At 45.2% G+C, this 70,442-nt stretch overlaps 3 protein-coding genes and 1 pseudogene across 6 annotated transcripts in view; 2 read left to right on the top strand and 2 right to left on the bottom strand.

Annotated features, from left to right (window-relative positions):
* The window catches only part of PAAF1 (proteasomal ATPase associated factor 1), a 44,346-nt gene extending 13,627 nt beyond the window's left edge, over positions 1-30,719 (top strand). Inside the window, exons 5-12 of one of the 4 annotated variants that reach the window (XM_058545619.1) lie at positions 3,230-3,328; positions 3,983-4,133; positions 11,312-11,506; positions 16,633-16,724; positions 18,647-18,762; positions 20,593-20,675; positions 27,627-27,709; positions 29,107-30,719. In XM_058545619.1, the coding sequence (XP_058401602.1) occupies positions 3,230-3,328; positions 3,983-4,133; positions 11,312-11,506; positions 16,633-16,724; positions 18,647-18,762; positions 20,593-20,675; positions 27,627-27,709; positions 29,107-29,184 (897 nt within the window). In that variant the 3' untranslated portion in view covers positions 29,185-30,719. The other 3 variants (XR_009220801.1, XM_058545620.1, XM_058545621.1) reach the window with 3 other exon arrangements.
* A 6,680-nt stretch (positions 30,720-37,399) lies between these two features.
* DNAJB13 (DnaJ heat shock protein family (Hsp40) member B13) lies at positions 37,400-50,941 on the top strand. The gene is made up of 8 exons (XM_058545626.1): positions 37,400-37,467; positions 41,496-41,599; positions 42,666-42,827; positions 45,588-45,745; positions 47,282-47,395; positions 48,755-48,868; positions 49,858-49,934; positions 50,609-50,941. Exons 1-8 carry the CDS (start codon positions 37,400-37,402, stop codon positions 50,760-50,762), a joined length of 951 nt encoding a protein of 316 aa, XP_058401609.1. The 3' UTR covers positions 50,763-50,941.
* A 3,016-nt stretch (positions 50,942-53,957) lies between these two features.
* Positions 53,958-61,034, bottom strand: LOC131408652 (dicarboxylate carrier SLC25A8). The gene is made up of 8 exons (XM_058545627.1): positions 60,540-61,034; positions 59,551-59,707; positions 56,899-57,120; positions 56,511-56,721; positions 55,511-55,705; positions 55,328-55,429; positions 54,794-54,974; positions 53,958-54,440 (listed from the first exon to the last, which is right to left on the bottom strand). The coding sequence occupies exons 3-8, from the start codon at positions 57,022-57,024 to the stop codon at positions 54,326-54,328; spliced, it is 930 nt and encodes a 309-aa protein (XP_058401610.1). The 5' UTR covers positions 57,025-57,120; positions 59,551-59,707; positions 60,540-61,034; the 3' UTR covers positions 53,958-54,325.
* Positions 61,035-65,860: 4,826 nt separating this feature from the next.
* LOC131409008 (protein FAM91A1-like) lies at positions 65,861-69,201 on the bottom strand (annotated as a pseudogene).
* Positions 69,202-70,442: the final 1,241 nt, after the last annotated feature.

Below are 70,442 nucleotides of genomic sequence, written 5' to 3'. Positions count from 1 at the left end.
TTTGTTAAATAAAATTATACATACAATATTTTCTTTGAATTTTTATATTTTATTTTTTACATTTCAAACTTTAGTTTGTTATTTATTTCGAAGTAGGGATATAACAGTTCTTTTTGAAATGATTAGCATTTCACAGCACTATGAAGTAATCCATCCTTTATCTCATTGACTTGAATTGTCATCTTTATCTGATATTTAGGATTGTTCTGTTGATCTCTCTGTTCTTTTGCTGTGACTAAGGAGTACATCTTTAGCTTTAGACTCTGACCTAGGTGTATATCCTGACTCTGCTATGTCACATTGGGGAAATCACTTAATCACCTCTCAATCCTCAGATTCCTCATCTGAAAAATAGGAATAATACCCATCATATAGATTTTTAAGGGGATTATATGAGAGTAGTGTCTGTTACGTATCTGGCACGTAATAACTATTCAATAAATGTTAGTTCCCTTTCCTCTTTTTCTTTAGTAAAAGTTTGGAGGAAGGAGACAGCTGCTGTGACCTATAATCTACTCTTCAGTGTTCTATCACTTTGGAAGAAATGGATAGTTCTGACTTAATTACTTTTTAGGTCTAGGAACTAGGACCCCAAAGATATGTAACACAGATAAATAACACAATATCCCTGTCCCCTCCAGGGACAGTATATTAACTGAGAGGATACTATACAATATATCAGAGTTTCTCAACCTTGGCACTATTGACATTGTGAGCTGGATAATTCTTTGTTGTTGGGGGCTGTTCTATGCACTGCAGGATATTTAGCAGCATCCTTGACCTCTACCTACAAGTTGCCAATGGGACACCACCCCTAGTTGTGACAACTAAAAATGTTTCCAGACATCCCCAGATGTCCCCTCAGGAGCAAATTTGCCCCAGGTTGACAATAGCTACAATATATGAACCTAGTGCTCAAGACTACTGGGGGAGGAAGTAATGAACTCCATGGGGGAGTTAGGAAAACCACTTACCTTTTGAGAAGTGGGTCATTTTTTAAAAAATCATTGCTTGTGCACCTTTTCTATTTCTTATTCTCCCTCTCTCTTATTTGAGCTCATTATTAGGTGGTTCATCAATTTATTAATCACCTGCTATATTCCTGGTACTATTCTGGGCACTGGGGCTGTAACGATGAATAAAGCTGTGGTGTAGAGCTTATATTCTAGGGATGTGGGACCAGACAGGATTTGCTAGTGACTTGGATGTGAGATGTGAGAGAAAATAAGGAGTTGGGATGATTCCAAAAATCGTGGCCTGAGAATTGGATAGATTGTGGTGCCATTTACTGATTGGGGGACAAGCAGGAGTGTTGGTATGGAGTAGTGGGACGTAAGTGTTCTGTTTTGTACATGTTAAGTTTGAAGTGTCCACTATAAAGCCAAAAGTAGATGCCTAGCCAACAGTTGGATAGATGCCACCTGAGTCAGGAAAAAGGTTGAACTATGTAGATTTAGGGATAAAATTGATTTCAGAGTAAGTAGGAAAGTGTTTAAATATGTCTTGTTTCTGGAGCCTTGTGAATGGGGACAGTAGTTGGTCTTGTTGATACAGGCCAGATGGCTTTACTTTCCTACTGAGTATTGGTGAGGTACTTCATCCTTGTTCCCAAACTGCTATCATTTGGTATTTGTTGAGTAGTTGCTATGTACATAGCCTGTGGTTTGTGTAAGAAAGTGCTGGACATACTTCTAACACTTACAGAGCTCATCATGTAGTTGAGAAGCCAGATATGGAGTTGAAAGAAGTTAATTGACAGTACCAGTAGTCAGATTTAAGGCCCAGGATTAGGGTGGTGGTAGTAGTCTTGAAGAAAGAAAGATCTGAGAGAGATGTCTCCTACACTAGAATGTGAAGGCAAGCCTATGTCAAATTTACCTCTGTGTCCCCAGTACCCAGCAATGGGAAGCTAGGAACAGAATGAGATTATTATGAGGCTCAAATGATATATTGTATTTGAAAATATTTTATGAATGATAAAACATGATATAAATGTTAATTGTCATAATCCTTAAAATTAAAGGATCTACAATTAACAGTCTTTTATTCTTAGGAACCAAGATAAAGAAGAAAAAGTCTTAGAAAGTGTTGGAGTTGACCCATTTATCCCTTTAGTTCTTGCCAACCCTATTCATTATGGCTTAATTGGCATAGAACAAAGTAAAATGGAAGGTTGATAATTAAAGCCAAAATCCCTGCTTTTTCGTTAATAATTTAGGTCATATGGGAATCATTGTTGCTGGAATATGTCTGGGATTATATATTTCAGTCTTAGATTTCTGGAATATTTGCAACTGGGTGTTTTTTAATAAAAAAGGTATTATGTATGCATGCGTATAAAAGAGACTTGGCATTCTGATTATGGCTTATGCATGAAGTGATTGCTAATATTGAAACTGCATAGGGCCAGCCCCATGGCTTAGTGGTTAAGTGCGCGCGCTCCGCTACTGGCGGCCCGGGTTTAGATCCCGGGCGCGCACCGACACACCGCTTCTCCGGCCATGCTGAGGCGGCGTCCCACATACAGCAACTAGAAGGATGTGCAACTATGACATACAACTATTTACTGGGGCTTTGGGGGAAAAGAAAAGGAGGAGGATTGGCAATAGATGTTAGCTCAGAGCCGGTCTTCCTCAGCAAAAAGAGGAGGATTAGCATGGATTTTAGTTCAGGGCTGATCTTCCTCACAAAAAAAAAAAAATTAAGAAACTGCATAAGAGAACCTGAGAATTCTCTGTTACTTATTCTGAAATACACACACACACACGCACACTCTTTCTTAGGATTTTTCAGAGGGAATGTGAAGTAGTAAATTGGAAGCAGCTTTGCTTTTCCCTCAATCCTTCTGGTGCACCTTGGAAGACTGTTTTTTGTGTAAGTGGGTTCGTAAGAATTAGGAGAGGTGTCTTAATTTTAAAATAATGTAGCAAAAGATGGAAACTGTGGAAATGATATAGGGATAGGGAAAACTTTTTAGCTGAGGCTGGAGACTATAGATGAGTACAAGAATATCTTTTTGTTTCGAGAAATAAAAGGTGTTGGCTCTAGCTTTATTGAGAGATTGGTGATGATAATTCAACCTTCACGTGAAACACGTGTCCTTTGTGTTGGGAAGGATAGACTTGAAGAAGTCTTATAGGAGTGTGAAATGGGGGGCGGTTATAACATATTTCAAGGGAAGAAGAGCATTTCATTATTTGTAACACTGGTTTTTTTGTCTTTTGAACAGGTAACATGCCTGGACATTTCTAGTGGAGGAGGCCTTGGTGTATCTTCTAGTACTGATGGGAGCATGAAGATCTGGCAAGCTTCCAATGGAGAGCTCAGAGTAAAGACTTTGGATACTCTTTTAGGTCTTATACTTGAAGGGAGGTCTGAGAAACTTTAGACTGGGTCGTGAAAAGAAGAGAGGCCCATTCTAAAAATGTAGGACCACTGCACTTCAGTTGATCTTTGATCTCTCATTTGTTGATCTGAGAACCATCCTCAAGCTTGGTGATTTGCCAGAACAAATTGGGGCTGGAACAGTGGAGGAGCCAGGCCAGTGAATGTCTAAGTGGGTGGTCTCTGTGTGAATTGCCTTCGGTGAGCAGTTTCTAAGACAGAGTAGCTAGGTTGTTACACTGATTATATGGCTGAGCCCCGCAGTCTGTACAGAGGATTTTAAGAAGAGGTGATTTAAAGCCCTCAAGCCTCCTCAGCTCCTTATATGTAGAACTAGACTTAGGGATGACTCTGAGAGCCATGGAGGTCAAATCCGCACCATTTGTAGCCAAAGCCTGGGAAAGGGAACCAACAGCTCTTACAACACTACCTGGTAGACAAATGAGCTAACAAGAGCCTTTGGACCTCTTTAGTTTTAAAACCCAGCATGTGGGTATAGCATGTAGATATTTCATTTAAGGGACCAAGGATATGGGAGTAAGAGAACATCAAGGGATGCACAAGAGAACTAGCATGGAATTTTCTTTTGTTTTTCCAGAGAGTATTGGAAGGACATGTGTTTGATGTGAATTGTTGCAGGTTTTTCCCATCAGGCCTTGTGGTTCTGAGTGGGGGTATGGATGCCCAACTGAAGATCTGGTCAGCTGAAGATGCTAGCTGCGTGGTGACCTTCAAAGGTCACAAAGGAGGTAAGGGGTGATTTCTCCAAAAGACTTCTCTAATGATCCCCAGAGACAAATCACCAAAAAGATAGAAACAGAAGCCAGTTATCCACAAAAACACAAATAATTCATCCAACTGGCCATTTAAATGAGCTGCTATTTCTCCAAGGATTAGAAATTCCTTTGTTACTCAGTCTTGTTATTGCTGTCTAAAACCAACTGTGTTACACAGAAGTTGTCTTCCGCAATTGATAGAGGAAAAAATCCTCCCCAGGAAATCATCTGTGTGTTGGGGAAAAAAAGAGAGAGAAGTGTGCCCACATTTTCTCATTATTCGTCCTTTGGCCGAGGTGATAATAAAAGCTCGGTGGCAAATGGCTGCATCACCAGACATCAAAGATAGAGCTTAGTACTGACTGTTGATTCCCGTGGTTTGAAATCACAGTTCAGATTTTAAAAATGGATTTGCCATGTAACCAGTTGATATCAGATTGTAGAGACACAGTGAGAACATCTTTCCTTTGTAACTGATTGGTTTGTTGGTTGGAAAAAATATGTAGTTTAGAGATGTTTTATCCTTAATTGGAATGTTAAAAAGATGACAAATATGTTATTCTTATTTTACAAGTTTGGATATTTTTGAAAATGTAATAACATTCCCAAATAATTCCTTACCTTGATCCCTCTTTTGGAACCCTAATACATATCTTCTATACCACTTATTTGGGAATTATTGCTCTATAGTTATAATATTTAATCCACTGTTTTGCCTTGTGTACCTGACTATATTATAAATAACTTGCATATAGAGATTGAGTTTTAAGTTTTAGTATTTCTTTATACTGATTTGTTGTATTATATAGAGATCATCCAGCAAACACACGTGTTAACCTTAGCCAATGAATAGTTTACTTCTAAAACTGTAAGTATGTGGGTGCACTGAGAGGGAATAGAAATTTGCAGCCTTCCTCACAGTGAGCCTGAAGAACTGACAGGTCTAAGGTGTCAAAGCGTCCTGCACAGATGGGGAGTCCAGGAGCCGAAGGAGTCTGGAGAAACACTGAGGGATTCACCTCAGATCTGGCCATCCCTCTGAGTGTGTGAGGCCCGGGGAAACTTTCCAGTGGAACAAGGCATGACTGTGCACGTTGGACTTAACAAGATGCATATTCAACATCAGTGCACAATCAGTTTAGGAACACCTTTGGATTACTGCAGATATTGAGTGTGTCCTCCACAGGAATCCTAAATCTCCCAACATTCTTCAGTTTTCCTAAGAACATGTGTGTCACTTAGCTTAGAGTGAATTACAGAATGTTTGTTAATCTGATTTAAGCTTTTGTTCATCTAGTTGTTCCGTTCTTTTGGCCTTGTGAGAAAGTCCTGGGGTAGGGGTAGAGGCTTCTCCAGAGTGTGACAATCCTAACTTTTTTTCTTTTCTTTCTTTTCTCTTTTTTTTTTTTTTTTTGTGAGGAAGATTAGCCCTGAGCTAACATCTGTTGCCAATCCTCCTCTTTTTTGCTGAGGAAGATTGGCCCTGGGCTAATATCCCTACCCATCTTCCTCTACTTTATATGGGACGCCGCCACAGCATGGCCTGACAAGTGGTACGTTGGTGCAGGCCCGGGATCCGAACCTATGAACCCTCGGGCCTCCATAGCGCAGCGCACGCACTTAACCTCTTGCACCACCGGGCCGGCCCCCTAACTTTTTTTCTTGAAAGGGGGATTTTTATTATATTGAACAGAAATGATAAACTGTAGGAGAAATGTCATGAAGTGACATCTAGGCTGATGTCTGTCAGATCTTGAATGCTCCTCTCCAGTTAGTTCTGTAAAGTAGCCCCAGGTCTGGGGTTGCTCATTCTTCTACAGTACAAAGCACAAATCAAGATTAATCTCCAATAGCTTAGCAGCATTTGTGTCACTGTCTCCAGCCAAATGACTTCCAAGTTGCTTTGTGTGGCTCCTTTTTTACGAAATCTTTAGAAATGAGATTTTGAAGCATTTTCTTAGCGAAAGCCATGAACCACATAAAAACAGAATAAAGAATTATTACCTGTATTTGTGATCTTTAGTGGTTTCACAAGTGGTGACTAAATAAGAGAAGCAGAAGATAGTGAGTGTTGAAAGCGAACATGGTCTTTTATTCCCTAGGGTAAGTCTTGGCAAGCAAGATATAAAAGAAAACACCAGGAAGACTGGACTGGACATAGTCTAATGCTTATTGCTAAGAGCCGTTAGGACATTAATAAAGTACACTAAGACACTAATAAAGCTCTGTACAAAGATCTATTGTAAAGGATAACCTTTTGTTGGCTTAATTAAGTCCCTGGCTTGATCACTGCTTCTAGTATATGAAAACATGATAATAAGGGAGGCAGTATAGTAGAGTGGTTAAGCATGGGATTTGGAGGCACACAAATCTTGGTTTAGATCTTAATTCTTCCACTTACAACCTGTGTGACCTTGGAAAGTTGTTTAACTTTATTGAGCGTTAATTTCCTCATGTGTAAAATGGGGATAGTAATATTAAATGAGATGGTGCATATGAAGGATTTGGCATAATCTCTGGTATATGATAAGTGCACAGTAAATATTATTGTTCATATAAAATATAAAACTAAATTTTAATTCATGCCAGGAAAGGTGAACCTTGTGATGTTTTAACATGCTTGTCAGATGTGAAAAGCAGAAATTGTTATTTCTAATAGAGTAGACATTTTGGAGTGGAAACAAATATGACCTTATTTTATATGTAGTTGGTCTTCCCTAATACTTTTGGGTACATATTTCATATATAATGAAAGGATTAGTGTGTTTTTTACTTAGCAAGCAGAGGTAAGATTTGTGTATGTTTCTGAATCTTTCCAGTGAAAAGATAAAGTAGTTTTGTGTTTATAATATGAGTTTACTAAGTAGCTTTAAAGTATACCTTAATCAGTTTGAAGCTTTTTAATTGCCCAATCTAATTAAGGTTGGTGAATTTGGAGGTATATATTCATAATCCTAATTCTTTGTAATAAGCACCAAATCTTTCATAATCTGAAAACATTTAGACTAAATGAAACACCATTTCAGTTGATTGGTTGAGTTTTTGGCTCACCAGAGAAGGAAAGATGCTTACATTTGTAGAATAAGTTTAAGAAACCAGGTTGCATTTTCAGCACTTGGGCTGTTATTTTCAAGCTCTTGTATACTTTCTTTGAAATAGGCTGTGCTGCCTCCAAGTAAAGGTAGGTGCTCATTTTTTTCTGAGATCTGAGTCACAGCCATTACTTTTCCCATGTACACGTATATGTACATTGCTTCCTAGCAACATTAAATCAGCTTAATATAATAGTAAAACTAGATAATTTTAACAGAGTAAAATTGTTAAAAACATGCCTGGAAATGTGAAATTTGTTCTATTTCTTACTAATACTTAGTTCAGTCATAGTTTCATATAATGTTATTCTTTTTTCTCAGACTTTTGGCTAGATGTTTATATGTGACTCAGCTGAATCTTTTTTTGAAGGCAAATGCTTTTTCGTCTTGGTTTATATGATGAGGACTTGTATCTGTTTGATTGGATATCTAAAGTCTTTGTGGCTTCTTAGTCTTAGCTATGGCTGCTTCTCTTACCAAGACATTCCTGCTACTTTCCTAGCTTCTTTTTTTTTGGTGAGAAAGATTGGCCCTGAGCTAACATCTGTTGCCAGTCTTCCTCTATTTTGTATGTGGGACTCCACCACACCTTGATGAGTGGTGTGTAGTTCTGCGCCCAGGATCCAAACCTGTGAACCCCGGGCTGCTGAAGCAGAGTGCACAAACTTAACCACTACGCCACCGGGTCGGCCCTTCCTAGCTTCTTTCTAAAGTAATTCCTGATAAGTTCCTGCTCCTGTAGGGCTCCTCTTTCTTATATTCTTGTCATCTAAGAGTGAAGAGACCCACACTAGATGCCACTATATTTTGAGTGACGTTTTATTAGAGAGAGGGTGATAATTTTCTACTCTACTTTTATAGAAAAAGAAAACTTTCTAGATGGCAGCTCTTTGCTGAGTGTTACTTGAAATTTGTACACAGTTAATACTATTCACAGCTCCCTAGCCACAGCTGCAGCATCCTGCCTTGAGTACATACTTTTCAGAACTATTTTTTTAAAAAGCTTGCATCACTTCCATTGAACTCAATAGCATTTTAATTTTTTTTTCAATAACATTTTTAAATAGCAGTTGGAACTTTCTGATAAAGACATAAACAGATCTTTGATTGCTTAATAAGAGCTGAAGGCCCTTCCTAATATTGCTATTGGTGATTCCTTAGGATTCTTAAAAGATCTAAGATCCTTTTCTATCTAGATTTATGCTGAATGTATTATGGAGATAGAGTGCAAAAGGGATTTTCCAAATTCAAGATACTTTACAATTGCAAAATATGTCGTAAATAAGAAACATAAAATAGCAGCAAAACATGTTGCCTCCTGGGGCCTGCCCGGTGGCATAGTGGTTAAGTTCGTGCACTCCGCTTAAGTTCGTGCGCTCTGCTTCGGCAGCCCTGGTTTTGCAGGTTCAGATTCCAAGTGCAGACCTATGCACCGCTTATCAAGCCATGCTGTGGCAGGCATCCCACATATAAAGTAGAGAAAGATGGGCACAGATGTTAGCCCAGGGCCAGTCTTCCTCAGCAAAAAGAGGAGGATTGGCAACAGAAGTTAGCTCAGGGCTAATCTTCCTCACCAAAAAAAAAAAAGTTGCCTCCTTAGGTCTATTTTGAGGGGAAGGCTATTTTAAAAACCACTACAGTGGCCTTTATCCAGTGGATATATAATTGCGAGGATTACATTTTATTTTCCCAAAAACTATAGTCACCTATATAAATTGGATTTAGTTTTTATTTTAAATTTTATATATTTGGAAGCTTACACTGTGATTAGGTCCCTCCTGAGTTGTCTCTAATCATATTTTCTCAAACAGGCCTTAAATTGGCTACTTTTTCAATTTGTGGCATTTTCATAAACTCATCTTTTTCTGAAAAAGGCTTTCAAAGTGAAATTTCAGTAGGAGTTGAGGCATGTGGTTACTTGCATGGGTCATCCATCACCTGTATGTTATGTTGAGTTATGCTGTAGAGTTTTTGTCAAGGTTTGTATATCTGAAGTCATCTCACCTTGAGAAGAATGGGAGCAAGCCAAAGATCACTAATTTGCTAAGTGACCTTCAGTCAGGTACTCTTATTCCTCAATCTGCAAGTATTTACTGGGCACCTATAATAGAATCAGTAAATGAGTCGTAATAAAACAAATGCTAGCCCTGCCTGTAGCACCATAGGATCGGACTGCCTTTCTACTCTGTACAGTCCTGTGTTAGCACACATTTGCCACTGTATTGTAACTCTTTATGTCCATGACTATATCTCTGCCTTTTTATGCTGTGTGCTTCTAAGGTCAGAGACCATAGCATATATTCATATAACAGGTAATAAAGGGTTTCAAAAATTATAAAATCTTTGGACATTTTGGACATTATAACACTCTGGGTCTTTTTGATCTTTTTTAGCAGGCAGTTCCCATGGTACAGGGGGCCCTCAGATGTGTATGCTCAGCTTCCTGCTGGGCTCCTTTAACACTACTCTGGCACAAGTGGAGCACTGGCTCACACTACCTCTTTGCAAACAGGTGAGGTAGAAGCTCAGCTTCCCTCTTGGCACCACTGACCCCTTCCTGGTGAAAGTGGGGCACCGACTTGCACCACTGCGACTTGCACCACCTTCTTGCCTCCAAGTGGGCTTGTAAGCTCAGTTCCCTGCTGACTGACAGCAGGGGAGGGAGTTGGAAGAAGTAGAGTGCTACTGCCCACCGCCTTGTTCTGGTCAACATCACTGGGGGGAGGGGAGGAATTGGAGCGCTGTCTCCTGCTTCCATGGGGAGTGGGGTAAAAGATCACTGCCTTGGGCCGGCCCCGTGGCTTAGCGGTAAAGTGCGCGCGCTCCGCTGCTGGCGGCCCTGGTTCGGATCCCAGGCGCGCACTGACACACTGCTTGTCCAACCATGCTGAGGCCGCGTCCCACATACAGCAACTAGAAGGATATGCAATTATGACATACAACTATCTACTGGGGCTTTGGGGGGTGGGGGTGAAGATCACTGCCTGTTCAGCCCCACTGAAATCTTAGGGGACAGGAGGTAGCAGTTTTTCTGTAGCTGTTTAAGGTGAATATCACCAAAAAAGTTTTCTGTTGTGTTAGGCTGCCCATTTCCTAGTCTTTTGCCTAGGGGCAACAGACTTCTTGGAGTTGTTTTTTTGTTTTTGTCTGTGCCTGTCTTTCTATCAGTTCCGTGTTGGAGGCTTCTGCAGTGTCCTGTCCAGGATATATGGAAGGCAGCAAGGAAATCCAGGGAACTCATTGCCCTGTTGTTCTTCAAGTCCTAAGGTCGCAAGGTGGTCTGCCGCCTTCTTTCCATCTTTCAGTCTCCTATGCTTGTTTGTTGTGTTATGTCTAGGTTGTTTTAGTTGTGAGGAGAAGGACTTGGGAGGAATGAGCCTACTCCATTTTGGCCAGACCAGAAATCGCATCCTTTTTTAAGAGGGGGAGACTAACTCTTTCAATTAGTTCTCAATGGATCTTTTAAGGTAGTGATTTTTAAACCAAACTCTCTAAGATGTCTACTTAATTTTTGCTTAAAAAACAGGTTTTGGGGCCAGCCCCGTGGTGTAGTGGTTAAGTCTGGCACACTCCACTTCAGTGCCCTGTGTTCGTGGGTTTGGATCTTGGGCGTGGACCTACAGCATACGACCCACATACGAAATAGCGGAAGATTGACACAGATGTTAGCTCAGGATTAATCTTCCTCAGGCAAGAAAAGAGGAAGATTGGCAACAGATGTTAGCTCAGAGTAAATCTTCCTCACCAAAAAAACACAAACCGGTTTTAAAGCCAGAATAGAAACTTGAAAACCACTGCTGTAGAACACTCCACTAAAAATTAAATCCAAAGCTGCTTTTTCCATGGCTGTTTCTCACAGCTAGTTTTTGAACCATTGGGAAACAGGGACCTTATTCTATTTATTTCTGTTTTTCTACCACTTGAACGTGCCCAGCATGTAGTACGTATCCAGTACATGTTTTAGAAGGAATGGAGTCATTTATACAGATGGATCTTCTCTACCCTTGTAGTTCCTTTACTATTTACTCCATCTTAGGGTCTTTTTTTGTCTCTTGCCAGGTGTCCTGGATACAGCCATTGTTGATCGGGGGAGGAATGTGGTATCTTGTTCTCGAGATGGGACAGCACGACTTTGGGATTGTGGGCGTTCAGCCTGCCTGGGAGTCATTGCAGACTGTGGTTCTTCCATCAATGGAGTGGCTGTGGGTGCTGCTGACAACTCCATAAACCTTGGCTCCCCTGAGCAGATACCCAGTAAGTTGATAATGATATGTGAGCTTATTTTGTTTCCTTAGGTCCCTTCAGTGTTTGCTTCTGTTTCTCCTTTTCTTCCTTGTCCTTTCCTGCTCTGTAGCTGGTATTTCTCTTTTCACCATAAGATTAATATTTATTGCATACCTATTATGTTTCTGTTGCTTTGGAATCTAGAAAGGAAGTATGTGTCATAGTTATTGCATTTGAGTAAGTGCAATCTAATTTAGCAGATGAGACTAATGCCTGTAAAACAGAGAACAATAAAATTTTGACTGAAGTAACTTATTGATTCTTAATGCAAATATAGTAGTTTTTTGGAAGAAGAGTGTTTTAGGTTAGTATAGGTGAGAAGGGTGTCACAAAAGAAGTTGACTTGAACCTTGAAGGATGGATTCGAATTGAACAGACAAGATTGGGAAGGATGGGAGAATGGGAGCTAGGGCAGGGGGTAAGGGTAGAATACAGAAGTTTCACTGCCTGGAAAATACTCTGTGCTCCACCAATAGTTCACATTAAAACAGCTTAGAGGGGCTGGCCCCGTGGCTGAGCGGTTAAGTGCGCGTGCTCTGCTACTGGTGGCCCGGGTTCAGATCCCGGGCGCGCACCGACACACCGCTTGTCTGGCCATGCTGAGGTGGGGTACCACATACAGCAACTAGAAGGATGTGCAACTATGACATACAACTATCTACTGGGGCTTTGGGGAGAAAAAGGGAAAAGAAGGAGGATGATTGGAAATACATGTTAGCTCAGGGCCAGTCTTCCTCAGCAAAAAAAAAGAGGAGGATTGGCATGGATGTTAGCTCAGGGCTGATCTTCCTCACACGCACACACGAAAACAAACCAAAAAAAACAGCTTAGAGGTGAAAGTGACTATTGGGTAAAAAGATATGCTTTGCTTGGCTGGGCAAGAGGTTGGATTAGAGTAGTAGTAGTGGGAAATAGGTGAGTAGAGGGGCTGGCCCCGTGGCTTAGCGGTTAAGTGCGTGCGCTCTGCTGCTGGCGGCCCGGGTTCAGATCCCGGGCGTGCACTGATGCACTGCTTCTCCGGCCATGCTGAGGCCACGTCCCACATACAGCAACTAGAAGGATGTGCAGCTGTGACATACAACTATCTACGGGGCAAAAGATAGTTGGGGGGAAAAAATAAATAAAATTATTAAAAAATAAAAATAAAAAAGAAATAGGTGAGTAGAATGCTGGCTCTGGTGAGTCAAAATGATAAAGGTCCTAATAAGGCAACTTGCATTCTTTTTTTATTTTCCCACAATTATAACTAATACTTGCTTCTCTGTTTCCATAGGACTATTTTCTACCATCATCTTTGCCTCTCACATTTTTTTAACAAAAATAGACTTCAATTTTTAGAGCAAAAATTGTAGGTTGTAGATTCACAGCAAAATTGAGCAGAAAGTACAGAGTCCTCATATACCCTCTACCCTCACACCCGCACAGCCTCCCCCATTATCATCATCCCCCACCAGAGTGGTACATTTGTTACAATTGATAAACCTACATTGACATATCATTATCGCTCAAAATCCATAGTTCACATTAGGCTTCTCTCTTGGTACATTCTGTGGGTTTGGACAAATGCATAAGGACACGTGTCTGTTATTATAGTATCATACAGACGTTTTACTGCCCGGAAAATGCTCTGTGCTCTACCAGTTTGTCCCTTCCTCTCCTATAACCCTTGGCAACCACTGATAGTTTTACTGTCTCCATGGTTTTGCCTTTTCTAGAATGTCACAGTTGGAATCATAACTATGTAGCCTTTTCAGTTCAGCTTCTTTCACTTAGTAATATGCATTTAAGGTTCCTCCATGTTTTTTCACGGTTTGATAGCTCATTTCATTTTAGCACTGAATAATTTTCTATTGTCTGGATGAATTGTAGTTTATTTATCCATTCACCTACTAAAGGATATCTTGGTTGCTTCCAAGTTTTGGCACTTATGAATAAAGCTGCTGTAAACATCCGTGTGCAGATTTGTGTGTGGACATAGGTTTTCAGCTCATGTGGGTTAATTTTGCCCCTCACTTTTGACACACTACAGGTGCTCTTCCCTCCTCTCTTAAATTTCCCACAGAGATGCACTGTGGTCCAAAGAACTAAAACTCTTGCTGACCACCAGATGTTCCCTGTTCCCACTTAGATGTAGCCCCTCTTTAGCCCCTGGCCCCTCTTTGGTAATTAATGGATTAATAGAAAGAGCATTTCCCAAAGTGTGATACATGTGCAGTTAGTGATAAACAAGATCATTTCAGGCAGTACACATTTTTAATAGTTATATGTTAATACACACACATCTCACTTCAAACCTAAGATTTCACAGATATTTTTTAAAACAAGGTTAAATTTTTAAAATTTAGTTGATTTAAAGTAACTTAAATGAAAATATGCTTGTTTTCTCTCTCTTTTTTTTTTGTTTTTGTGTTTTTTTTTTTTTGGTGGGGAAGATTGGCCCTCAGCTAACATCCGTTGCCAGTCTTCCTCTTTTTGCTGAGGAAGATTAGCCCTGAGCTAACATCCATGCCCATCTTCCTCTATTTTGCTTGTGGGATTCCACCACAGCATGGCTTGATGAGCGGTGTGTCGGTCTGCGCCTGGGATCTGAACCGGTGAACCCTGGGCCGCCGAAGCGGAGCACGCTAACTTAACTGCTACGCTACCAGGCTGGCCCCCTGCTTGTTTCCTCAATTTCCTCACTTCCTACTTCTCTTCAACCCATTCTAGGAGGTTTGTGCCCACCTACTTGCCTGCAGTGGCTCTTGTCAGGGTCACCGGTGACTCCATGTTGTCTAATCCAGTGTTATTTCTCTGTGCTTATCTTTCCGAATTCTCAACAGGATTCAACATAGTAACCTCCTCTCCTCAGGATACTTTTCTTTGTTGGCTTCTCTGATACCACACTACACTGCTCTTCTTCCTATCTCACTGACTGCTGCTTCTTATTCTCCTTTTATAAGTCTCCATTATTCTACCTTTAAATATTGGAAGGCTCTCAGCTCTCACTACAGTTTCTCCCTAGGTGATTTCATCAGTTCCATGGCTTTAAATGTATTTATGCTAGAGATTTCCAGAAGTGTATCTAAAGTATAGACCTCTGTCCTGAGTTTCAGACTCTATTTAGATGTCTAATAGACAGCTTGAACTTACCTTCTCTGACGTGGTGTGTTTGATATCCCCCTACCCCAAATCTCTTTTTTCCTGTCTCAGTAAATGGCACCACTATCTACCCATTTGCTCAAGCCCAGAGCTTATTCATGATCTACCTCCACCTGTCCTCATGTCCCACGTCAGCAAAGTCTGTCATCTCTGCCTTTAGAGTGTTTTTGATTTTTCCACCTCTCTCTCTCCCCCCTACTCTCTCTTCCTCTTGCCAGCATGCTGGTGCAGTCTATCATCATCCGTTGCCTGTACTATTCTCCTATAATCTGTTCTCCTCAGAGCAAACCATTATGGTCATTTAAAAAACATAAATCAATTCATGTCACTCCCCTTTGTCCCTGCTCTTCTCGGTGGCCTTCTTCTATACATGTATTGAATCCTAACCCTGTGGGCCGGCCCCGTGCCTTAGCGGTTAAGTGCGCGCGCTCTGCTACTGGCGGCCCGGGTTCGGATCCCAGGTGCGCACCGACGCACCGCTTCTCCGGCCATGCTGAGGCCGCGTCCGACACACAGCAATTAGAAGGATGTGCAACTATGACATACAACTATCTACTGGGGCTTTGGGGGGGAAAAAAAAGGAGGAGGATTGGTAATAGATGTTAGCTCAGAGCCAGTCTTCCTCAGCAAATAAGAGGAGGATTAGCATGGATGTTAGCTCAGGGCTGATCTTCCTCACCAAAAACAAAAAAAATCCTAACCTCTTACCATGGCTTATCACATACTCTTACACTTTCTGACCCCTGCATTTCTCTCCAGCCTTATGTCATACCTCCCTCTGCCAGGCCCGTTGTGTTCCAGCCACAGGCCTTCTGTTTGTTCTTTCAGCACAGCAGACTCTGCCATCCTCCTGGCCTTTGCCTTGTTCTTCCCTTAGTCTGGAATGTACTTCCCGAAACTCTTCACATGACTGGCTTCTGCTTATCATTCAGGTCTCAGTTGAAAAGTGGCCTCCCCAAAGCCTTTTTATTTATTTATTTATTTATTTATTTATTTATTTATTGTGAGGAAGATCAGCCCTGAGGTAACATCCGTGCTAATCCTGGGGCTAAAGCCCCAGTAGATAGTTGTATGTCATAGTTGCACATCCTTCTAGTTGCTGCATGTGGGATGCAGCCTCAGCATGGCCAGAGAAGCGGTGCGTCGGTGCGCGCCCGGGATCCGAACCTGGGCCGCCAGTAGCTGAGCGCCCGGACTTAACCGCTAAGCCACGGGGCTGGCCCCCCTGAGCCTTTTTAAAGTTGAAGTTTAAAGTTACCTTCCCCCACCCATCCTCCCACTATCTACTCACTTTTGATCATATGTTCCTGTTTTATTCCCTCTGTGGAACTCATCACTGTCTGAAAATATCCTACTTGTTTATTTACCTATTCCACTCTTTCTTATTTCCACTAGAATTTTTGAGAGTAAGGACTTTGTCTGTTTGTACATCACTATTTCCTCAACACCTAGCGAAGTGTCTGATAACATGGTAGATCCTCAATAAGTATTTGTTTAGTGAATGAATCAAATTCATTTCCTCCAGAACATAAGAGCCTTGAGGTCAGAGATTATCTATTTTGTTCAACATTGTACCTCTGCTCCTAGTATGGTATCTTGTCACATTACAAAAGACTTAATAATATTTTTAAGTTGGGGGGCCGGCCCCGTGGCTTAGTGGTTAAGTGCGTATGGTCCACTATATATATATATTTTTTTAAGTTGGGTTTATTGAGATATATTTTGCATATAGTAAAAGTCACCTTTTTAAATTGCATTTTTCTGTGAGTTTTGGCAAATATGTACAGTCATAGAAAAATACCACAGTCAAAATATAGAACATAAATGCTTTTTTAAGTTAATAAATGAATTGCTAACAGAGTAATTCAGTAAAACAGCTATCAGTGTCTGTGCTTTGTGACTACTGCCAGCTGATCAGCCCAGCCTCTTATTGACATAGCTCATCTGTCATGCAGGTGAACGGGAGGTTGGAACAGAGTCGAAAATGCTGCTGTTGGCCCGGGAAGATAAGAAACTTCAGTGCTTGGGACTACAGAGCAGGCAGCCGGCAAGTCGTTCCTCTAAGACATTTGAACTCTAGGGCAACCTGGAGTCACGCTGATTTTTGGAAAGCTGTTTTGGAAGCATTTCTACTTGCTCCCTGTGTTCACCTTTTGAGGAAGCTGCATGAATGAGAGACAGTACAGTGTAGTGATTAAGAGCATGGGATTTGGGATGAGGGCAACATTTAAATCCCAGCTCTTCCACTTAGTAGCTGTGACAGTGGACGGGTTACTTAACCTCTCTGAGCCTCAGTTTCCTCATCACTAAACTGGGCATAGTAGGACTTATAGGGTTATGTGATGAGGATTAAATGTTCTACTGCTTTGTGACCTTTGTTAAGTCACTTTCCTTCTGGGCCTTAGTGTGCTATGTGTAAAATGATGAGGTTTTATAGATTGCTTCTACCTCTAAGGTAATGTGAAGAAATTCTGAGTAAAGGACTCATGCATTCAGCGCTCTGGATCAGTTAATGACTGGAATGTCTTTTATAGAAGAATTAGTTGAATTTTCTTCCTTCATCATCTGAGGTTCTGCTGGACAGACTGTGCTCTTAATTAAACTCTGAGTTCCCTGGGATTAGATTTTTAAAATTTCTTTCCAGCTCCTGTCATCATCACCCAGACAACTTTAATGATTTGGTTTGGCCATAGGCTTTGTATTTTCATTTCATCTCGTTACTTCATTGTGCTGGTGATGTTTCCATTTTCAAAGTTTGTTCCAGGAACATCATTATTTTTGATCATATTGCCTTCGCACTCTGAATTTCCATGCTGGCTTTTATTTCCAAAGGAAAATCAAGAATTTTGTTTGTTTTGTTTTTTTCTTTCCTTTTTAGAACATTTGACGGAGAAATGATCAGTTTGAGCTAACAGTAAATAAAAATCTGATAATTTCTTTTTTCAGATACATAGGAAGAATTGTGATTCCTTTTTTTTTTTTTTTTTTTTTGTGAGGAAGCTTAGCCCTGAGCTAACACGTGTTGCCAATCCTCCTCTTTTTGCTGGGGAAGATTGGCCCTGGGCTAACATCCTTGCCCATCTTCCTCTACTTTATATGGGATGCCGCCACAGCATGGCTTGACAAGCAGTGCATAGGTCCGTACCCAGGATCTGAACCTGCGAACCCCGGGCCGCCGAAGCACAGCGTGTGAACTAAACCGCTATGCCACCGGGCCAGCCCTGAATTGTGATTCTTTAAATCACCACTTTATTGGGACCGGCCCGGTGGCGCAAGTGGTTAAGTGTGCGTGCTCCACTGCGGCTGCCCAGGGTTCACTGAGGATCCCGGGCGCACACCAGTGCACCGCTTATCAAGCCATGCTGTGGCAATGTACCGTATAAAGTGGAGGAAGATGGGCGTGGATGTTAGCCCAGGGCCAGTCTTGCTCAGCAAAAAGAGGAGGATTGGCAGATGTTAGCTCAGGGCAGATCTTCCTCACAATAAATAAATAAATAAGTAAATAAATAAAATGAAAATAAATAAATAAATCACCACTTTATTTAAGCTTGTTTCTTTTCCTACAAAGTATCTCCCTTCAAAAGGTTGTTAAAAAGTGATAGGAAGCAAAACTTAAACGTGTGAATTGCAAATGTTTCTCAGACGGAGGGTTGTAATGAAAAGAGGGGGAAAAAAGGATTTTTGGTGTTGAGGATCCTAGGAGTCAATATGTTGAGGGGTAATAGTTTGAAAATTGCTGCCTCAGAGAGTATGGTATTATGTAAACTGCTTAAGTCCTCAGCCAACCTCAGGTTCCTGAAATCCTGGGAGTGCTTCTTCCTCAGTTGTTGATGAATGCTTAGTTTAGATCAAGAGTGCTTAAAGGGGGAAGAAAAAAAATATCTCTAAAAAGGGTAAAATTTTCCTTTTCTTGGTGCCTAGAAACAAGTTAATCTTTAAACAGCATTTTTGTCTCCCACTTGTTCCCAGGTCTTCCTCTTTATTGGCTCAGATGCCTTCAACTGCTGTACTTTTCTCTCTGGCTTCGTGCTATTGGCTGGGACACAAGATGGAAATATTTATCAACTGGATGTGAGGAGTCCAAGGTGAGTCACCATTCATTTGCATGATGCAGGTCTTCTGCAGAGTGGAAATTTTTATTGGCATTAACGTTGATTTAGCCTAGCATATAGATGACTGTTGAATCAAGGGTATATTTTTCCGTTTATAAAGGTTTTCCAGTATGAATTGTTTGTTCTTATTATTCCTGGAATCATATTAAAAGGTAATTTGATTTGTACTGTCATGATTGTCCTATTTATTGTAGTGATTGCTTTGAAAATTAAGGTTAAATAATGAACTAACATTTCACTTAAAATGACTATGTGGAACTTTTTTTTTTTTTTTGGGTGAGGGAGATTTGCCCTGAGCTGACATCTGTTGGCAGTCTTCCTCCTTTTTTTTTTTTTTTTCCTTGAGGAAGATTCGCCCTGAGCTAACATCTGTGCCAGTCTTCTTCTATTTTGTATGTGGGATGCCTCCACAGCATGGCTGATGAGTGGAGTATGTCCGTGCTTGGGATCCGAACCCAAGAACCTGGGCCGCCGAAGCAGAGCACACAGAACTTTTACCACTCAGCCACAGATCTGGCCCCGATTGTGTGGAACTTTTAATTTTAAGGAGCTCAGTAATTTTCTCTATGGTGTTAAGTCTGGGTTGGCCTAAGATTGATCATTCTTAGTTCAAGTAAGCCCGCTTTGTTTCTTTATTTAGCTTTGATCATAGCTATCTAAAACAGCCTTATCCTGGTCTTAAAGATATCCAGAGAGAATCACACAACCTCTCTCTCCCAGGATTTAACGATTTCTACAATTCTGTCCCTTCCTCCTTCAATTTCCTTCCTTTGTTCAACTGATATTTATTGAATGACTTCTGGAGGCACCAGGCTTTGTGCAGGGCACTGAAAAACAGAAATAAAAGATACAGACTCTGCCTTTGAGGCACTTGGAGTCTAACAGTAAGGACAGACAAGTAAAAGACTGTTGTGATGCAGTGTGATCAAATGGTCTGATAGGGCTATACACAGGAATTTGAAGAAGCACCAAGAAGGAGTGGGAAGAAGGTGAGACTGCTTCTCCAAAGAAATGAGGCTTTAATTGGGTCTTGTCCAGTAGGAAGTTACCGAGTAAAGAAGAGAGGGACCTGCCCTAGGTAGAACAGTGTAGAGAGAAGCATGGAACACTTCTCACTGCTGCCCCTTCTGATAAGTATATACCCTGCAGGGGGCGCAGCCCTGAGAAGTGATGCCAGACAGGAAAAGAAGAGTTTGCTTAGACAGGACTTACATACTGTGCTAAGGAGTTTCGACTTTATTCCAAGAGCAGTAAAGAAATTCCAGCTAAAGAGTGACTAGCTTATACTTTTTCTTCTATAATTTAAGTTACATTATTTTTGTACTTGTTTTTGCCTCCATGGAGATAGGGAATCTCTGATCACTATTGTAAAATCACACTTACATATTTTTAAATTGATTCTCACTCTCTTTTCTCTTTTGTTTTACAGAGTCCTGACAATTTTAATATTTCACAACTGTCTTAATTCTGTCTATAAGTAAAAAGATTACCATATTATTAACATTGTTATCTTAAAACCCTTATCAGACGTACCCTTAAAACTGAAGATAGTGGTGGTGACTTAGTTTATTCAGCTCAATGACATGTTTAGAGACATGTTAAGAGTCACTCCAAGGTGGTTTTGAATCGATAACCTTGATCTAGCATTTAAGGATCTTGCCAGGAAAGAAACCATATGAACGTTTAATCTCTGTTCACGTTTGTCCTGTTTGCTTTCATGCGGTAAGTACTACATGTTGAATATAGTTAAACATTACTTTTGAAGAAAGAAAATGAAATTACCCCTCTTACTCTGAATCCTAGGGTTCCAGTACAAGTCATGCACAGATCAGGAGCACCAGTTCTGTCCCTGCTGAGTTTCAGAGACGGATTCATTGCTAGCCAAGGTAGGTCCAGGGGCCAATTAAGAGAGATGGTTCCATGTAGTTCAGTTAAACATGGGTTTAAGTGCCTGTTCTATGGCTGGGCTAGGGGCATCATCCTCCTTGATTCTTTGGCATATTGTGCTTCTCACATAGTGTTTATCACCCTACATTGTAATTGTCTATGTCCCCCTCCAATCCAGGCTCCTTGAGAGTTGTGACTGTGCCTTATTCATCGTGTTAGCTCCAACATTTAGCTCAGTGCCAACTGTATAGTTGATGCTCAATAACCATTGGTAGAGTAAATGTATTGGCCCTTATTGCAAAATGTTGAGGGTTCAGTAATGAATCAGTTACAGTCTCTGCCCTAAACAAGCACAGTTAGTGAGGCAGAAAGACATGTGGACATGTGATTGAATACAATTCGATAAGTAGTACAGCAGAAGACTATATGGGAACATAGAGAGAAGCTAACACGAGTGGTAGGAATGCTACAGGGACGTCTTCATGGACTAGGTGACATGTCAGCCGATGAATATTTTACCAGCTGGATGTGTAAAGATGAACGCTGAAGGCCAAAGCCATAGTGTGTGCAAAGTCATAGATGAGGGTAGAGGGGCAAAAAGAAGAGATCTATCATTTACTAGGTGCCTACAACGCAGTAGGTACTGTGTTTGATGCTTTACCAGTGAGTACCTTGGGGTAGCCAGGATAAAATATTTGGAATGGACTTTGGGAGTGGGGTTGGGGGAAATGCATGGAACAAGGTGTCCATTAAGGGACACTGTGAATCCTCACAGGAATGATGTAGGTGAGAAGGGACTGGACTGTATGACCTGGAGAGACCACCTTACCTGGGTATTTCAGTGATTCAGTTAGGATGTTTCTGGCTGTTAATTACAGAACATTCAACTGAAAATGGCTTCAATAATTAAGAAAGTATACTACTTAGTAAGAACTCCAGGTTTGGTGTTTTTTTTTTTTTTTTTTTTTTTTTTTGGTGAGGAAGATCAGCCCTGAGCTAATCCTCCTCTTTTTGCTGAGGAAGACCGGCTCTGAGCTAACATCTATTACCAATCCTCCTCCTTCCCCCACCGCCAAAGCCCCAGTAGATAGTTGTATGTCATAGTTGCACATCCTTCTAGTTGCTGTATGTGGGACGCGGCCTCAGCATGGCCAGAGAAGCGGTGCGTCAGTACGCACCCGGGATCCAAACCCGGGCCACCAGTAGCGGAGCGCATGCACTCAACTGCTACGCCACGGGGCTGGCCCAGAAGTCCAGGTTTATGGTGGTTCCAAATTAGATTAATTTAGTGATTCGAAAACAAAGTCAACAGAGGAGACTAAGGAAACTTGACAAGTAAATCAATGTAGTATCCTGGATTGGAGCCAGGACATTAAAGTAAAGACTGGTGAAATCCAAAAACGTATGGGGCCGGCCCCGTGGCTTAGCGGTTGCGTGCGCGTGCTGCACTGCTGGCAGCCCGGGTTCGGATCCCAGGTGCGCACTGACGCATCGCTTCTCTGGCCATGCTGAGGCCGTGTCCCACATACAGCAACCAGAAGGATGTGCAGCTATGACATACAACTATCTACTGGGGCTTTGGAGGAAAAAATAAATAAATAAAATAAAATTATTTTAAAAAAACGTATATAGGCCGGCCCCGTGGCTTGGTGGTTAAGTGCGCGCGCTCTGATGCTGGTGGCCCGGGTTCGGATCCTGGGTGCGCACCGGGGCACCACTTCTCCGTCCATCCTGAGGCCGAGTCCCACATACCGCAACTGGAAGGATGTGCAGCTATGACGTACAACTATCTACTGGGGCTTTGGGGGGGAAAAAAAAACGTATAAACTGAAACTGGTTGAGGGGCATATGAGAACTCTCTGTACTATATTTGTAACTTTTCTGTAAACCTAAAATTATTCTAAAATATAATTTTTTATTTGAAAAATAAAAGCTTTTATTTTTATTTAAACAAAAAAGCTTTAGCAAGGAAAAAGAAATAAAGTCAAGAACCCAACTTTTTTCCATCTTTTGGCACCCTGCTCCCTAGCATGTAGCCTTTTGTCTTCAGGCTTATTCCCTCATGGTCCCAGCACAAGATACCTGCAGCAACTCTCATCCTCACATAACAGTGGATACTGTTATCCTTTTTATGAATGAGGAAAATTTCCTCAGGAGTAGCCCAGCCGACTTACTCTTACACCTCATTGGCCAGAATTGTAATCCATGCTCATGCCTAAAGAAATCACTGGCAAAGGGAATGGAATCACCATAGTTGGCTTGGGTTAATCAGGATTCACCCCTCTGTGTCATCTGTTACTGGAAACAGTTTGGGGTACTGTCAGTCAGGAGAAGGACAGGAAAATAGATGAGTAGGCAGCCAACAGTGTCTGGATTTCCACGGCCATCTCTCTGATACAGGTCAGTACCCTTCATCCCTCTCAGGATGATAAGGGTGTCTTAGGGGCCGGCCCAGTGGCGCAGGCGGTTAAGTGCACGCGCTCCGCTGCGGCAGCCCGGGGTTCGGCGGCCCGGGGTTCGCCGGTTCAGATCCCGGGCGTGCACCAACACACTGCTTGGCAAGCCATGCTGTGGCAGCGTCCCATATAAAGTGAAGGAAGATGGGCACAGATGTAAGCCCAGGGCCAGTCTTCCTCAGCAAATAAAGAGGAGGATTGGTGGATGTTAGCACAGGGCTAATCTCCTCACTAAAAATAAAAAAATAAAAATAAAGGGTGTTTTATTCCCCTAGCCTTTCTCCTTCAGGATTTCCAGACCATAACAAAGAGTAATCAGGAATCTGTAGACCTAATTTTCTAGTTCTCTGCACTCACTCTCTCTCAATCTCTCTTTCTGCCACATGTCTTGGCATCAGTTTGGTGATGCTTTATAGAACCTTAACAAAACAACAGCTGGCATAAGCTTGTGACAGTTTCCCTTGATGCTTCTGCCACCACTCATTGTGATTCTTTTTCTTTGATTCCTTTTCCTGCCGTGCCACCCTCTTCCCTTGAGATCTCTACAGTCTGGCCTCCATCCCCATCCCTCTGTCCAAACTGCCTTCTGTAAGGCCACCAGTGATGAGCTTCTTGCTAGAGCCATTGGCCTTTTATGTGTACAGGCCCGTCTTGTCCACTAGTCCCTAAGTTTCCTTGAGGGCAAGTACTATGTCTTCTTCATTTCTGTATCCCCACCTCTTGCACAGGACTGAAGAATCTCAGCAAATGTTTTTTGCATGAGTGAGTACATATTTTTCATCTTTCATGACTCTTAATGGTAATGACTTCAGTTACTGTTATTTCCTTCATAAAACTGTTAGCTCCTTTGGCTTCGGTGATACTAGTTAATCTCCTGATTATTCTCTTTTTCCAGTTACAACTCCTTTCCCTGGTTTCAATAGCTTCTGTTTATAAGTGCCTAGCATGATTCATGATATACTGTAGGTTCTCAAATTATTTGTTGCACTTGAATCCTTTTGCTATTCCTGTTATTCTTGCCATCCCTAAACCAGAGATATTTCCTGAGCTCTCACCGCCTTTGTCCTTCTACCTTTTCCTCTCCATGCTTCCTCAAGGACTGACTGTTCTCATGGTTTTAGCTGTTAATGATTGGAATCCATAGCTCTAGCCCTGACCTCCTACTTAGCCCTTATTTTATTGAGCAGCAACTTGATACAGAAAAAGCATAGATTTTGGACCCAAACTGACAACCTAATGAATGAGTTTAAACCCTTACTCTATCACTTACTATTAGATTCAACCATATAAAATTCCTCATATATGACTATGTTGATTTATAAAGATGGCAGTTGAGTATGGTTTAATCTAATAGTTCTATGACCTTTGGTAAATCACTTTACTTTTCTAAGCCTCAATTTCCTTAGAGATAAAATATGTAAAGTACTTGACATAAAATAGACATTTTATAATTAATAGTTTCTTCTTACTCTTCTTTTTTTTTTTTTTAATAATTTTATTTATTTATTTTCTTTTCCCCCAAAGCCCCAGTAGATAGTTGTATGTCATAGCTGCACGTCCTTCTAGTTGCTGTATGTGGGACACGGCCTCAGCTTGGCTGGAGAAGCGGTGCGTCGGTGCACGCCCAGGATCCGAACCCGGGCCGCCAGCAGCGGAGCATGCGCACTTAACCACTAACCCATGGGGCCGGCCCATCTTCTTACTCTTCTTACTACCCCTTGCCCTATAAGTCCTCCTAAAAAGTATTCCTTATCATCATGATCCAGTGACAAGGCACACAGCCACAAAAAGTAGAATTATGCTACAGGGCAAGATATGTTGAAGTATCAAAAGAATAATAAATGTTACAAGAGATTAATGGAGAAAGGGATTACTATATGGGATGGTTAGAAATGGCTTCCAGGAGGGAATGGGCATAGAGCTGGGGCTTATCAAGTAGATAAGATTTGCATATAGAAACATGAGTGCAGAGGAAGAGCTATGGTAATCATACGTTTTTTGAGAGGAGAGAAAAGAAACTCAGTAATAGATGTCACTTTTTCTTGCTGAAGTAATAACAGTGAGAAACTGACGGAAGATTGCAGTTGGTTTCCCGCTCTGGCTTAAAATGAGATTTCGAGACAGGAGGAATGTAAACTTATTCAAACCTAAAGCCATGTTGCAGCACATGAGAAGCTTATGTTGCCTCAGTGGCAGTTCTCAGGTAAAAGAGCTTAGTATCCCAGAGCACCAGATGTAGGCCACCAAGGGCCTCTGCATTTCTTACCTCCTCTGTCCTACCTTTAAGCCAGTTTATTGAGTATTAACATCTCTGTTGCAAGGAGATGTGTGGGTAAAGTGAAGGGTAACATGGAGAAGAACTAACTCATGGCCCTTCTACTCTTTGTAACTCGTTTCTGCTGGAAAGAAGGAAAGGCATAAATTCTGTTATTAATATCTAAAGGCAAAGGGAGTAAAATTATAACTCTGTTTTCAGAGGGGAAAACTAAGATCAATAGAAGAAACTTCTCAGGAGCCACATTTCAGTTCAATACAGTCACATACTGCATAACAATGTTTTGGTCAACCACAGACGGTGAATGCGATGGTGGTCCCGTAAGATTAGTACTATAGAGCCTAGGTGTGTAGTAGGCTATGCCATCTAGGTTTGTCGAAGTACACTCTGATGTTCACACAACAACGAAATCACCTAATGATGCATTTCTCAGAACATACCCTGTTGTTAAGCAATGTGTGACTGTATAAGGAAAAGCTTATAGTTTTTTCTATAAAGGTTTCGTAATAAAGAAGCTGGCACTGAGGTAGTGAGGACGACTGACTCGGGGGATAGGCAAGCATAGGCTGGTTGGCTACACTGCAGGGTGCTGTAGAGGGAATTCTGTATGAGTTTAGAAGATGGAAGTACTTCCATGATCTTTGAGGTCCTTTGGAACTCTTTGATTCCCTAGAGAGGAGATTGAAATTGCCAGATTAAACAATTTTTAAAACTTTTTATTATAGAAGTTGTCAAACAAATACAAAGGTAGAGAGACAAACCTGGTGTACCCGTTATCCAGCTTAAGCTATTGCTAATTTATGGCTAATCTTGTTTCATCTTGTTTTACCCATTCCTTTACAATCCCCAGCCCTTATAATATTTTGAAACGTATCACAAACCTCATATTATCTCATCTGTCAATATTTCTATAGGTATCTCTAAAAGATAAAGGTTCTTTTTTGGAAAAGATTTATTATTATTATTATTATTATTTTCTTTTGGTGAGGAAGATTAGCCCTGAGCTAACATCTGTGCCCATCTTCCTCTATTTTGTATGTGGAATGCCACCACAGCATGGCTTGATGAGCAGTGCATAGGTCCATGCCTGGGATCTGAACCTGCGAACCCCAGGCCACCGAAGTGGAGCATGAGAACTTAACCACTACGCCACCGTGCTGGCCCAGAAAAGATTATTTTTAATAATGATAATGCAGGAAAGGATAAAGTCCTCCTGTATGCTGCTGGTTGGAGTACAGATAAATTAAAATAAAATTGGTTGACAGATAATTTTGGAAAGCAGTTTTTCAGATTTCCAAAAATGTTGAAAAGGTTAATTAATATTTTTTTATTCTTTTTCAGGGTTCTATACAAAGTAATAATACAGAAAAAACTTTATGCATAAAAATATTTTTTTATGCAGTTATGCTCTCAACCATATAAAATAAAAATTTGCACAAAAAAGATTGAAAAAATACATAAAAATGTTAACAGTAATTATCTTTGAGTGGTAGATTATGGGTGATTTTTTACTTCTCTATTTCTTTATTTTTAAAGTTTTCTTTAGTGAGCATGTACTACTTTTATATTAAGTAAAACACCAACCAAAAAAATCACCTTATTCGGCAGTTTATAGATCATCTCAAGTTTCATTTGTCCATACTCTTCTTAGAAAGTTAAGCTTGGGGCCAGCCCTGTGGCTTAGGGGTTGGGTGCACGCGCTCTGCTGCTGGTGGCCCGGGTTCGGATCCCGGGCGCGTACCAACGCACTGCTTCTCCGGCCATGCTGAGGCCGCATCCCACATACAGCAACTAGAAGGATGTGCAGCTATGACATACAACTATCTACTGGGGCTTTGGGGGAAGAAAATAAATAAATAAAATTTAAAAATAAAAAATAAAAATAAAATAAAATCATTGTCTAGGATAAGTTTGTAAACAGATATATAAACCTGCAGTTGCTTGGTCTGTGCCCTTGGCAGATATTGCTAATGAAAGACAACCTTTCTTCCCACTGAGCTGGCACTTGGCTTTCAAATTCTCTCCAGCCCAAGATTCTAGGCAGCCACTATAGGTCCTCGTATTTGACCTACATGATGAGACCTGTTTGCCATTCTGGATCTTAGGACAGTCTTCTTTAGGCTGGTGATGTACAGAAATAAACTAAAACATTGAGTTTTTTTAATTCCTTTGCATGCAGCTTTCTCTTCAGTTATCTAAATTTTCTTTCTGCCTTTTAGGTGATGGAAGCTGTTTCATTGTCCAGCAAGACTTAGACTATGTCATTGAGCTCACCGGGGCTGACTGTGACCCTGTGTACAAGGTACAGGCCTGAGAGGAGACCAGGCCTGGGCAGTTCTCACCTGGGATCTAGGACTTTTGAAGGGACTGAATCCAGCTACTTTGTGGTCATTAGGGGTGATCAGATACTTAGGGGTAGGATAGAAAGGAATCAGAATTTTGAGTCAGAAGTGACTTCATCACTTACTGGCTCTAGAAACTTAAAAAATCACTTCGTCTCCCTAGTCTGTCAATTTATTTGTAAAATGAAGATAATAGTGAGATAATGCATATGAAAGTTCTTTGTAAATTTAAAATATTTTATAATTATTAGCCATTATTATTATTTAAAGTTCAAGACTGATTATCTCATTTGACTAGAGTGGAAAGAGAAAAATGAAAGGGGAAATAGTATTTATTGACCAGACATTGTTTTACATATATTATCTCATTTGATCATTGAAATTATTCCTTAAAGTGTAGGTATTGTTATTACTATTTTTTCTTATAATTTTTAAAAAGTTATACAATTAATACATACCTATAAAAATTCAAACAATACAGAATTATACAGATTTAAAAGCCCCCTTTAAGACCTTTTTAGTTCCACTCTTCTTTCTAGAAGTAACTAGCATTAACAGTTTGGCATATATTTTTCAAGACTGTTTTTGGAGAATTTGCACTTTCATCTTTCTGTTTATGTATATATGTAAATAATATAGTTTTATCTTTAGTCTGTACATAATTGGGATCATTCTATATTTATTACCCTGTGACTATTTTTTTTTTTTTACTTAACATCTTGGAGCTCTTTCCAGACAAATGCATGTAGATCCACTTCATTTTTTAAAATACTTGCTTAGTGTTCTATCTTGCGAATTAACGTATTATTTTCATTTTACAAATGAGGAGACTGAAACCCAGAGGGGTTGAGCAAGTTGCTCTAGGTCATGCAGCTACATATTAGCAAACCTGAACTAAGCTAACTCCAGAATTCATGCTATTTTCACTAAATTAGTGGTTCTTAACCTTCTTTGATTCTCAGACTTCTCTGAGAAATCAGTGAAATCCTCCTCAGAAAAAAAGGCACATATTGAGAACTTCTTTGCCTACAATTTTATGATTTTCAGAGGTACCCAGGCCTATCTGTGAACCATCTCCTCCCCAGGTACAGACCCTCTGCACTAAAACATGCACAGCACTAATGGGTTTGCTCTCCATTTAGCCAATTAGTTTCTCTGTTCTATAGTTATAAGTGCCCTTGACCCTGGCTGGCCATTTTTAAAATATGTATCATGGATGTAATTCTTCTCTTGTCTTTGGACAAGAAGTTAAAGCTTTTCAGATGCCCTTATACAAATGGGGGTCAATGACAATCCTCTGTCTTTTAAAATGGAAGAATCCCAGGCTTCCTTTGAGCTGTGAACTCTTGTGTTCTAGGTAGCCACATGGGAGAAGCAGATCTACACATGCTGTCGAGATGGTCTTGTGCGACGCTATCAGCTCTGTGACCTCTGACCCCTTAGAAAGAGGAGTCTCAGTTATTGAAAAAGATTGACCGTGACCAACAATGAGCAGAAACATCATCAGTCCTTCCCAAGGATCATGGCCCTTTGTTGTCTTGGGCACCCTTTGGAAGTCACAGAAAGTCAGCTACATTGGCTCAGGTGGAACCGTCATTCCATGACAAGACCTACTTTGAACTGAGTAAGAAGCTCACATGTGCCCACTACATTTGCCCCAACTTCTTGTGTAAACTCACCCCAGTCACACAGGGCAAGGATATGGATGCTTACAGTTTGATCTCACACCAGTTGTGTTAAATGTTTACAAGGACCAGAGGACCAAACCTGTTCTCTGAAGGAAATAAAGAGAATATGTTTGGAGGAGTCTGAATTTGAAAAACTTTGTTAAATACTCTTACTCCAACAAAAAGTCAATTAAGCTGATGGAACTCCTTTCTTAGGCACTTTCTGTTTGCTTGGCCATAGGGAAGGACTGCTTGAGAGTAGCAGTAAATATCCCATAAGCAGCAACCTGGGAAAGATACTTATACAGGTAGGGTAACCAACCAGTTTTCCCCGGGCTGAAGGGTTTTCTGTTACATGGGACTTTTAGTCCCAGGCAAACCGACATGGTTGGTCAGCCTATATACATGGAATATAGTTGAATCATATCATTGTAAAGGCAGTGGCTGTCAAAGTGTGGTCCCTGGAACAACTGCATCAGTATCACCCAGAAACTTGTTAGGAATAGAGATTCTTGGGTCCCACCTCAGACCTAAATCAGAAATTCTATGGGTGGAGCCCACAATCAGTATTTTAAGAAGTCTTCCAGGTGATTCTGATGCACACTAAAGTTTGAGACCTAGAGGAAGAGATGGTGAAGAGCACTTTAGTCATAGATGGAACCCAGGCCTAATAGGATGGTGAGGCTGGTCTATAGGAGATGAGGCTGGAGAGGTTGTCAGGGTCCAAATAGTGTAGGGGCTTGAATGCCAGGTCAGGAGCTTGAACTTCACTTGGTTGGCAGTGGGAACCACTGAATCGTTTTAAGTAAGGGTGTGACATGGTCACTTCTTTTCCCCCTAAGCATAAAAATGGAATCATTATGTATGTATTCCATGCTTTATTTACATTTAGTATCTGAGTTCTTTCCATCTCAGACATTTTTCATTCTTTTTAGCAGTTTCCAGAGTATGAATACCATATCATTTACATTTTAGAGATTATTAGAGAAAAGATTTCTTGGAGGATGCGGCACTTGAGCTGAGCCATGTGGGCTAAGATCCAGATTTATTTAAGAGAAGAAGGTAATTCCTGGCTGGGGTAATAGGATGATTCACAGAGTTCTTAAAGGTATATTCTCATGTCATCCTTGTAACTACACTGTGACATGCAGATAGTGAGACAAAGAGATGAAGTGATTTGCCAAGGGTCATAGAGAGCAGAAACTTGAACACGGTTTATCTTAACTTTAAATCCCATTTTTTTCTACCTGTTGCTTATGCCTAAACCAAATTGTGAAAATAAAGCACTGTAATTCATTGAGTATCTACTTGGTATCTACTCCATTCTAGGTACTGTATTTATCTATTTAATCCTCACAACACTCTTAAAAAGGAAATGATATTACTCCTGTTTTACAGATAAGGACAGTGAGGCCCAAGAAATTACGTACCAGAGCCCTGATTTGGACCTTGCTCACTCTGCCTCCTTCCACTACTCCATATGGTCACAAGACCTCTGGGACTAGAGCAGTTTCATTTAAGGAGTGATTTGTGATAGGGTCGGGTAAACCCAAAGGGACATATGCCAAAGCTCAGAAACGCTGAATCCTAGGAGGTCCAGGGGGGAAACTCTAAGAAGTCAGATTAAGAAAAGAGGATGGGGACCGGCCCGGTGGCGCAAGCGGTTAAGTGCGCGCGCTCCGCTGTGGCGGCCCGGGGTTCGCTGGTTCGGATCCCGGGCGCGCACCGACGCACTGCTTGGTAAGCCATGCTGTGGCGGCGTCCCACATAAAGTGGAGGAAGATGGGCACCGATGTTAGCCCAGGGCCGTCTTCCTCAGCAAAAAAAAAGAGGAGGATTGGCGGATGTTAGCTCAGGGCTGATCTCCTCACAAAAAAAAAAAAAAAAAAAAGAGGATGAGGGAGATTATGGCTGAGTTCACACGGCAAAGTGTGTCTCCGAGTTCCCATGCCAGGACTCACTCTTCTCCACTGCCATCACATTCACGAGCCCCTTTGCGCAGATCTCCAGGGTTGATGTACTGGTTGTGATGGATGCAGTGACCCTTGACAGCCGCCCTAAGATCCAGACCCAAACAGAAGGAGCAGAGGCTATCTCAGGTGCCCCAAGGCCTTTTCTGCTATGAATTGAATAATCCCCAGTTTGCAGCAGACAAAGGTTTTTTTTTTTCTTTCGGGTTGAATAGTGCATTCTGGGTAAGGAAGTGTGGAGAAGCCCCATCTGCAGTGCTACAGGTCCAGTGAAGCTCTGCTACACCTTGTTTCCTGGCTTTCAGATGCCCCCTTGTGACTTCTTGTGAGACGTACATCAGCTATTGAGCATGTATCTGTGCCAGGCACCATCCTCACAATAGCCTTGCAAAGGTTCTTTTCCTTGAACAAATCTCTTTGTGGATGTATTTTTTTTCTAATTTACTTTTTATTTTGAAATAATTTCAAACTTGTAGAAAAGTTGCAAGAATGGTACAAAGGATTCCAGTATACCCCACCTAGATCTCCAGTCGTTGACTTTTTATTATGTTTGCTTTATCGTTCTCTCTCTCTCCCCCTTTTTCCCTCCCTCCCTCTCTCTCTGTGTATATAAATATCTCACATATATATATATATATTACACGGGTTGTATATGCTATATATATTTTTTCTGAATCATTTGAGAGTAATATACAAACGTTATGTCCTGTTTTCCTTTAAACACTTCACTATGCATTTGCTAAAAGCAAGGACACTGCTGCATAACCACAGTACATTTATCAAAACAAGGAAACCAGTACTGATCCTGGACTATCATCCAGTCTGCAGACCCATTCAAGTTTTGCCGGTTGCTCCAACAATATCCTTTATACTCACCCTTTCCTTTGTGGTCCAGGATTGCATGTTGCATTTATTTGCCTTCTGTCTGGAGTAGTTTTTCCTTGTTTCATAACCCTGATATTTTTGGAATATAGGCCAATTTATAGAAGGACTCTTGGTTTGGGGTTGTCTGATGTTTCCTCATGATTAGATTCAGGTTATGCATTTTGGCAAGAATGCCCCAAAAGTGATTCTCTGTCCTAAGAGCATCATACTGGGAGCCACACAACATTTTTTTTGTCCCATTACTGGTAATATTAACCTTTTTTTAGGGATATAATTCACAAACCATGAAATTCACCCTTTCAAAGTATACAGTTTAGTGGGTTTTAATATATGCACAAGGTAGTGCAGCCATCACCACTAATTCCAGAACATTTCATCACCCCAAAAAGAAACACCATCCTTTTCAGCAATCATTCCCCATCCCCCCAGCCCTGGCAACCTAATCAACTCTCTGTCTCTATAGATTTGCCTGTTGTGGACATTTCGTATAAATGGAATCGTACAACAATATGTGGCCTTCGGTGTCTGGCTGCTTTCACGTAGCATAATGTTTTCTTTCACTTAGCATAATGTTTTCAGGGTTCTTCCATGTTGTAGCATGTATCAGTACTTCATTTCTTTTCGTTGCCAAGTAACATTCCATTTGTGATGGTTAATTTTGTGTGTTAACTTGGCTGGGCCCCAGTGCCCAGATATTTGGTCAAACATTCTGATGTTTCTGTGAAGGTGTTTTTTGGATGAGATTAACATTTAAATCAGTGGACTTGGAGTAGAGCAGATTACCCTCCATGACGTGAGTGGGCCTCATTCAGTCAGTTGAAGGTGCTAATAGAAGACGACTGACCTCCTCCAAGCAAGAAGGAATTCTGTCAGAGGACGGCCTTTGGACTTGAACTGCAACTCTTCCCTGGGTCTCCAGCCTACAGGCCTACTCTGCAGATTTTGGACACTTCAAGCCTCCATAATTGCATGAGCCAATTCCTTAAAATAAATCTCTCTCTTTATATATACACACACATCCTGTTGACTCTGTTTCTCTGGAGAAACCTGAGCAATAGCACCATTGTATGGATCTGCCACAGTTTTTTAATCCATTCATCGGTTGGTGGACATCTGGATTGTTTCCACTTTTTAGCTATTATGAATAATGCTGCTACGAACATTCATGTACAAGTTTTTGTGTGAACATAGGTCTGCAGTTCTATATGTCTTAACAGTGGGACTGCTTGGTCAGATGGTTACTCTATGCTTAATGTTTTGAGAGACTGCCAACTGTTTTCCAAAGTGGCTGCACCACTTTACATTCTCAGCAGCAGTGTATAAGGGTTCTGATTTCTTCATGTCCTTGCCAACACTTGTTTTTGTCTATCTTTTTTGTTATAGTCAGGTGATGTTAAATTGATAAAATGATGTCTACCAGATTTCTCCACAGCAAAGTTAAGTTTTTTGTGGGGAGCTACTTTGAAACTGTATAAAATATACTATTCCTCATAGAACTTCCACCAACTAGTTTTAGCATTCTTGGATGATTTATCTCTGAATCAGTTATTCCTATGATAATTGCCAAATGGTGATTTTCTAATTCCATCCTTTTTACATTTATAATTGGCATTCTACTATGTGGTGGAACTTTCTCTTCTCCATGTATGTATTCATTCATTCCTTCATTTATCATAGATATATTAGTATGAACTACTCATGAATTCATATTTTATTCTATGGATCATAATCCATTATTACTACTATTTGTTTTGATGTTTAAATTGTCCCAGTTGGGCCAGTAGGAGCTCCTTCAAGCTAGATCCTATGCCCTTTTGACATGTTTCCATCATTCTTTGAGCACTTCCGTATTTTCTGGTACAACAAGATATTCAAGCTCATCTTATACTTTCCCACCCCGGCCCTGGAAACAGTCATTTGTCCAAATAGCCCTGGTTCCTTTTAGTGGAGAATGGTATTCAGAAACCAAGATCTGGGTACTACTAGTAAGCTTTTTACTGCTGGGGTATTATTGCTTCTAGGCCCTATCAGTGGACGGTACACACGTACATCTGTATTTCTACATCCATCATTCTATGTATATTAAAAATCTTGAGTTCACACCAATGTCTGCAATTCCAATCCAACTCGACAGGGTTTATTATAGCCTTCTACATACATACCTCCTTTCTCCAACAGTGAGAAACTTGGCTCTCCTAATTCTCAGTATACTTTCACTTATTTGCTCAATACCTCTGTGATTAACCAATCTGCCAACCACACAGGCCGTCTCCTCCCCTTTCACCTCAGCCCCTGCCCACATGGTGCCCTCAGAGTCTCCCTCTGCCCCTCCATTCACCTCAGTCAGTCCCAGGCTGAGCATGGCCTTCCCCCAACCCTATGGGTTTAATTTTTAGTAACTTTTTTTTCTGGTAATAAGAGTAAAACAAATGGCCAGTACACATGAAAAGATGTTCAATTTCAGTAGTTAAATAAAATCCACAAGAAAGTTCAGAAATGCAAAAAATAAAAAGAGTAATTCCACATTTTCATTTTACAACCAGGCAACTGTGGCTAAGAAATAGTTGTTTAAGGTCATAAAACTAGTAGCTAATGGACAGGATTTGCAACTTGATCTCTGACTCTACTGCCTCAGTGCTGGGGGAGCATCTTGTATGTGATATGTGCTTTTATATAATTGCATTTAATATTTTCACACCAACCCTGTGGTGGAGTTCATGTTGATAATCCCATTTACTCAAGGAAACTTAGACTTGGGGCCATTAAGTAAACTTGCCTCAGGTCACACAGATGGCATGTGAGCACAGCAGGATCAAGACAGGGTCACTTTCTGACCACTCAACTCACCCAAAACCTGCACTTTACTTCCTAGCTCTTTCATTGATTTCTCTGTCTTTTGGCCCAACTCCTAAAGTGTGTTTTACCTCCTCCAAATATACCTAAAGTAGACCTTTTGCCTCAAATACTATGAAAGAGCTACTTTAAGGCAGGACCTCTCTGTAACTGTGGTTTCAGAGGACCCAGGAAAGTTCTTACATATCTCAGTCACTGGTATCTGAAACACCATCAGGGGACATCAAGAACTAGTGAGGATGTGGAGCAAAAAGGAACTCAGACACACTGCTGTTCTGCCCGTGTAAATTAGAATAACCGCATCAGGAAACTGACATTACCTCGCAAAGTTGACACACATACCCAAATATCCAGCATCAACAGAGAGTGCTATACAGCCTCCGTGAAAATAAGACACACACACACAGACATGTCATTTGCATAAATGACACCATTTATATAAAGTTAAAAAACATTGAAAAGCAGGGGGCCGGCCCCGTGGCTTAGCAGTTAAGTACGCACGCTCTGCTACTGGCGGCCTGGGGTTCAGATCCCAGGGAGCACCGCCGCTCCGCTTCTCCGGCCATGCTGAGGTGGCGTCCCACATACAGCAACTAGAAGGATGTGCAACTATGACATACAACTGTCTACTGGGGCTTTGGGGAGAAAAAGGGAAAATAAATAGATAAATAAATAAATAAAAACATTGAAAAGTAAATGTGTTGTTAGGGATACATGCAGTGGTGTGCTGGAGCTGGCTTGTACCAGCATGGGAGAAATTGGCAAATGCTACAAATCAGGGCTATTTTTTCCTTCTGGTGACCTACTTGTTAAATATTTACTAGTACACCACCGGATACATGCACAGTAGTAAAACAATAAAGAAAAGCAAGAGAAAAATAAACAGGTGGGGAGGGGCACACAGAGGCAACATTCCTTCAATAAGCAATGTTCTAATGCTGCTCTTTTGTACATATAAGCTACTTTATAAGAAAAAAAAAAAAACAAGTAGGAGTTAGCTTGGTTGAAGCCAGGGTTGGTGGTGGGTATGCTGGGGAGAGTCTGAGCAGAGGTGGCAGCACAGGTGAATGTGAGACAGATAATGGTTAGTCTGGGCGTTGTAAGTGCTGTAGTGCCTTAACTCTGGGCAGTGTGGTGTATGGTCTTGGCAGGGTAGAGAGGAGGCAGGCGGGACAGTGAGGATGTTGTAGTGGCCTTGCTGAAAGATGAAAGCCAAAGCAAGGCCATGGCAGAGGAGGGGCTTGAGAGGCATCTAGGAGGTAAAATGGACTGAGTTTGGTGACTGACTGGATGTGGGATGAGTGGATAACAGGGCGCTGCTGCCCCCAAGGAGATGGAGAAGAACTCCCCACTCTTTAAGGGTGGGCTGCAAAATGACTTCCTTCCAAAGAGGACAATCCAGAAAGGGGGAAACGAAAGTAACCCGACAGTGGAGAAACACTACTGCAGCAGGCGATCAAGGTCAACATCAGCAGTGATGAGTCATGTTGATAGTATGTACCTTTGATCTGACAGAACGAGCACGGCACTTCACCTCTGTGGTCTTCCTTCCCAAACTCCACAACCCCAGTCTAAACATAAGAAAAACATCGAACACATCCCAGCTGAGAGACATTCTACTAGATGCCTGATCGGTACTCCTTAAATCATTGATGTCATCAAAAACAAGGAAAATTTGAGAAACAGTTGTAGCCAAGAGGAGCCTAAGGAGACATGACAGCTAAATATAATGTGGTGTCCTGGATGGGATCCTGGAACAGAAAAAAGACATTAGGTTAAAAACTAGGAAATCTGGATAAAGTATTGGACTTCCACTATAAATGATGTCTCAATACTGGTAATTGTGACAAATGTACGATACTCATGTAAGATGTTAATAATAGGGGAAACTGGGTCTGGCGTGTGTGGGAACTTTGTGTATCTTTACAACTTTTCTGAAAATCTAAAGCTGTTCTAAAATAAAAATTTATTTAAAAAAAACAGCCAAATGCATTTGTTCTGAAAACTTTTAATTAAAAGTAATTGCTACTCTCCCTGAACACTCTCTGGTTTCTGAGTCAGTGACATTTATCAGGCTCACAGAATCAGCCCTGGTTCTCCCAATCTTTTTGTTTGCTCTTTTATGAGGCTGAGCTGAGAAGGCAGTTTGCTTAGGCAGGAAGGACTACAACTCCCAGAGTGCCCCTGTACGGTTGTCAGGAGCAACCAAGGAATGCAGACTAACAGCCCTGCTGGAGTCAGGACTAGCCACTGCCTGCCTGCCTGCCTGCCAGCCATGGGCCGGGATTATTACTCTGTGCTCCAGATCTCTAGAAATTCAGAGGATGCCCAGATCAAGAAGGCGTAAGTTGGGGGGTCGGAGAGCGAGGCTTTATGGGTGTGCTGGGGCAGGCCCCACCCCCCTCTCTTCCAAGCTGAGCTTTCCTGCACAGCGTAGCACGGTTCCTTCTCTTGCTTCTTGCACACCTATATCCTGGCTTCGGGTGGGGTCTGAGTTCCCAATCCATCATCCTTTACCCTTTATGCCTGGGTGTCCTGGTTTTCCAAGCAATAAAATAGGGACAAAGGAGACATTTGAACCTCGTCTTGGATATCGTGGAGAACCAAAGGATTGTGAACAAGAGAGTGACTTGGCCGGATGGATGTGTTACAAATTTGATTCTGGTCGTCACGTGGAGTTTTAGTGTTAAATAAACTGCATCTCTGAATACTTCCATCAAATCTTGGGGACTTGGTGGTCCATTTCTAAGAAAGTCTAGGACAGGAGTCAGCACATTTTTCTGAAAAAAAGCCTTTTTGATAAATATTTATTGAGCACCTACCATATAGACTAGGTGCAATGGGTAGCAGCTGGAGATATAATTGTGAATCAGACAGACATGCAACTTAATTTTGTTGGTGAATACAGATGTTAGATAAGTTACAAAAAGTGTGACGAGTGTTACAAAAGGGGAAGTACAGGGTGCCATTGAAGCTTATATAGGAAGGAGAGAGACCCCTTTAGAGGTCTTCTCAAGCCTCAAGCAGGGCAGTGGGCTGGAGAGAGGAGAGAGAATGGACTTGGCTATCACTTAAGGTTGGGTGGTGATAATTTATTGAATTGTGCAGATGATGTTCTGAGAACCTCCCGTCGTTACTTCATTTAATCCTCTCAACAACCCTGAGTGGTAGGTGCCATGATTATCCCAAAGCCATGAGCCTAGTAAACAGCAGAGCCGGTAATCAGACACCATGTCTACTATAATTGCCCCCCATGGGCCAGGTCCTGTAGGAGATCTGAGTGGGGTGAGTAGAGAGAGTCTGCAGTGTGGTCGGAGAAACAAGACACAAACTCATGAAACAAGTAGAGAACAATTCAGGACAGTGTGTGATGTCACCCACTGTTCAAGCATCTATTGGCCAGTGGGACCTGTCTAGGGAAAGGTCATGAGGAGGGAGGGCAGTTGGAATGCAGAAAGATAAGCCCAACTTAAACATTGAAAGGACTCATGTCTGGATCCAAGTTCTACCTGCTAGCTGTGTGACCTGGGCAAATTACTTAACCTCTCTGCGCCTCAGTTTTCCCATCTCTGAAAAAAAAAATAGTGAGTTGTTGTGGTATTGAAATGGGATTATATGAGATAATAAACATGAAATTGCCCAGCAATCATTGGCATCTGAAACGATGTCATATAAAGACTGATTAAAAGAACTGCATATGTTTCAAACAACAGTCCTTAATCCTTCTTCCCTGCAACAACTCTTAAGGGGTGAGTCACATGTATAAATAACACACCCTCCCAGGGGGTACCTAGATTTTTTTTGACCCCCTCCCCCAAAAAGCTAAACTTATAATGAAGAGGAGCACCACAATGATTCATAATCGCCCAGCGATTAACCTTCTCTGTGTCACTCATTCATTCGAGGCCGCCACATCCCAGCTGTGACCCCACCCCCTCTCTCCCACTCAGGAAGGCAGGTGAATGAGAGTGATGTTTCTGTGGGGATAATCTTGAAACCACTCCAGTTTATATGAAAAACTGAACTCTTCTCAAACCTCGTTACTTTTACTCACTGATAGAATTTACTTGCATTCTATCAGTATCATTACTGACCGCGACCTTTGTAATTGAGAAGGGCTGGTTTAGAGGTCTCAGGGAAGTCGTAACAATTGTCTTCAAATCTCGGAGGGTGGACAGAGCAGATTCTCTCTGTAAGGGCTCCAAGGGCCCAGCCAGGACCCTCATGGATGGAGGCAGACTCGCAGGACAGCAGACCCAGCTCAGTAAGAGGAAGTATTGCCTAAAAGGGCTGCCCCACAGTGAGATGGGCTGCCTTGTGGGACAGTGAGTTCATGTCATTCATTCACTCACTGCTGCTCTGTGCTAGGCACCGGGGGCACAGAGAACTAGACACAGCAACTCAAGGGACTCACAGGCTAGTGGGAGAGACAGACCAGTCAACAAACCACTGGAGCACCTGGTGCTAAGTGCCGGGATCGAAGGCACTGGGGATGTGGGAAGAGGACTCTAACCTGGAACGGAGGCTGCAGTCAGGGAAGGCATCCTGGAGGAGCTGACCCTTGAGCTGATTGTTGAAGGATGAATAAAAATTTGCCAGGAGGAGATGGGAGGGGCTGGAGCAGGGTGAGCCTTACAGAGCAGAACGTCAAAGTCTGAGCAATGCAGTGTGGGGAGTTTGGAGCATGGAGAGAAGGACAGGAGAGGTCATGGGAGCAGGGAGGGAGAGCTGTGAGGGAGAAGGCCAGAGAGAGAAGCAGGGGCTTGAATCTTTCTTAGAGACATTTGGATTTTATGCTGAAGACAAAGGGGGAACCAGTGAAGGATTTAGGCAGGAGGGGGACTTGGTTAGGGAGCATCTTAGAAGCATCAAGTTAACAAAAGGGAGAGAGATCAAACCAGCGGCAGCACACAGAATAGACTGGAGAGGGGGAAACTGCAACAGGAGGACCTGGTTCTGTTGTAGGGAGGAAGGGGCAGGAGCAGAGCATTAGTTCCGCTTTGGTGACTGATGGGACGGGGGTGGAGGGGACAAAGGGCAACGTGGAGGCCAAGATAATGCTCAGCTGTGCTGCTGCAGTGTCTGGACAAATGGGGGCAAATGAGGGAATGAAAACGTGTTCATGTTTGGGCTCACTGAGTTTGTAGGGCGTGTGGGCCATTGAGGAGGAGATACCAAGTAGGCAGCTGGATACAGAAGTCCGGAGTTCAGCGAAGTGGCCTGGTTTGAGATAGAGATTTGGGAGTAATCAGCAAGTAGGTCATACTCAAAGCTGTGGGCTAGATGAGTTTGTCCGTAGTGAGTGTGCAGAGGGAAAAGAGAAGCAGCAGAACTCTGCAGTCACCAGCATGGACCGTGTGAGCCACACTCTGACCTGGCGAAGGGAATGTAGGGTCGAATTTGTACTGAGTGACTTAGGAGGCCGCTGATGCCCTCCTTTTGCTCCTCCAGACCCACTCCCCGCCTCCCTGACCCTGCCTTCTGCTCTGGAGGCTGGCCCTCTGAACTGCATCAGTAGACTTCTGGCTCTCAGTCTTCCTGATGCAGCCGCTAAAGGGACCACAAGGCAGGAGATGGAGGGAGGAGAGTGGGGCTGGGGTGTTTATTCCCAGCTCTCTTCCTATGGAGTCTCCTCAGGTTGTCTATGTCCACCCTTAACTGAAGATCACAGCTCCTGCCAAGGGCCCTGTCGACACACTCTTTCCTGCGGGATTTCAGTAACCTCTCCTCCCTTCAATCCTATAGGCTCAGGGGTGGCCAGGGTGCCTGAGGGCTCCTGGCCTCAGGGGTACTGCACTGTTCCTTGTGGTTTCCCTCCCCACTTCCCGCACCTTGGTGAGTTGTTCTTAATTAAAATCTCCACAAATCACCCAGTTCATGCCATCTCTGTCCTCCTGGGACACTGATGATACAGATTCTCAGATGCTGCAGGCATCTCATCACTGAGCGGTGCGACTGGGCGGATACAGAATGGGGAAAAGAATGAGCACGGAGGTGGGAGACAACGAAAGGACCCGACAGGCACTGAGTGCCTCTCTGCACCAGGCCTTCGACACCTTATTTTACCTAACATTTCCAAGAAGGCTGTATGTCGGTTCAGACACTAAGATGGAATTAAATATGCAAGAAATGTAATGGGGGAAACACTTGTGAAGGGGGAGCAGGGGCACGCAGGGAAAGTCTTCAGACCACAGTGAGGGTCTGAGAGCTGTGAAAGGAGAGGGAAGGAAGGGTTGGCTTGATTTATTGCGGGGAACATCCAAGCTCTGAGAGGCCACCAGGCAGTAGAGAGCAGAACCAGCTCTGGACCATGGTCTGCGCCTCAGTGACACAGCAGCTGCTGTGACTTGTATTAACCCTCCCTCCTGTAGGTACCGGAAACTTGCCCTTAAGAACCACCCGTTGAAGTCCGTTGAGCCATCCTCAGCAGAGACGTTCAGGCAAATAGCAGAGGCCTATGATGTGCTGAGTGACCGTGAGTGACTGGGGCTGAGCATGCAGGAGGGACTCCAGGACATCTTCTCTCCCACTTCTCCGTTAAGATTATTCCTTAAGTCTTTGAGTGTCAGGCTTTTTGAGGGGGCCCAACAGAGAGTAAGCATTCCTCTTCCTTGCCCAGAATAGAAACAAACTGAGGAAGAAAGCAGACTGAAGAATCGCCTTTCTCAGTAGACACAAGCTAAGGTTGGGGACATGGCGTGGAAAGCCCCGGAATTAGGCTGATGTGCTCACTCAGTCTCAGCAGGGCCGGACCTGGGGAGCTCTGGCCCCACATCCCCCACCCCCGACCTGTCCCTGCAGGGATGGAGAGAGTGAGATTCTTGCTGCCAAGGGAAGAAGGCTACGCTGAAGCAGGCATGCCCAGTTATTCTTCCCGGATTTCCAAGTAGCTAAATCTCCATCTCCCCATGGACAGCATGTGTATAAAGGGGCAGAGAGAGGCCAGTAGTTAGGAAACCTCTCTCCTACGGAAACCAGAAGAGTGGAGAAAGTGTGATTCCCCCCTCTGCCTGGGCCTGTGCCCACGTGGGTTTCCCTAAGAGCTTGTCCTGGAGACCAATCATGGAGACTGTGCAGAAGAATGGCCAGATCACTGAGGTTTCTCCAGCCCTGAATTTGCAGGAATTTAGAGTCCTTAGACTCTAGGATTTCAAAGCTCTAGAATTTGGGAAGCTCTAGAATTCTTAGATTCTAGAATTCCAAGGTTCTAGGATTCTATTTACCCCAGATGAGACAGTAGCTATGATGACTGAGTTAAGCGAAATCCCAGGACAATAGCCTGACCCTGAGTCTCTTGATTCCTCCTCCAATCCCTCCCCCTTCCCCAGCGAGTCTCAGACTTACCCCTCTCTCCTCTGGGCTAAGGGACCACACCTGGTCCACCCACAATGAAATTAAACACCTAACTTCTAGGGTCTCCCTCCAAAGACTGCCAAGCTGTTTTTGTCTCTTCCTCTCGGCCCCATATCCTCCTGCTTCCCAGCCCTCCAGCTATCAGCCCCCAAGGCTGGACCCCTCTTCAAGGTGACACATATCCACAGCTGTGAAGAGAAGCATCTATGACAAGTTTGGAGAGGAGGGCCTGAAGGGCGGGATTCCTCTGGAGTTTGGATCCCAGACCCCATGGACAACTGGTTACGTCTTCCACGGCAACCCCGAAAAGGTTTTCCACGAGTTCTTTGGAGGAGACAACCCCTTTGGTGGTAAGAGGTCCTGTCTACCCCTTGCCTTACTGGGAAAAGACATAGCTGTAGAAGATACTTTGCTTTGAGTAGTTTTCTTTTGTTTACTTTAAGAAATATATATATAGCACATGGTTAAAAAAAAAAAGAAAAGAAAATGTATTAAAGAAACAAATTCCAGCTCTCTATTTCTTCTCCAGAAGCAGCCACTCACTGTTAACACTTTATGTATCCTTACAATAATTTTCTATGCATTTATGAGCATATGTTTATTTTTACATAAGCCTTTTATTTTGTTAAAGAAATGGAATCACATTGTACATACTGATTTTTTCACTTAATATGTCTTGGAGATTATTTTATTATGTATTATACACAGATCTACTTTATTCATTTTAATGGCTGCAGAAGATTTCATTGTACGGGTGTGTGTTCGATGAGTACATGGATGGATGGGTGGATGATCCCAGGTCCTGGACAAACTGACAAACAGTTGATTTCTGAGGCTCAGAATCATCTTTCAAGGACAATTAACCTTCAGATTTATCTTCCTGGCTTCAGTTATGCAACTCAGAGGGTCTAGATTTTCACAGCCTGTCCCCCCCAGGCCTTTCTCCCTGGCTATACTACAGCCTGTCTGCATTTCAAAGCTCTCTCTTCCTCTTCTCCATGTTAATAAGACGAGTGGGCTACAGCCCACTGCCCTTCCACCTCAGAGACCCTTCCCACGGTGCATTGCCCTCATCTGTCTGCCAGAGGAAGCTGAGGTATAAACTCCACAGGAGACTGGAAAAAGCAAGGAGTCAGAGGGCCTGTTTCAAATCCATGCACTGCTGCTTCTGAGCTGTGTGATCCTGGGCAAATCTCTTCAGCTCTCTGAAACCTCAGCTTTCTCACCATTAAATAGTCCATGCCTCACAGGTCATTATCAAATGAGATAATGTTTATGGAAATGGGCTTTGCAGTCAGAAAAATGCCATACAATGGACTTGTCCCTCCCAGGGACAGGTACATGGAAAAGAGGCAGTTCAGAGGAGCCAAACCAGAGCTTAAGAAGCGTCGCTCATTAGGAAGGGTCAAGCTCAGGGTTTGGGGGTCCCTCAGGCAGTGCCCGGGAGCTATTCTGCTACAGTGCTTCACCCTAGGGGTTCTTGTATCCAATCTCCCTGCAGAGTCGAGGGGCTGGGCTTCCTGGCTATTGGGGTCTCTGAGACCCAGCACACCATAGGTGCTGGGTGAACAAATGAATTCAGCAATGCAAGAGGGGACTAGGTAATTCACAGGCCTCTCAATTACTCATCACATCTTAGGGAGACATAGTGCCACCCTGCCTTACCCTCCCTGATACTGGCTCAGCGAAAGGTTGACATAAGGGAAGCAATATTGTAGAAAAGAAACCATATTGTAACTTTGAATGACCTCTGATTCTTATTATCTTGAAACTAAATCAGGGTATAGGGCATTGCTCCCATCTCTGCATATCCAGTAAAACAAAAGATTATCAGGAACTAAGACTAGATATCTGCCCCACCTGGAGACCAGATGCCTCCCCCACCTGGAGAACAGCCCCTTATATAACTGGCCTGTAGTCTTTGTTCTCTAAGATGGTTCTTTCGGAGATTACTTGGCCATCTTCCCCCTTGCTAGCAAGCTGCAATAAAACCCTTTCTCTCCTACCACCCTGCCTCTCGACTACTGAGATGTCTTGCGGTGGGCAGACGACCCGCCTTGGGTAGTAACATCCCCAGCCTAAGGTCATTGCACCATTCTAGCCTGTGAAGTTCATTTCATGGCACTAAGCACGAGAGGCAGAGTACAAACAATTTTAATCATGATAGTGACCCCTGACTCTGCAGTTTACAAAGAGCTTCATATCTAGCAATAAGCATAGTGGTTAAGGGCACAGGTTCTATCGTCTAATTGTCTGGGTTCAGATCCCAACTCTACCACGTACCAGCTGTGGGGCTGTGGACATTTTGTTTGGCCTCTTGGCCCAATGAAATAATAATGCAAAGAGCTGAAAACAGCACCTGACACATTGTGAGCTCTCAGCAAGTTTTAGCTCTTCTCCATGATCTTGTTATCTAACCCTAACGGTGGAGGGCAGGCCAGGTATTATTACTCCATGGAGAAGCTGAAGCCCAAATGATTGCACAGCACGTCAAGGTACAGGGCGTCTCTTTGCACTAGGATGGAAGGGCAGGCTGCAAGAGGGGTTATGGGTGTGGAGCTGGGCAGGGGCAAAAGAGGAGTTTGGGGATATGCTGGTGACCTCAAATTTGTTAGGAACCAACCCTGCTCCACTGCCATCTCAGCTTCTGACTTCGGAGAAACTTGAGACTGGGGTCTCTAGTGGTCTTGGGCTGGGCTGGACAGTGAGGGGGAAGGGTAGAGAGGACTGGCATGCTATGACCCTCTCCCACAAAAGCTAACAGCATGAGTCATTTCTGGCATTACCAGGTGCTGCCACCAGAGGGCACTCCTCTCCTGAGGCAGCCAGTGTTGAGGGATGCTTCCCCAAGTTACCTGATAAGGGAATGAGGAGAGTGGGGGGATGTCCAAAGTGGGAGATCCGCAGTGAGGAGTGGCAAGGGATGATAATCATTGATCTGCAATTGAGGACACCTTCTTGGCCTGACCAAACAGTCTGAGTCTGCAAGGTAGTAATGGGTTTCTGGGTGTCACGCTTGGGGACTGAAGAGGGGAGAGGAGAGGATAACTATGAATCTGAGTCTTTGAACACAATTTCTCTTACTCCTCTCCTCTCCCCACCTGCTGTAGAGTTTTTTGACGAAGAAGGAAGTGAGGTGGATTTGAACTTTGGGGGGCTCCGGGGCCGAGGGGTCAGGAAACAGGACCCCCCAGTTGAACGAGACCTCTACCTATCCTTGGAGGACTTATTCTTTGGCTGCACCAAGAAAATTAAGATCTCCCGAAGGGTGAGTACTTGCCTTGCTCCTACTGGCAGCCACCATCTATCCCATCTAACCTACCTGTCACCTCCTCCCTGACCCTAACTGGAGACCTCAGGTACGGCCTCTGATGGAACCATGGAATCTTAGATTTGGAGACCTAGGATTGTAGAATTCTAGAATCTGAAGTTTGGAAGGGACAACTGAGGGTATCAGCCCGTTTCTTTCCTAATGCAGGAATCCCCTCTGCAGTGTTCCTGACTGGGATGGGATCTTTCCCTTCTCAATTCAGCCCCATCCCTGTGGGAAGTTTGGGCTCTGAATGGAAGGAGTCTCCTGCAAATTCTACCCTCTGGGCATTACCACACTATACCCCCAGGGTTTGATCAGGGTGTATGCCTCATGAGAACAAGGGAACAGTGTGGGTGTGGAGGGTGGGCTGGGAGACAGTCCCCAAGGGGACTGACTGGTTGAGGAAGACCCTCAGTCCCATGACCCAGACCTGTGCTAGGCACAAGAACAAGGCCCCCCTCACACCTTTGTCTAGCAGAGGAGATGCCAACTGTGGCCATGCTTTCCACAGATGGCACCCATCTGGGCATGTGATTGGATGGATGGGAATGGATGGATGACATAATAGAGGAATGCTTCAGGTGAGGCTCAGATATGTTGATCTCTGTGGTCTTTCTCCCATCAGGATTAAGAGACCCGCCAGAGGCTCAGGGCCAGAGCCTCCAGGTGGAAGAGGAACTGAGTAAATGGTCACTGTGCATCTGTTAGTGGCCAGGGCCACGTGATTTCTAGGGCTGGAGTTGTGGGCTTGATCAACTCATGGTGACTGCTTGGCATCTCAGGCCTCAGCCCCATGACATGCCCTGCCATCCTCAAATCATTAATTCTTGGTTCTGTTGACGCAAAATAACCAATAACCATTCTGTAGATAAGAGAGATAAGGTGAGTTTTACTTGAGCCAAGCTGAGGATTATAACCTGGGAAGGCAGTTTCCACAAAGGAAGGAAGCATGATTTTCAGTACAGTTTTATACTTTTATACCTTTTTAGAACAAAGAACATACATTAAACACGGCCAGGATACCTATTCATCAAAGTTTCAAAGAGGTATTCAGTTGCAAATTAGCAGGTCAACATGATGGAAACATATCTTCAGGAGTACTGATAAGAGTGTTACTGATACTGGTGGGTATAGGAGGGGAAGTATGCATCCTTATCTTAAAAGAGTGCATTCTTTTACTTTGAGCTGATGTTGAAAGCATTCTTTAATGGTTATAGCAGATATACAATATATGTTTGATAGGCCATAAATCAGGTTTCTTTAGTTCAAACCAAAACAGTTTTGAACCAGAATAGCTACCCCATACACCTTAATATGTGAAAATCTCTTGTCAGTTCCAGTGGAAGGGGGTGGGAGTAGGAATAGCTCTGGGCAGGTTCTCCCTGTTGCTAGAGGATTAAGTTGAACACAGATCCCACAGAGCATCTTTCACGTGTTTAAAGGCCACCTGGGAAATCCTGAGCAAACCTCCCCCACGCCATCTCACTGCAGGTGCTGAACGAGGATGGGTACTCCTCTACCATCAAGGACAAGATCCTCACCATTGACGTGAAGCCTGGTTGGAGGCAGGGCACACGTATCACCTTCGAGAAGGAAGGGGACCAGGTGAGAGGGAGGGAAGCTGATGGGGGTGAGAGCTAGGGTCAGTCGCCTGGGCTCGCGTGGTGGGAAGACTGAGAGGGAAGGAGGCAATGCTTTTCCTGCTCCTGTGCGCCCTGGTCTGGCAGGGAGACCAGTGTGCAGGGTGGGTGAGATGGTCCCTAATGTCCCTCCCGAGGGACAGAGCCTCACAACGCCTCTGTGAGTGGGCAGCCCAGGCCTTCTCGCCACTTTGCAGAGTGGGAAAGTTAGGCCCAGAGAGGGAAAGGACTTGCCCGGGGCACGAGCACAAGAGCTGAAAGGAGAACCCAGTCCTAACTCTAGTGCCCGTCTTCATTTTCTTCAGTTTCTCTGAGTAAAGCCCAACTATAGGAGCTACTCAGAAGCCATTTATTAATAATACTTCAAAATTAGATACTTATTTAGGGCCGGCTCCATGGCTTAGTGGTTAAGAGCACGCGCTCCGCTGCTGGCGGCCCAGGTTCGGATCCCGGGGGTGCACTGACGCACCGCTTCTCCGGCCATGCTGAGGCCGCGTCCCACATACAGCAACTAGAAGGATGCGTAGCTATGACATACAACTATCTACTGGGGCTGTGGGGGAAAAAATAAATAAATAAAATTAAAAAAAAATTAGATACTTATTTAAATAAAAATATAAAATTATTGTCCAAGGCATGCTGAGTCTTTAAGTCCTGAGAAGAGGCAGAGCGATGGTGTCTTCAGAGCTGAGAGAGATGAATTCCTCTGCCCATACTTTTTGCCCACTTTCTCACCCATGAAACATCTCCTTCCAAAACCCCCTTCAAGACCCACCCCAACGCTCCCTGCTCTGGGCAGCCTCCTCTGACCTCCCCGCCTGGGTCAGCGCCTCTCTGAGCTCCCGCTTCAAGGTTCCCTTTATCACAGTCTTGAGCATGCTGAGGATTCACTGTCTCCTTCCCCTCTAGTCTGGGAGCTCCCTGGGGGTAGGGGCCAGTCTGATTCCTCCATCCCCAGTGCCCAGAAGAGACCTCAGCAGAGTTTTGGTGACTTAATGAAGCTTGGCAGGACAGAGGCTTGTGGGCATTTCTCTGACACCCAGCCCAGTGTTCTGCCCGCCATTTGAGGAAGCCTCTGTCTCCCTCCAGCTGAGTGCATCCATTTGGACATGCTCCGTAGAGGAGAAGCAATGGGGGGGCAGGATTCATCCTGGTAGGCTTCTTGGAGGAAGGGCTATGGGGCCAAACTGAAAAGGCCTTTCTAGAAAACCTGGTCTAATCTCTTCATTATTCAGATAAAGACATAGAGACCAGTAGAGGCAGGAACTTGGCCAAGGTCACACAGCCAATTAGTCCTTGTCACCCGTTGGCCTCCCCTGCCCAGGGCCCCAACATCATCCCAGCCGACATCATCTTCATCGTAAAGGAGAAGCTACACCCTCGTTTCCGCAGGGAGAATGATAACCTCTTTTTTGTGAACCCCATCCCCTTGGGCAAGGTGAGTGGGCAAAGTGAAGGAGCAGGGGGTGGGCGGATCAGAGTGAACCACCCCTGCCCCGCCCCATGGGAGGCCCGAAGCAAGCTGGCCTCCCTCTCCACTCACCTCAGTGCGCCATGCAGGCCTTCAGAACATGATGAGTGCCACGAGGAATCTTCGCGGCTGTCCACACTCAGGAGTGTGAGTGGCTCCTCCACACCCTCACAACTGGAGCAAGAAACTGGGCACCAGCCTAGACAGACTTTGCCTCCCCTCCCCAACCCAGCCTGCAGTCAGCCACTCGGTCCTGTCAGTTCCATCTCCAAATCTCTCTCTACTTGGTCCGCTTCTGTTCCTCCCCACTGTCCGGGTCTGCGCATCTGGATCTGTGCAGCAGCCGCCTCGGTGGCCCTCCTGCCTCCCTTCCCATCTCCTCCAGGCTCTTCCCCAAAGGAGTCTTTCCACGTACTCATGGGACCGTGCCACACTCCTCACTGTCTAAGCATCTTCGCATGGCATTCAAGGCCTCTGCTCTCTGGCCCTTGCTGATCTCATCCCCTGCACTCCAGCCACTGTGCCGCTTAGAGCTCCCGCCCATTTTCACACCTTCGCTCTCTTGTTTATGCTGGGCCCTCTGCCTGGAATGCTGTCTACCCACCTTGTCTAACTGGCAAGCTCCTCCTCACCCTTTAAGAAACGCTTCAACTGCTACCACCACTGTGTAGCCCTCCTGTCCCACCCCGGAATGGTTTGGGGGCCTCTCCTTGGCTCCCACAGACCCCTTTACTTCCCTCTATCGTAACACATGTCAACATGTCAACATCAATCTTACCTACCAGACTGTGAACTCCTTGAGGGCAGGTAACTGCCTGGGTCACTCACCTGTTAGTCCTTGACCACCCTTTCGTCTCCTTGAGGCCCAGCTCAGGGACTGGCACTGAATAGACTCATAAAGTGCCTTCTAAACAGAATGGCTATGGGGACCTTCCTTTGGCCCGAATGTGCCCTAGGCTCTGACCTGCTGCACCGTGGAAGTGAAGACCCTAGATGACCGTCTGCTCAACATTCCCATCAATGACATCGTCCAGTGAGTCCATCTGCTTGGGTCCTGGTAGGCAGGGGAAGGGCTGGCCTGGGCCTCACTTCCCAGGAGAGGATAGTGGCAGACATGGCCTGGTACAGTTTTGCAGGTTCCACCCAGCACAAGGGGGTGAGAGAGGACTGAAATCCGGCCCCCACTCTGGCCAAGCTGTGGTTTGCATTCAGCTGGCAAATGGAGTGCCTTTTTCTAACTTGCACGAAGCCACTGCAGAGGTCAGAGGCCTCCAGAGTTGGGCAATCCTTGTTGCCTTCACCCTCTGAAAGCTCTCATTAGAGTTCTGAGTTGCATCCCCTAAGTCCTTTTCCAAGAAAGGCCCTCTGCATGGGACGCTTTGCTCAGTAGCCCAGCACTCCCCACCCCCAACCTAGGGTCTGCTCACCTTCCTTCCTTCCTTGTCCTGTTTCCCATATCGAAACAAGATTCCTGGAATCCTCCATCAGAGACTCAGTGTAAATGGTTTTCAGGGAGCAAGCTGTCTGGAACAAGCCAGTCTCCCCTCCACTCCCACCTGGTTCCGGCTGGAAAGAGCCATCCCATGGTGGCAGCTGTAGTGACTGCCCCATGCCTGAGGTTATGCAAGCAGGGGAGGCGGGGGATCTGTCGAAATGCTGCTCCGAGGGGCCCTCTAAGCTCCCTTCTTTCATCCTCCCCTGTCCTAGTCCCAAGTACTTCAAGAAGGTGCCAGGTGAGGGGATGCCGTTGCCTGAGGACCCCACCAAGAAGGGAGACCTCTTCATCTTCTTCGACATCCAGTTCCCCACCCGCCTCACACCCCAGAAGAAGCAGATGCTGCGCCAGGCATTGCTGACATAACTCTGGTGGGCTGGGGGCAGGACCAGGAGGAGGGGAACGCTAGTTGGGCCTTACCCAGCTCCTACTCCCACAGCCTCAGGGTGTGCAGGGGAGCCAGCCCACTGTGCTGATGTGATGGGAGGCTGGGATGGCATGGGACTTTTAAACTGACACAATAAAGATTTATTTCCTTTCCTCCAGCTACACCCAGGAGAGTGTGTTGGAGGGAGAGGTGTGTCTTATAGCCCTTCTTGTGGAACAGAGGGAAGGGCAGGGCCCAAGAAGCCAAGAACCTGGGTCCTTGTCCTGGCTTTGTGGGCATGGCCATGTCCGAGGATTCAGAGCCTCTGTGCTCCCACCTTGATAGCGTGGGGCAGTGCTATGTGAGGGTCCCCAGCTCTGCTCTGATTTCTCATGACACACGATCTTTACAAGGGGCTGACTTGAGAGCATGATATGGTGACATTGTTCTCAGGAAAACTGAAGGACAAAGAGAAAACACTTGTCCCAGGTCACACAGGGCTCAGTGGCAAAGCTGTCCTCAGAACCTCAAGGGCCACTTCCCATGGACTCACCCTGCTTAGATCAGAGCAGCACAAAGGACATATGCGCTGGAATGGCTCTGGTTTTTACCCCGCCAGCCTCAAGTCCCTGGTCTGTGCCATGGGTCCTGGGCTGCCTCTAGGCACGGTGGTCTGGGAGGCAGGAGGCCTGACTTCTACTCCCAGCCTTGCCCCTGACCCCTTGGACGTTACTGTCCCTGTCTTATGCGTAAAGCAGAGGTCATAACGCCCCTCAGGCTGCTTGTGAAGATTGAGTCGTTGGTGTGAAAGTGCTTGGTGAACTTGCTGCTTAGATTTCAGAGTAACAGCATTGCTGCGCCGTGGCCTGTGGGAGTCCCCGCCTCCAGGCCCAGCTGGCCCGCAATCTGCTTTCCATCAGCCAACAACAGTGCTGTGCACCTCCTGTGCCAGGGGAGACTCCCCTCACTTGAGTCTGGGTTTGGGCTGTGATAGGTCCAAGCTTATGACAGTAGGTGGCCACTTTTATGGAGTGACTTTAGAGGTGCCAGAAAAGGCCCCCATGTTGTCCATCTTGCTTGGATTCCACCCTTCAAAGCACTGTATTAGCTTAAGGTTTTTTTCTTAAATGGGGACTCAGTAGCACTAGTCAGCCACTTTTAAACCATCAGGGAGAAAGCAGCAGCTGCACACTTGAGATGTAGAATCTGGATTCTGGGTTCTGGGAAGCATCTCCACCGTCACTAACGTGGGCTCTGGAGTTAGATACATCTCAGGTGTGCTACTTACCAGCTGTGTGCCCTCGGGCTAATTGCTTCACCTCCCAGAGCCTGTTTCTGACAGCAAAGACAACTCCTATCTTGCAGGCCTTGTAGAAACCAGATGAGTGAAGCCGACTCTGCCCTCTGAGGCAGGACCCTGGTAGAGAGGGGTGGTGGTAGCTGCCCTGTCTCCTCCAGGCCAGCAGGCCTGCTCCTAACCTCTGCCTCATGGTGAGGCTCTGAAGCCTGGTCTCTGGCCTGATAAGACACCTGTATGTGAGTTCTATTACCTTGGTGATCTACAGTGCTGCCTTGTGAGTCAGGCAAAACAGGGCTTATCATATGCCCATGTTATAGGCATTGAGGACTGAGGGCCAGTTACTGAGTCACTGAGGCGTACCAATACACTGCCCAGTGGTTCCTACCACCTTTCCCAGCTCCCCATTGCCCCAGGATCATGCCCAGAACCATGATGAAGTCTGGTGGCCTTGTGTTCATTCCAGCATCTGGGACACAAGGCTGGTGAATGAACCTGCTGATAGACGTGCCCAGGGCAACAAACTACACGTTTTTTCTGGCACAAAACAGTTAACCTGAGAATTAACAGGATTAACGTGAGAATTACGGTGCATTGACCGGGTCCTCCATTTATGCTGACTCCCTGTAGCCCAGCAGAGGAGTCTGGCTGGGCTGCCTGCCACCATCACCCAGGCTCAACTCATGGCACCCAACCCTGTCCCTCTTGGGGACTATGAGGCCTCAGCTCAATTTGTGAGGTGGAAAGTAAGGTGAGGAATCCTGGGGCCTCCTTCTTTCTCCTGGCCCCCTTGCTCAAGCACTGAAGGGCCCAGCCTCCAGCTCTGACCAGTGGGGAAGGAGCAGCAGGGTCAGCTGCTTTCAGCTGTGGGAAGTGGGAGGTCGTGTTCTCTGGGCCTGGCTCCACAGCTGCCCAAGAGGATTGCTGAAGGACCCCAGCACTGGTCCTGGGGTAAGAGTCCATAGGCAGAGGGAGGAGGCTGAGTCGTAGTCCCAGTTCAGCTGCTGACTTCCTGTGTCCTTGCCTGCATGACCTGTCTCAGCCCTCAACTCTTCAGACATCTATAAAATGGGCCTGGATGACTTAGTTCTAAGGGCCCAGAACTGCATGAGATGCCTCAGGACTGGACCTGAGTCCCCTGACCATCGAAACAGAAGTAGCTCTGCCAACCTGCTGTCCTGCCTCTGAGGACAGGTCGTAGGAGGAGGGACAGGGAGGCAGACACCCCTGTGCAGCCTAAGCCCTGGGTTGTCACCACCACCTTGGGATCTCTAGGCCTGGGAGAGGGTGAGACTCCAAATGGAAGTGTCCTCAGGTCAAGGCCGGATGTTTGCCCTGCAGCCTGCTCCACCCAGTGAGGGTGTGCCCAGTCCACCTCCCGAGGGTGTGCCTGTGGAGGACGGGAAGCAGCCTGACTTGCCCTCACTAGGTCTGGGACTTTGGGGAGGTGGATTTCCCACTTGTAAAATGGAATAAAATAAGCCTGCGGCATCTGAGATTCTCAAGTTCCTCTAAATCTTCCAAGAAGCACAGGAGACACAGGGCAGACTTTCATTTTGCAGATAAACGGGCTGGGCCAGCCGGGGGAGTTGGACAGGCAGGCGCTGGAGTACCAGGCACTGGCTGAGTGAAAGCTCAAGTGGCCTGGCAGGGGAGGGGAGGGGAGGCCACTGCTGTGACTCTGGGCTGCTCCTTCACTTGCCACCTCAGCCCTAGGCCTGGTCTGGAGAGCAAAATGGGCTAGCTGACTTCCACGGGACCCAGGTTGGACGCTGGTGGTGGAAGGTGGGTCACACCCCCTTTTGAAGTCAGGTGGCTCCTCCCCGGCCCACCAGCTGTCAAGAGGGCCCATCAGACCAAGACCTCTGGTAACAGCTACAAGAGAGGGAGGAGACACCAAGGTTGAGGTTGCTTTATGGGTCACGTGCTGGTGGGGCTGGGCTCGGGGGAAGGATGAAGAGTCGGGCTGAACTCTTCGAGGGACTGAGGGCTTGGGATCCTGGCTGGTGCCAGGCCTCCCACAGCGTCAGGTGGGGTCAACTCCACCAGGACTGAGAGGCAATGGGAGATGAGTTAGGGAATAGGTGTGAGAATGTGGGGAGAGGGAAGGGAGGTGATGGAAGAGGGAGTGGAAGGAAGGGGTGGGGAGAGAGAGAAGGGAAGGAGGGGAGGAGGAGAAGGGAAAGAGGGGAGGAGGAGAAGGGAAGCAGGGCCTGGCTGGAGCCAAAGCAAAGCCAGAGCTGGTCAGGTCAGCAGCAGGAAGGCTCAAAAGGGAGCCTCCCGGGAGGTGCAGGCAGCCATGAGGGCCCGTTTCAGCTGCTCATAGGTGACGAACATCACCACGTTCCAGGAACCCAAACGGAGAAAGGAGGGCATGAACCTAGAAGGGAGAAAACACAGGTCACAGCAGGCACCTTCCACTCATCCTGCTGGGCCCTGGCATCCAATCCAACCCAGCTGCACTGTCCCAAAGGAGGCTGGGAGGGTCCAGGTAATGGAGCCCCAGAGCTGTATGACTATGAGCAAGAGACCCCTGTGAGTCTCCATTTTAACATCCATAAAGTAGAGATGATAATAACTCTGGGAGGAAGGAGTTAAGAACATGAGAGAATGCTGGTGAAATACCAGGACCAGGATCAAATAGTTTGACACTTGGTTGCTACTCAGTTCCAGGTGGTTCTCTCCCACTGTGTGATAGGAGGCCTGGAATTGGGGAGTGGATCAGAGGCTCACCCTTTGTAGAAGGCTCGGGGACCCTCCTTCTGGAGCATGGTAAGGGCACAGTGGCCAGCGCTGCTGTACTGGCCCAGGGCAGAGTTCATATATCTCGTCTTGACCACGTCGACAGGGGAGGCGATGATGGTGGTGCAGAAGCCTGCCCCAAATGCGGAAGTGAAGTGGCAAGGGAGGTCATCTGCCAAGGAGGAGGAGCAGGCAAGGCAGTCAGGACTCCTCACCCCATCATTCCATAGGGAAGAGATTATTTAGGTAGCTAGGGGGTCTCATGGTTTTAGAGAGACAGAGACTCCAGCTGGGAGCCCTCCTGAGGACCTAGGAGTCATTTTGCCAATCTAGCCTCAGGGCCTCAATGTGCAAAATGGGAGCTTCACCCCAGTTGGCTTTAATATGGCAAAGGAGAGAGAGAAACTCACTCCACAAGCAAAGGGGAAACAGGATGAAAAGATGTGGTCCTCAGGCAACCAGACTCTCACACCCGATCCCAGGTTGGGGGAAGGGCGAGACCCAGCACCATCTACCCTAACTCACCCGTCATGAGGTTGGCCTTCAGGAGGGCATCCTTGATGAGGTCGTAGGTCACCAGCTCAGCACAGTTGACAATGGCATTACGCGCAACATTGGGAGAGGTCCCTACAGGAGGAAAGGGTGTCTATGTGAGACCAGGGCATGGGGAAGGAGGAAGATGGGGAGGAAGAAACCCCTGGTACCCACCTTTCCAGAGTCCTCGGAACCCTTCCTCTCGGGCAATGGTCTTGTAGGCATCAACAGTGCTTTGATATCTCCGGCCACCTCCAGCCCGGGCTTGAGCCTGGAACCGGACCTTTACCACGTCCGTGGGCTGGGCGACAGCCACAGCGAGGGCACCTGTGGTGCTGCCTGCCAGGAGGCGGCTCCCGATACTGGCATCTGTGGGAGAACCACAGGGGTCAGCAGCCAGCTGGGCGTGCCTCCCCTCACCAGAACCACCATGTTACTGTAATCTCTTGCCTTTTGGGAACAGGATCCAGACCAGCTCTTGCTCTAAGAACTCCTAGCATCAAAGTATCACTGTGTCTACTACTTGCTAGGCACTGGGACACAGCAAGGAGTAGAACAAAATGAGACTTAGTGCTTTCTTTCATAAAGCATTTTCATTCACTTCATTTAACCTGCTTGACAGCCATGAGAAGTCAGAATCATTTCCATGTGACAAATGTAAAAACCAAGGGTCAGAGAGAAGTGGCTTTCCCAAGGACCAGGACTCATAAGACTTGGGTTCTCATCCCAGATCTACTTCTCCCTGCCATGTGATCTCAGAAAAAGCTGACCTTTTGATCGGGGTTCTCCATATCCACATGTGTAAAACGGAGGGTGGGCATGGCATACTGAGGAGATGAAATAGAAGAGTGCTGGCCTCGGAGGCAAAAGTCCTGGGTGTGTTTCTGGCTCCCCATTATGGGCCCTTGGCCAAGTCCCCATCCCTGCAAGCCTCAGTGTCTTCATCTCTAACATGAGGACTAACTTTCAAGGTGGTTGTAAGGACTTCATGGGATGATGCCCTGCTCAGAAATCATTAGGAGAATCAGGGCCCCTTCTAGTTCTCAGTTCCTCTGATCCTCCTAGGGACCTTGGGAGCCAAAGGAGTTCCCAAGTTCACTTTGCAGCAAAGTGAACTAGGATCAATCACCGAGAAGAAAAGGCCAAGGGGCCTATGGGCCAGCTCCACACTCACGCTCAGAGCCCTTGGTGTAGAACTGCTTGACGGAGTCATAGAGGCCGATGCGGACGGAGGCAAAGCTCATCTGGCGCTGCAGGCCGGCGACCAGCCCGTTGTAGAGGCTGCGGGGGCCCTCGGTGCGCACCATGGTCACGATGGTGCCCAGCACACCGCGGTACTGGGCATTGGCTGCAGCCCGCACTAACCCCTGCCCTTCTCCTTGGATCTGCAAGGCCAAGACATGATAGTTATAGGGATAGGCAGGTTGCCCTCCCCATCTCCTGCCATCCCTATGCTCCAAAGTTTACAGTCCCAAACACCCCACTGGCCCTTGAGAACAAGTCTGTGTCTTGGGGAGGGAGCAGACTAGACACCATTAGGACCCCAGGCTTCCTCCCCTCACCTGCAGCCGGACTTTGGCAGTATCCAGGGGAAAGGTGATGAGATCTGCAATGCAGGCAGCTGTGCCAGCCCCCAGGAACTTCACAGTGGCAGTAGGGGGCACATCTGTGGCCTTGAACCCAACCATGATGCCGATTTCCTGCTACCTCCCAGGAGATGGAGAAAAATTGAAGGGGGCACCTTCAATCAGCAACAAGACGAGACAGAGGAACTCTGCCGGAATCTAAGCCAAGGAGAGAGAAGCCCCATCAGGAGCAGGATCCCCAGGGCCCTTCCTGCTCACCTGCTCCCCCCACTTCCCTGACAGCACCACCTACCTAAGCAAGGACCAGAGAAGCCCCATGAAGAAGAATAGGAGTGAGCTCCCTGGAGGTACCCAAATAGGGGCTGGAGAAGCAATTCCTGCCCGAGGAGTCAATATTTTGTGTAGAGGTCCCTCCCTTTTGCTCAGGCTGAGTCTGGATCCTAGTGCTGCCTCAAAAACAGGCACTGGCCCAACCCCCTTTCTGCTGGGTGGAGATTTCACTGATGATAACCACATTCCTGCTTCTGCAGATCTGTCTGGAGGACAGGCGGAAGTGGGGGAAAAGTTTCAACCAGACCAAGCCCTGACAGGCACAAAACCACAAGCTTATGCCCTGGATTTCTTAAGCAGGAGAGATCGCTATGGGTCTGGAATTATCTAAGTCTAGAAGAAAAGGAAAGAAAAGACCAATTCAGTCCCCTCCCAGCCCATCAGTGTAATTCTCTTCCCCAGCCCCCTGCACAGCAACAGACTGGGCGCTGGTTCACTGAGACACTGGAGACAATATCCACCCTAGAGGGGGCTTATTGTCTGGCACAGGGGGTAGGCAAGTGATTCAAGCTGCATTCCAGGCTTACAGGACATAAATGCAGAGGAGGGAAAAACTAACTCCATCAGGAGAGAGGTAAGGAAGAGTGGGTAATCAGAAAAGGTAACATTTAGCTGAGCCTTGAAGGATACTGGGCAATTCTCTGGGCTAAGAGTAAGAGCACAGGCACTGGACTCTCTCGCCCTGGCCTCTGTGTGATGCAGGGAAAACTGTCTTCCTCTCCAGCCAGTTTCTTCTCCTCCAACATAGGGGATCTACATCTTTACCATAAAAAAGGCAGGGATGGGGAGGTGCAGGTCAGAGCTATGAAGAGTGACAGAGGAAACCAAAAGCTCCATTTTGTGCTCAGAGTTAGAACAACACCCTCCTCTGCTGCCTCAGGAGGAAGTGAGCCCAGCACCCCAGTGGGGGAGGGTGACCTGCTTGTCTCTCCCCTGAGCTCACTTCTCTGACTTCCTAAGAGCAGCTGCTCTGAGCCCAGCCTGCTTGGCTGCCCCTGTTGTTGGGGCCAGGAGGAAACAGCTAGCTGGCAGAGGGAGGATGTGGTGTGAGACAGCTGTGAACACAGAGACACATGGAAACAAACAGCTCACCCAGCTTCTACCTCCTGGGCTTCTCACCCAGGTGGCTGGGGCAAACAGGGAAATCCAGAGGCTACTCACCACTCAGTTGCATCGAGAGCTCCTACAGGGTGGGGCCTGGCCTTATTCTGTTTCCCTGGAGCCTGGCCCACATGAGGCTCAGTGAAGATTGGCATTCAGGTGGCAGAATGGGTTGATGAAGGTGCTCCAGACTCCCCAGCTTCCCTGCTCTGACACATCCATCCCCAAGGTGTTCCATACCTTGCCACTATCCCACTGCCTGGGGCACTCTATTAGCTCACTTACTCCTCAGAGCAGCCCTGTAAGGTGGCTGCTCTTACTTCCATGTTACAGATGAGGGAACTTAGTAAGAGCCATATCTATAGGCTCCAAAGCTTATGCTATTTGCTTTGCACTGGTGCCCAGAACATTTCTCTTCTGCATTCTTAGCCCCAGGCACAGGCAAGGCTTTCAGGAGGAAGTCCAACACCCAAGTTCTCTCATGCCAATATGACAGTTCTGAGAGGGTTCAGGCAAATGGGTTCCCCTCTCTGGGCATCAGAGACATGACGACATGAGTCTATTATGTCCTGACCTCGAGCTGGGTTGCAGAGTGTTGTGAAGGCCAGAGAATAAGACCAAACCCTCACCCACCTCAAAGACGAGTGCATGGAGGCTCAGTTGCCATTGTGAATGTTGCTTTGGGTTTGCCCAGGTCCTTCAGAGATGTGGGTATGAGGGCAACAGTTGCCTGTGCTAAAAACCCTACTTAGAAGAGTTAGTAAAACTCAGGCCTAGAAAGAGTTAATCATATTTTACAGTCCCAGCAACTAAGCAGTTTCAGTGTTAAAAAAGTACACCTGATTACTAATCTCAGTCTCAGGGATAGTCAAAGTTGGGAGTCAATAACATATAGTTAGAATAGGTTCCTGCCCCAGCTCTGCTGCTGACCCCCAGGGTGATCCAGGGCCAATCACTGTCCCATCTGGGCTTCAATTTCCTCCTCTGTAAAATGGGGACCACGATCCTTGGCTTCTCAGGGTCAGCTTGATGGCCAGAATGAGGCCAGGGATGTATGAAGGTGCTTTGTGAATTCCGAAGAGCGACTTAACTGGGGTGGTGGTGCTCGTTATTTTTGCTAATGTCCTACTGACCCCCACCCCTAGACCACAGGGCTAGGAGGCAGCAGGAGACCCCTCCCTTCAACTGGATTCTTACCCGGCTTTGTAAGGTCTCACACAGAGTTCTCCAAGATCAAGCTTCTCTAAAGGCATCCCTTTCTTCAAAGCTGCCAGTGGCTATCATGGCCCGATCTCCTTGGTTTTCCATAGAAAATGGCTGGGAGACGAAACACCTAATGGTCATACTATGTGTCCTGTGGGTGAGAGCAAAGGATAAGTTTAGAAAAGGAAATTTGCCTTAAAGGACCACACACCAGCAAGGAAAGGGCCACCTGCCCAAGATACATAAGCCCACTCAGTCCTTGCCTGGAGGGAGTAGGGGGAGGGAACAGGGTCCATTTCACCCAGGGCAGCCAGGGACTAATTAAATGCCCACACTGGAGCGGGGAAATGAAGCCAGGAGTCCTCCCTCTCCCATCTACTCTCTTAGTATCACCCACTGGCTTTCTTCCAGACTTCTGCTTTAGTGCACTCAGGACTCTGGAGAAGCCTCCCCCAACACAGTCAGCAGACTCTGATGCGTGAGAGTGTTGTGAGGGGGTCACGATAGGTCAGAGACTCGCTGAGAGTCTAGGACACAAACCCGGGCTGTGCGGAGGTTAGAGGGGCTGGGAGCGCAGCCTGCAGAGGCGGACAGAGCAGCTCAAAGCCTCTTCCCAGCACAAACAGCCGCAAGAATAGCCTGGAGCTGCCTGGGGAGGGAGAGGTCATTCTGGTCATCGTACACGTGCATAGGGCCCCCACCCAAGGCGGGGCTGGGCCCCCGGGCCGAGAGGAGGAAATGGAAGGGGGAAGGCTTAAATTACAGCCAGTTGAACGCGAGAAGTAAAGAACAAAAGGGAGACAGAAAAAAGGTGAAAGAAGAGAGATAAAGAAAGAAAAAGAACAGAGTACAGAGAGGAAAAATACAAAATAGGCTGGGAGGAGAGGAGGGGAATTAAAGAGAGGGAGGCGCGCGGGCCGGGGTAGCGGGCGTGGAGCAGATGTAGCGGGCGCGGGGCTAGGTCAGGCCGGGGCCGGGCTCACCGAGCAGCAGGGAGAACACGAGGGCGAGCAGCTGTCCGTCGGCGGGCGGAGGGCGGATCGAGGGAAGCACAGACAGACTCAACCCGAAAGCGCGGCGGACCAGGCTTGCAGTGGGCTCCGCCAGCGCTCGGCGCGAGTTAGGTCTCGGGGGCGGGGCCTGCGGGGCGGGGGCGGGGCTTGCGGGGCCCACCGGCTCCGAGGAGGGAGGCGACACTCCAACCGCCGCCTTTCCGCAGGGACCGTCACGCCTAGGGTTCTCTGCGCGCCTCCCTCCACTCCCATTCCGTGCGGGCGGATCCCCGCGCCTACCCCTTTGTTCCCCACTAGGGTTACTCCCTCGCTCCGCCTCACATACTCCCCCTGGTCTTCCAACCTCATTGAAAATGGCAAGACTGACACTCGGAAAGAAGAGGCTGCCCAGGGTCACACAAGCCTCTGTCCCCGGTCCCTGGTCCCCGCCCCGCAAGCGCTCTTTCTAACATCGGCCCAGGGCCTCGGGTGTAAGTGCACTCCCTTCTTTCATGAGCCGAGTCTGCGACCCCAGACTCAGCAAACCACCCGCCGGCCTCCAGAACGAGGGCGGGCTCCCACGGGGCGGGGCCTCCAGACCGGCCTCGCTGGCGATTGGCTAAAGCTGCCTCATTGCCAGAGGAAGGAGCCAATCCAGACTGCAGCGGCGGGTGGCGGGCAACCGCCAACGGCCCTTGGGCGGGGCTGGGCTTCCCGCCTTCTCCTGGGGAAGCCGGGGGACTTCCGGGCAGGGCGGGGGCACCGACCGTGATGCTCCCGCCCCCACTTACAGACGAGCGAGCAAGCCGGCGTCCAGCGAGTGAGAAGGCCCAACAGCGCCCAGGCCTGCTGCGTGCCCAGCCGCAGGAGGTGAACCCGAACTGGGTCCCCTTCAGGGAGCCAATGGTCTTGTAGGGGTGACGGACACGAAAACAACCCGACATTGGGTCCTGTGGTCAGGACAAGCACGTGCATTTGGGGAGTAGAAGGAGATGGGTCTCTGTTCGCCCTTGGACCCTCTGTCCTTTTCTTCCCGTTTTCCTACTTGTCGGCCTCCCAGTGTTACCGCCCAAAGGGGGTCTTCTGCTTGCAGCAAGACATGACAATGTCTTGAGGCAAGGTGGTAGAGAAGAAAGGACTCTTTATTACAGCTTGCCAGCAAGAGGGAAGATGGCGGACTAATGTCTGAAAGAACCATCTTAAGGGGGCACAAAATCTTACAGCAGTTATGTAGGCTGGTGGGTTATAGGGGAGGGGGTTAGGAATGTTGACATTCTGGTGTTACAGACTGGGAGTCTGCCACACCAGATCTTTTGGTTTTCATTGATGATGGCCATTAGCATAGATTCTCTGTTTGGAGGTCATCACAGCTGGGAGGTACATGCACAAGCAGCGGTCCTAAAATCTACAGAGCAGTTAGATATCCTGGAGGGTGCATATCCAGCTGGGTTAGTTAGTCAGAGGTCATTCCAAGTTACAGTAGGGTTTCTTCTCTACAACATGGCTTCCCTCATGTCAACCTTGTCTTGAGCTGGTATTGCCAGGACTGCTGTAAGGATTGGTTGAGGCAGTGGATGCCGGCTCCCTGACTACATTGCAGGCTCCTTGAGAGCAGGAAGCTATTTCCTATATTTTTAGTATCACAACCTTCCAAGGGCCAATATATAGTAGAGGCTCATTATGTGCTATTTGGGCTGTGGTTGACAGTACCTTGAAACATGTAATGGGAGGATGGGGGAGAGGAAAGTTTGTTGAGTACAATTACTATGTGTCAGGTTCAGGGTGGATATTTCACATAACCCTCGGAGGTATTAACCTCTATTTTACCGATGAGAAAACAGAGTCCCAAAGAGTTTAATCACCTGCCTAATGTCACACAGCTAGGCAGTGGTGAGCTGTGACTTAAACCCTGGTCAGTCAGGCTCCATGCCTCTGTTTTCTATATTGTCCACAAGCAGAAGGAATTGTCAGTTGCAGAGACTACAGCTAGATGGGACTAGATGATTATAGCAGGAAAGAAAAACTCACTGAGCACGTGGTTCTGGCAGAAGCAGTAACAAAATGGAAACTGAGAAGTCAAGCCAGAAAATTATTTCTGGCACCGTGGAGTCTGCCATCCACTGCTGGTCTAGCTTTTGCACGTGAGCTTCCGTTGCTGGCTGTGATGAACTGATTGTCAGGACGCTCAGCAAGTCTGTGGTGAGACTGCTGAACTTGTCAGTGATCTTTGAGGAGACACAAAGAACAGGATGGAACCAAAGGCCTGGAAATGAAAGTGTCACCCTGATTGCCAAAACAGAAAAGAATCTGGATTTCAAAGACTATATACTAGTGAGATATTTGCTCATCCCTAGCAAAATTCAAGGGACTGTAGAAGGATGATGTGTGGACACTTAAAAGGGAAGCAGAGATCACCAGACATAGTCTTAATGCTTCAAATGTGTAATTCTAGTCTGAAATCACCATCCTTGGTTTGCAAACATCATATTCAATTTTATATTAGTTGGCATAGCAACTAAGGAAAAATTCTTAAATCAAGGTGATAGCATGCAGCAATCATTGCTACCAAAATAGAAAAATTATATTTTTCCTTAAAGATTCTATGAAAAGAAAAACCCAAACTGAGTGACAAAGTCTGCAAATAAACATTGTTTAAAAATAGGATGTTTGGGCTGGCCCCGTGGCTTAGCGGTTAAGTGCTGGCAGCCCGGGTTTGGATCCCAGGCGCGCACTGACGCACCGCTTCTCCGGCCATGCTGAGGCCACGTCCCACATACAGCAACTAGAAGGATGTGCAGCTATGGTATACAACTATCTACTGGGGCTTTGGGGGAAAAAATAAAATTATTAAAAATAGGATGTTTGCCAAAAATGGAAATAATCCAAAATGTCCATCAATTGTTGAATGAATAAATAAAATGAAATATAGCCAAACCATGGAATGTTATTCTGCAATAAAAAGGAATGAAGTACTGATACATGTTACAACATGAATGAACCTTGAAAATGTCATGCTAAGTGAAAGAAGCCAATCACAAAACACCACATATTGTATGTGTCCATTTCTATGAAGTCCAGAATAGACAAATCTATGGAGACTAAAAGTAGGGCTGGGGAGGACTGGGGGATTGGGGCATGACAGCTAAAGGGTAAGGGGGGGTGGTGAAAATGTTCTAAAATTGATCGTGGTGATGGTTGCACAACTCTGTGACTATACTAAAAACCATTAAATTGTACTCTTTAAATGGATGAATTCTCTGGTATGTGAATTATATTTCTATAAAGCTGCTATAAAAAAATAAAGCAGGGGCCAGGCCAGTGGCATGGCGGTTAAGTTTGCATACTCTGTTAGCATACTCTGTTTAGGCAGCCTGGAGTTCTCAGGTTCGGATCCTGGGTGTGAACAACACATTGCTTGTCAAGCCATGCTGTGGCGGTGTCCCATATGAGGTAGAGGAAGATGGGCACAGATGTTAGCCCAGGGCCAGTCTTCCTCAGCAAAAAGAGGAGGATTGGCAACGGATGTTAGCTCAGGGCTGATCTTCCTCACAAAGTAAATAAATAAATAAAATAAAGGAAAAAATAAAAACAAACAAAATGCAAATGGGACCATGTTAACATCAAGGGCTGCTTGTAGCACTTTTAATAAATTCTAAATGGGTTAAAAAAAGTGAATCTTTATAGTCTGAGTTAAGACCTTATAAAACAAGGTTAAATTAAACATAACTATGCTTATTTGCAAGGTTCAATTGACATACATAATTTATAGATATCCATAGGAATTCTTTTTTTTTTTCTAATTTTATTTATTTATTTTTTTCCCCCAAAGGTCCAGCAGATAGTTGTATGTCATAGCTGAACATCCTTCTAGTTGCTGTATGTGGGACACGGCCTCAGCACGGCCGGAGAAGCAGTGTGTCGGTTCGCGCTGGGGATACGAACCAGGGCTGCTAGCAGCGGAGTGCGTTCACCTAACCGCTAAGCCATGGGGCCGGCCCCATAGGAATTCTTAATACCTCATCATGTCATCTCTCAATACTGGATGCTTATTGTTTTATACTCTTTCTATTCTAAATACCAAGCTGTCTTGGGGCCGGCCCGGTGGCGCAAGCGGTTAAGTGCGCGCCTTGCGGCGGCCCGGGGTTCACCGGTTCGGATCCCGGGCGCGCACCGACGCACCACTTGTCAGGCCATGCTGTGGAGGCATCCCATATAAAGTGGAGGAACATGGGCTTGTATGCTAGCTCAGGGCCAGTCTTCCTCAGCAAAAAGAGGAGGACTGGCAGATGTTAGCTCAGGGCCGATCTTCCTCACAATAAATAAATAAATAAATACCAAGAAGTCTTTTCACAGGAAGAGTTAAATCGCTTTCCATTATCCCAAAAGTGTAAGTAACAAAATATAAAATTAAACAAGATTTATGTTTGATAAACTAACACATAAAATGACCATTACAATATTCATAGTGACTGCTTGTAACTATTAATAGTCATCATAAAGCCTATAAAGTTTGTCCTTAGATTTATAAAATGAAATGTGGATTGCCTCAAGATAAAAATACAGTGCTAAAAAGCTCTTTGTTTAAAAAAAACAAAAAAGAAAGAAACAACCTGGGGGCCAATTAAAGAAAAAAAAAGCAGCTCTTTGTTGCATTAGGACATACTATAATGAGCAAGACTCCAGACAATATTAAATGTTTTTCAAACTACAACACAACTCACTTTTTGTGTGTGTGTATGTGTAAAGAGATCTTGGATAAATTTTTTTTTATTGATGTCTTCACAGTTTATAACATTGTGAAATTTTATTTTTTTATTTTTTATTGTGAGGATGATCAGCTCTGAGCTAACTTCTGTGCCAATCCTCCTCTTTTTGCTGAGGAAGACAGGCCCTGGGCTAACATCTGTGCCCATCTTCCTCCACTTTATATGGGACGCCACCACAGCATGGCCTGACAAGCGCTGCCTTGGTGCGCGCCTGGGATCCGAACCCTGGCCGCCAGCAGCGGAGCGCGCGCACTTAACCGCTACGCCACGGGGCCGGCTCCATATTGTGAAATTTTAGTTGTACATTATTGTTTGTCAGTCACCATATAAATGCCTCCCTTCACCCCTTGTGCCCACCCCCAACCCCCTTGCCCCTGGCAACCACTAAACAGTTCTCTCTGTCTGTGCAACACAACACACTTTTAACATCATCTAAGTACAAATTATACTGCACCAGCAGGATGCTTTTTAGTGACTGGCACTATAAAGCTAATTTTAAGAAAGATAAAAAGACAGCAAGGGTGAATAACAAATGGTGCAACTAAATTATTGCAGGTGAAGATTAGCAGTGAGAAGTGAGGAAGATGACACTCTATTCCATTCTGATAAGATGCCATCTCTAAATATTACGTTCTTTGCAGGAAGTGGAACTTCCATATCAGCATAAGATAGTTAAGCAAACTTGAAAAAGCTGGGCTCAGTGTGAATAGTCAGTGTTCAAGCACCTTCCTAGAATGAGTGAACAAAGTTAAGGACATCTAGTGAGTTTTCTACTGAAATGTCACAGTTTTTGAAGGCTTTCTTCAAAAAAATGTTGTGTGTGGCAGTTTTCCTACAAACTTTCTGATTTAAGTCAGAGCAAAACAGTGGAATTTCAAAGCACAGCTCAAGAGGAAACAAGTTGGCTTCTGTTGTGGCAACATCAGGGTTCTGTTTTGTTGTTGAATCCTCCATTACTTCCTCAATGACCATTTCAAATGATTCTGTACTTTCATTTGCTCCAAGACGGAAGTTAGAGCAGGTTCTCCTTTCTCATCAGAAGCACCACCAAGTTTTCTGTTTGTTGACTAGAAGCGTAGACATGGGGACATAGCCACAGAAATCCCTGCAAGCCCACTTTGTTCCTTGATATTTGCAATGCTTTATCAACACCCATATTGACACAAGCAAACTCTCTTTTGTAGTTCTGTTTTACCAAATGGAAAAGGTTTCTCTCATCTCATCATTCAACACCGTGAGCTAATCTGAAGTAAGAGTTACTTCAGGATTATGACTTCAAAACATTACTAATGCTCAATAATAACCCTGAAGTATGTGATGGTTTTTGAAGTCTTGTACCTTTGGACAGTAAAAGAAATGGGAATCTGATTTCTAGGCAGTGACTTCTGGATAATTGGTCTAGTATTCTGAGGAGTACTATTGCTGATGGACTGAATTCGTTAGTGAGAGGAGCCAGGGAAACAAGCAATGTATAATTTTTGTTTAGAACTCTGGTGTAAGTTGCAGCGTCCAAATCAAGAAGGCTCTCACAGTGTAAGAGAGTCACAAGAAAACCGTAATTGGGTTGTTCTGACTGTGCAGTTGTGCAAATATATCATTCCTACAATGCAGAGACAGTTTTGTGTTTCTCAGAGTAAGTTTCTTTTTTTATGTCTCATATTTCTTTTTTTTTAAATTTTTTGTTTATTGCAGTAACATTGGTTTATAACAATGTATAAATTTCAGGTGTACATCATTATACTTCTATTTCTGCATAGATTACATCATGTTCACCACCCAAATACTAATTACAACCCCTCACCACACACATGTGCCGAATTATCCCTTTCACTCTCCTCCCTCCCCCCTTCTCAGAGTAAGTTTCTAATCAAAATATCTCTGCATGGGGCCCGCCTGGTGGCGTAATGGTTAAGTTCGCACACTCCGCTTCAGCAGCCTGGGGTTCGCAGGTTTGGATCCTGGGCGGGAACCTACGCGGTGCTTATCAAGCCACGCTGAGGGAGGCGTCACACATATGAAGTAGAGGAAGATGGGCATGGACGTTAGCCCAGGGCCAATCTTCCTCAGCAAAAAGAAGAGGATTGGCAACAGATAGTAGCTCAGGGCTAATCTGCCTCACTAAAAAAAAAAAACAAGAAAAAAAATCTCTGCAGTCTGCACCTTTTCTTCATCAGTGTTTTGAACCTTTTTTAATTCTGTAGGGAAGCTGTCCAGAGACTTAGGTGAGAGTTTGCCAACTTTTGGTGAAAGATTTCCCATCATTAAAAAGGCAATAATTGAGTCAAATAGAAAAGCAATATGCTTTGTGTGTCCTGTAGATAGACCCAAATTGCTTATCTTGGCTGTGTCAGCTGGATCTTGACTATTTGTTTCAGTATCAGAGCTGACAGAGCTTCTTGTTCAGGACTCCTACTTTCCTCGCCATCCTGTGATAGGAGTATCTTCCGTGGATCAAGAGTACTTTTAAGTGTGTTTACAGATGGAACATTCCAGCATGATGAATGAAGTGGATCCACATTTATTACTTCTCTCTTCTTATGGGCAAAGACCAATCAGGAATACATGGAGACATCATTCTTAACCAGGGAAAAGTCTATCTCAAGGACATTTGCAAGCTCTGCGACATTAGTGTGCTCATCTATTGAAAGAAATATAGCGTTTCAAAGGAATCACCCAGTCATCTTGCATTCAATTCATTACAAAACCTTTAAGAGAATAAAATTGTAATTAGAGAGTCATACATTGAAATAAATAAATCCTTTGTTATATAAACTGTGTACCACATTGTAATCTAGTGATCCAGAGAGTTGAGGACCTGAATCGGTGATCTTATCTATAGTGTATTTCTCAGGCAAAATGCATATCTTTATGTCATTTTTGTGATCTAACTGGCCTACATTACCCTCCATGCCTCTATGGCAGTTTCCACTGGCTTTATTGGTAGAAGATATGACCGTTCCTCAAATTTCAAAAAGAAAAAATTTGATGATCTACACTGATTCATAATATCAATGTACTGCTATTGTTTTTTCTTTTTCTTTTTTTTTTTAGGTTGAGGAAGATTCGCCCTGAGCTAACATCTGTGCCCATCTTCCTCTATTTTGTATGTGGGTTGCTGCCACAGCACGGCCGCCAATGAGTGGTATAGGTCCACACCCAGGAGCCAAACCTGGGCTGCCAAAGGGGAGTGTGCTGAACTTAACTACTAGACCATGGAGCTGGCCCACTGCTATCTTTTTTTTTTTTTTTAAAGATTTTATTTATTTATTTATTTTACCCCCAAAGCCCCAGTAGATAGTTGTATGTCATAGCTGCACATCCTTCTAGTTGCTGTATGTGGGACGCGGCCTCAGCATGGCCGCAGAAGCGGTGCGTCGGTGCGCGCCCGGGATCCGAACCCCGGGCCGCCAGCAGCGGAGCGCGCGCACTTAACCGCTAAGCCACTGGGCCGGCCCTCACTGCTATCTTTTTTATGCCAAAAAAACTTAGACAGTCAGCCCTAGTAAAATTGGGCAATGAGGCATAACTTTTCTTATTGTTCATAATGTCCTCCATAATCTCCATAATGTGAAAATGGTGTTATCTTCAGGCCCTTTACCATAATATCCAATAAGTGGTAAAGGTACAGCATGAAATCATCTCAGCTATAATAGTTCCTCAAAGTATTTGCATTTATCTTTCTTGACATGTTTAAGTTATATTGCTGTATCATGACTGGTTTTGGATATGTAGAGGACAACCTACTTTGCATATTTTCTCTGTGATTTTCCAAGACCCTGTCACATGTTGGTGGGCAGCTTGCTCTGTGGGTGGCTGTGCCTGATGTAGAACTCCATGTCTATGGTGAGAGGGCCCTGGGACAGTGCAGGGGAGCCTGCTGGAGGCATGGCGCCTTACACTTTAGAATGTCTAGGCTGCCCTCTGGACAGCTCAGCATGGCAGAGAACATAGGACAGGGTCAGGGGTGCATCAGAAGATCCAAGTTTTTTGTTTGTTTGTTTGTTTTGGTGAGGAAGATTCGCCCTGAGCTAACATCTGTTGCCAATCTTCCTCTTTTTGCTTGAGGAAGATTCGCCCTGAGCTAACATCTGTGCTCATCTTCCTCTATTTTGTATGTGGGATGCTGCCACAGCGAGGCTTGATGAGCCGTGCGTCCATCCGTGCCTGGGATTCGAACCTGCAAATCCCAGGCCGCTGAATCAGAGCATGCAAACTTAACCACTACACCACCAGGCTGATCCCCCAAGTTTCTTCATTACATTATATTTTAAGGAAAAAAAGAGCTTTTAAATTCATCTTTCTTATAAATAACTCTCCAGACCCACTAACCCACTCTCATATGTGACCATGTCTCGATTTCAATGAAAAGATTGGAGAATGCCTTCATTTTGTTTTTCTCCATTTCAACGTTTTTGCCTATATGAGTCTATTTTATTTCTAGGTTTCCCATATCCTTTCCAGAGTGATCCCTCCTACCTGTACCCATTATTCTACACTCTTCTGTTTTCTCCAGGACCTTGCTTCTGTAATCTTTTCCCCTCATCTTCAATCTTTTCTTTCTTCTACTGTGTGTGTGTGTGTGTGTGTGTGTGTGTGTGTGTGTCTGTGTCTGTGTGTCTGTGTAAACTGAAAGGAACTCTCAGGACTTTCCTACCCCTTCTACAATGGCTATTTTTTCTCCTTCCCTTCTCTGCCAAACTTTCCAAACAATTGGCTGTCTTCTGTCTTCTCATCCTCTGGCACAACTCTTACATGTCTGGTGAATGAACAAATGAATGCTCTCACATTCATCTCCTGATTCACTTTATACCAGCCACACAGGCCTTCTTTCTGTTCTTTGAACATGCTAAGCTCATTCCCATAGGGCCTGTGGACTGCTTGCTCCCTTTTCCTGGAAAACTCTTCCTCAGATCTTTGCCTGGCCAGTTCCTCTCATCATCCCTACACACACACACACACATACGGACACACAGACACACAGGCAAACACACAGATGCACAACACACACACACACACATACACTTCTTGGAGATCACCAGTGGTCTCTTCTTCAAGTTAAGTGCACTTTTAAAGCAAACTTTTTTGGGCCGGCCCTGTGGCTTAGCGGTTAAGTGTGAGCGCTCCGCTG

Source organism: Diceros bicornis, chromosome 7 (assembly GCF_020826845.1).
Source record: "Diceros bicornis minor isolate mBicDic1 chromosome 7, mDicBic1.mat.cur, whole genome shotgun sequence".
NCBI classification, from domain to species: domain Eukaryota; kingdom Metazoa; phylum Chordata; class Mammalia; order Perissodactyla; family Rhinocerotidae; genus Diceros; species Diceros bicornis.
The sequence above is the reverse complement of the archived record's forward strand: the minus strand, read 5'-3'. Positions and strand labels throughout refer to the sequence as shown.

What these genes read in the sequence shown, in the direction of transcription:
- DNAJB13 (XM_058545626.1), top strand. Translation starts at nt 37,400, where the DNA reads ATGGGCCGGGATTATTACTCTGTGCTCCAGATCTCTAGAAATTCAGAG. An exon ending in AAATTAAGATCTCCCGAAGG is followed by an intron (nt 45,746 to 47,281) that starts GTGAGTACTTGC and finishes ATCTCACTGCAG; the next exon opens with GTGCTGAACGAGGATGGGTA. An exon ending in TCGAGAAGGAAGGGGACCAG is followed by an intron (nt 47,396 to 48,754) that starts GTGAGAGGGAGG and finishes TCCCCTGCCCAG; the next exon opens with GGCCCCAACATCATCCCAGC.
- LOC131408652 (XM_058545627.1), bottom strand. Translation starts at nt 57,024, where the DNA reads ATGGTTGGGTTCAAGGCCACAGATGTGCCCCCTACTGCCACTGTGAAG. An exon ending in CTACACCAAGGGCTCTGAGC is followed by an intron (nt 55,706 to 56,510) that starts GTGAGTGTGGAG and finishes GTTCTCCCACAG; the next exon opens with ATGCCAGTATCGGGAGCCGC. An exon ending in GAAGGCCAACCTCATGACGG is followed by an intron (nt 54,975 to 55,327) that starts GTGAGTTAGGGT and finishes CCTCCTTGGCAG; the next exon opens with ATGACCTCCCTTGCCACTTC.